The 72,089-nt window shown below is 41.6% G+C and overlaps 1 protein-coding gene across 2 annotated transcripts; it reads right to left on the bottom strand.

The window, feature by feature from the left end:
• Positions 1-12,197: 12,197 nt before the first annotated feature.
• Positions 12,198-36,828, bottom strand: Fam240b (family with sequence similarity 240 member B). 2 transcript variants are annotated; one of them, XM_087589729.1, is made up of 3 exons: positions 36,734-36,828; positions 17,962-18,106; positions 12,198-12,773 (listed from the first exon to the last, which is right to left on the bottom strand). In XM_087589729.1, exons 2-3 carry the CDS (start codon positions 18,102-18,104, stop codon positions 12,680-12,682), a joined length of 237 nt encoding a protein of 78 aa, XP_087445855.1. In that variant the 5' UTR covers positions 18,105-18,106; positions 36,734-36,828; the 3' UTR covers positions 12,198-12,679. The 2 variants fall into 2 exon arrangements, with proteins under 2 accessions (XP_087445855.1, NP_001387851.1); NM_001400922.1 differs by lacking the exon at positions 36,734-36,828 and adding an exon at positions 27,797-28,138.
• Between the last annotated feature and the right edge of the window lie 35,261 nt (positions 36,829-72,089).

The following is a 72,089-nucleotide window of genomic DNA, read 5'->3' as shown; positions in this document are numbered from 1 at the left end:
ATTGGCTTTAGTTTTCCTAAGGTGAAGGGCAGGGATTCAAGCCAACATAGAATCAAGTGATTTCCTATAGGTGGATTGCAGGCAGAACTACGTTCTTTATTCATTCTTCATCTAATTCATTAGGGAATGTGGGTGCACAGGGATTCCACCATGTGTCCCACATTCCTCTAGGCCAGCAGTTCTCAACCTGTGGGTCACAACCACTTTGGGTGTCATATATCAGATCTCCTGCACATCAGATATTTACATTATGATTCATAATAGTAGCAAAATTACAGCTACAGAGTAGCATTGAAATAATTTTAGCACAACACGAAGGACTATTAAAGGGTCAAAGCATCAGGAAGGTTGAGAAACACTGCTCTCAGCTTCTGGCTGCTGCCCTTGTGGAACTCACAGTCCAAGTGCGAGTGACAGATACTCGGGGAATAGCCACATTATATGCTAACACCAGGTTAGGGGCAGGCATGACAGAGTGCTAGGTCCTGGGTTTGGAAGGGTTCTCAGAATAAATGACTTTGGAGGTAAAGGACGCACAGTACGTCAGCAAAAGAGGGTAGATGCTTTGGAAGAATCTGTATGAAAATTAGAACAATATAAGAAAGACTTGAATGTCCCCTGGGCAAGGATATTGAGCCAGTGGATGACACGTCCTGCATCTGTATAATAAATTCTATGTCGTGTTTTAAATGATGAATTTCATATGATGCATATTATATCAGTTTTTTTTAAAAAAGATTCATTTCTAATTTTGATTATGCATCTGCGTGTATGTGCAGGTGTGTGCAGGTGCCTGTGGAAGCCAGAAGAGGAACTAGATTCCTTGGAGGTAGAGTACAGGTGGTTGAGAGCCACCCCAATACTGGTGCTGGGAACAGAATTCTGGTCTTCTGGAAGAACAGTACACACTCTTAGCCACTGAGCTATCTCTTCAGCCTCCTACAATTTTTAAAAAGGATCACTGGGGATTGGGAAGGTCCCTTTGCAAGAAGAGGGAACAGGAGGCACGGGGTTAGCAGACAGAAAGAACCAGCAGGAAAGTAAAACAATGCTGTCTACCCTCAGACAACAGGTGGTACCTCTGATGAACGGCTGACACAATTTCTTCTTTGAGTAGATGGTCCCCCAAGCTTCATTGGTTCTGTGGCTGAACCTTGGCTGAGCCATCCATGGGATATGTGGTAGAGAAATTGAATTAGAGGCTGGGGGAGATGGTTCAATTGGTGAAGTGCTTGCTTGTGAAAGCATGAGGACCTGAATTCAGATACACAAATCCCACATTAAAAAAAAATCTAGGCAGGGAGGTGCACATCTAAACCCCAGTGCAGGGAAGATGGAGACAAAAGGATTCTAGGAACCTGCTAGCCAGCCAGTCTAGCTGAATCAGTAAACTCTAGGCTAATTGAAACCCTGAGTCGGTAAGTAAGGGGAAGAGTGATTGAGGAAGATACCAGACACCAATCTCTGGTATCCTCCACACATCATACACATATATGAGTGAGCATGTATGTATGTCCACACACACATTTAGAGATGTACACACATAGATAGATGCACATATACACAGACACACAAGCACACAGACACATACACATAGACATACATACACACACACCCATAGATACATATCCAGACATATACCCAGACATACACAGACACACAGACACACACACAGACACACAGACACACAGACAAACATACACACAGACATACACAGACATACACATAGACACACAGACACATAGACACATAGACACACACACAGGCACACACAGATACACATACATAGACACACATAGATATACACAGACACATGCACACAGACATATACACACAGACACACAGACATACACACATAAACACATACACATAGACACACGTAGCCACATACCCACACAGATGGACATACATATAGACACACAGACACACAGAGACATAGACACACACGCAAACATAGATATATATATATATATACAGACACACAGACAGACATACATATAGACACACAGACACACACAAATATATACACAGACACCCACACAGACACACACAGACATAGACACACACACAGGCACACACAGAGACATATACATAGACACACATAGACACACACAGACACATGCACACAGACATATATACACACACAGATATACACACAGACACATATCGACACACACACACACAGACAGACATACATACAGACATACATAGATATACACATAGACACACAGACACACACAGACATAGACACACACACAGGCACACACAGAGACATATACATAGACACATATAGACACACACACAGACACATGCACACAGACACTCAGACACACACAGACACATACACAGACATAGACACACACACAGATACACATAAAGACACACATAGATACACACAGACACATGCACACAGACATATACACACAGACGCACAGACATACATACATAGACACACACACATAGCCACACAAACACCACAGTGGGCATAGATGTGCACAGTCACCCGTATGTTCAGATCTGATCCTTTAGACTCGGGGCAGGGGTGGGTGTTTTAAGAAGCCTCTGAAATGTCACCATATTTGGCAGACACTGGGTGCTGAATGAGAGAGGTTCACATGCTGAAGCTTGAGTCTCTGGGACTGCTGCCCTTTCATTTAATGATCTTGGAAAATCACAAAATACATGACTGAGATCCACCCAAGGCACAACAGTACTGTATTTGTGAGTTTCCAACCCTCCCTTCCTCTAATTCACTCCTAGGACCATCTCAACCCTCCTCTGGACTAAACTCACTCTATCCATGCCCCACTGATGAAAGATGTGCAAAGGCTTCTGCTGAACAATCAAATGTCAAGAGAACAAAACACAGGACAGGCCACCCGGGCAGTGAAGCATGTCACAAATACTTGCCATCAGTCACAATGCCTTAAGAAATAAACTTTCGATGGGTTGAATGGCAGCCTGTTTTATGACTGTGGATGGAATTTCCCCATGGTTTACAAAAGTGTGGAGACTAAATTCAGGGGCAAATTTAGACACCCATCTCTCTGGAGGTAGCTGGTCACGCTCAATTTAAAAGTGGGTAAGAGTGAGTGAATGAGACAGTGTTAGCACTGACTAACTGGCAGGTCTGAGGTGACTGTGTAGTGAGGAAAATGTGTTCCTCTGCAAAGGTCAACCACAGCAACCTTGGCATGTTATGATGTAAACGAAGCTACCTGTAGATAAGTATGATAATCATGTCTAAGGAAAACATTCTGTTTTAATAGCAGGAGGTGACAAAATACCACGAGTGTAGGAGAAGAGCTCGGAGGGAGGATATGTGGTGTGGGCTATGCTGAGTTTATACTCACCAAGTACCATTTGTTTCTAAACATGGCTCTACATGTGCCCTGTGCTGGGAGTGGAAGAAGGTGTCTAATAGCCTGCATGTTGATTCCCAGCCACCCAGTTCAAATATCCCTATCGCAAATTGCTACCCTGAAATCCAGATTCAGATGAACTTGTTTGTGTTAGTGCTAGTTGGTTTCGTAGTCTCTGAATTGCTTGGTCCTTTCTCATGAGCTCCCCAGTCTGTCGGGAATCAGGAGACTTTAGACTTACCTACACACAGTATTTTACTTAACACAAACCATTCTAAAATCTGAGCTTTGGTCTGTTTCAAGTTCTACATCATATCAGGTAAACGCTCTGTCTTCCCGGTCTCTCAGAGCACACCCGGGACACGTCCTCCCTCACTGTGAGTAGACCTTTTGTGTCCTGCAGAACTAGTTTTGTTGTTAAAATCAGCTGATGTCATTTTCTCAGGGGTGGGGTGATAGTAGTGGCATCTGCCCCGGGCATTGCAGTTGAACTCTTACGGTAAATAAATGTATCAATCTTGCTGTTCCTGGAGTCTGAAGTGGCTGGCTGCAAGTTGGGACAACGACTGGAGATCTTTAAGTACCATTTAGCTATGTGAAACAGGACGTTGCAAACTCGGAGAGTAAGATGCTCAAAGGAGAGGGATACAAGGCAGAAATGCCTGGATTTTTATTCCATTGGTAGTTACCTTGTAGGACCAAGCCCCCCCCAAAAAAATCAATGCAAAAGCAGTTTCTAAGTGTATTGCATTAGTACATAGAGCCAAGAGGTAGTGTGGGGTTCTTCAAGGCAGAGATGTACTTAAGTCTTAACAATGGTATATAGGGTTCAGTGTGTAAAGGAGCTTATGTTGCAAGCATGAGGACCTGAGTTCAGGTCCCCACAACCTATGTAAAAGACAGAAACTTAGCTTGAACATCTGCAATCCTAAATGGAGATGGGAAGAGAGACAGGAGAATCCTGTCAGGTCTCAGGTCATCTCTCTTGGCATGAACAGCAGTGAACGACAGACACACTGTTTTAAACAAGTGGAAAGGGGGGATGGATGTCTAAGTTTGTCCTCTGACTTCCATGTGCCATGGCATACATGTGCCTGAATACGTATGTATGTATGTATGTATGTATGTATGTATGTATGTATGCATGTATGTATGTCAGATATAAGTTTTGAAGCTTCATTGTTCAAAGAACATAACGTATATCCAAATTTAAGAGATTAGACATAGATAGCTGGGTGTGGTGGTGCATACCTTTAACCCCAGCCAAGTCAGGAGGATCACCGTGAGATGGCAGTCTTGCCTACATACGTGAGTTCTGGGACAGCCAGGGCCCCATAAGAAAGAGATTCTAACTCAAAACAAAACAAAACAAGATAAAAACAAAAGAGATTAAATATAAATTTTTTCAATATATTTCTTGTTTTGAGGCAGAGTTCGAGTTTATTAAGAGATTTTTAAATGCTGCAATAAAGAAAGATGCAAGGAGAGAATTCACACTGGAAAAAATGGGGGCATGGGCTTCTCAGAGGAGTTACCTCAGTGTAAATGTGGTATGAGCTTCTCAGAGGAGAGTCACTCAGTGTATTTAGTTTTAAAAAAGACTTATTTAATAAAATATATATTTAAAATAAATAAAAGATTTTATTTTATGTATGTGTTCCCTTGCTTGTATATCTGCACCATGTGAGAGCAGTGCTCATGGGGGCCTAAAGAGGGCACCAGAATCCATGGAACTGGAGTCAACTGGTCCCTGTGAGTCACCATGAGGGTGCCGAGAACTGAACCCCAGTCCTCCACAACAGCAGCCAGTGCTCTTAACTGTAGAGCCATATCTCCAGCCCAGGACTTCAGTTTTAAATAGAGCATGAACTGTTTTCCTCCCCCATATAATCCTCACAGAACTGCTGTGAAGTAGAACTTAATACCTTATCTTTAAGGTGACTGGGTTAGCCAGCTTTCTGCCATTGTAACAAAATATCTGAGATAATTATGAGAATGAAAGATTGATTTCTGTTCTCAGTTTGGGGAGTTTTGATTCCAGTCACTTTGCTTCGTTGTTTTAGTCTCTGGAGAGAGCACATGGCAGAATAAAATGATATATACCAAAAGCAGGGGTGGGGTGGGACTGGTTTACTAGAGGGCTCATTTGAGAAAGACGCATGCCTGGTAAGCCTGGAGAAGAGCCTGAGCTTGATTCTCAGAACGCACATAAAGTGGAAGGAGATGCCACAAAGATGTCCTCTGGCCTCTAAGCCCTCTCCATGACCCTCCACACTAATAATAAAATAAATAAACAATAATACCTCAGGGAGCAAAGAGAAAGAGGAAGGGGGAGGGTCTCAGGTTTTCTGGGGCACAGCCCTAATGACCTCAGGACCTTCAGTAGGCTCCACCTGTGAGAGAATCACCACCACCACCACATAGCGCCAGGCTGGGGATCAAGCCTCAACACATGGTTCTAAGGGGTGGGGTGACATTCATTATCCAAGCCAGAGCAATGAGGAAACTGATGCTGACAGAGGTTAACTAACTTGCCTGTTCTGTGGCAGCACTGAGATTAACTCCCTGAGTTGCCTGACTCCAAAGCCATGGTATTTAATCCCCGGGCTCTCCAAATAACAACTGGTTATTTGTGTTGGAGTCTAGGTCACACAGTCCAGCAAGCAGCACTTAGAAGCCAGATTTATAGATTTCTCTTCATTTGCTAAGCACTCTCCCAGCTTGCAGCTCCACCCTGAGACACGCGTTAACGGTTGGCTGTTGGTGGCTCAGAATTTACTTTTCAAACACTGTAAATTTAATTTTCTAGAAATTCTTGGGAGAAAAACCTGATTTGGCCATACTTAGGATGAAGTGAGCTCTTATTAATCTTTTCTGTTTTCTTTTTTCTTTTTTTCTTTTTTTTCGGAGCTGGGGACTGAACCCAGGGCCTTGCTCTTGGTAGGCAAGCGCTCTACCACTGAGCTAAATCCCCAACCCCTTTTCTGTTTTATTTATCTATTATTTTATGTATATGAGTATCCTATCTGCATGTATGCCTGCCTACCAGATCCCATTACAGATGGTTGTGAGCCACCATGTGGTTGCTGGGAATTGAACTCAGGGCCTCTGGAAGAGCAGCCAGTGCTCTTAACCACTGAGCCATCTCTCCAGCCTGCTTTTCTGTTTTATTATCACTACTACTACTATTCCTATTTTTGGACAGAGTCACCAAGGTGATCTCAAGCTCCCTCTGTAGCCAAGAAGGACCTTGCATTTCTGATCTCCTGCCTCCAGTTCCTTAGCGCTGAGGTTGTAGGCAGGGGCCACCATGCTTGGTTTCTGTGGGGCTGAGCCTCCTACCCAGTGCTTCCTACACAGCGGACAAGCAATGTACTAACTGAGTTACGGTTCTTGTTCCTTTTGTATTTATTTTAAAATCAAGTTTTTATACCCAAACTCAGTCTCATGGCATTGTCCTCCCCATTCACAAGGAGGAGAAGCATGAAATTTAGGTAACATCTCTGAGTTCCCACTTGGCATTAATTTAGAGCCACCTGAGGGAAGGTCAGAACCCCAGCCTAGAGTGCATCTCAGGTACTTAGCTTCCTGAGCTTACCAGCAGAGATTGGCTCACACAGAGAGGATGTGGTACTTTTTTGACTGGTCAGGTGTACATCATTTGAATATAGATGGGGTGATCCCAGCTTTCATGGGAGACGATTGGAAGCCAGGAAATTCATTCCTTGCTTCCCATCACTTTTTTTTTTTTCTGTGATGGGGAAAGGTATGGCTGGACACTGGGCAGGCAAAGCCAATAACTTCCTCAGTGAGGAAGATTACTCTGGCCAGGAGTTGCCCGGCCTTAGATTTCATCTTCAGCAGATATTGAACAAGCATGTAAAAAAACATGTATGTTGATGCCTTCGGGAGTGCTGCTCAAAGCGGAGAGAACCGGAGGGTCTGTTGCAGACTCATTTAAGAAATATGAAATGTTCTTGGGGGTGGTGGGGGTGCACGCAACCCTCTCTAATGAATGACAAGTCTGCCGTTACAGAATCCGTTCAAAGAATTGTTTGTAAATTTTTATTAAAGTGGAACAGGCTTAAGAAATGTATATGTTATAACTGATGTTTATAAAAAGGTAAAGGGAGGGGGTATGTTCTATGGAGGTGTGCTGAGGTATGGGAGAAGGGAGTGCCTCTGCTGGCCCATGCTGAGGCTTCCCTTCCCTGAGAGACCAGCCACAGGATGGTATAGTACAGGATAGAGTTTATTTAGGGCATGGGGAGGGGAGTTAAGAGGGTAGTAGGGGCAGAGAGAGAGAGAGAGAGAGAGAGAGAGAGAGAGAGAGAGAAAGAGAAAGAGAGAGAGAGAGTCATGAGCACTGTGGAGAGAGAGGAGGGAAGGGAATGGGGAGAGAGGAGGAAAGGGTCCAGGAGACAGAGTGGGAGCAGGAGGGCAAGAACAAGAGTCAGAGAGGAGCAAGAGAGGAGAGGGCTAGCAGCCCCCTTTGTAGTGAGTCAGGCATACCCAGCTGTTACCAGGTAACTGTGGGGTGAAGCATAGAAAAAATGCTAACAGTAACTCTGACTTCTATTAAATTTTAATTTGAGAAGAAGAAGGGCTTGGGAGATGGCTCAGTTTGTAAAGTGCTTAACTCATGATATGAGGAGCTGAGTTTAGATCTCCAAAACCCACATTAAAAATGAGCTTGGTGGTGTCCACTGTAATCCTAGTCATGGTGAGATGGGAGGGAGAGACAGGAGGATCCCCACTACTGGCTGGCCAGTTGGCCTTGCCTACTTACTGAAGCTCTAGGCCAATGAGAGGCCTTATCTCAAACAAAAGCGGAAGGTGCCTGAGGACACCGAAGGCAGTCCTCCCCGCATTCTCATCTGCACATACATTTTTTAAAAAACTGTATTAAAAGGAATTTATTTTTACAAAACAGATAGTATGATCTGGAGATGTAACTCAGTTAGTAGAGTGTCTAGCATTCGCAAATCCCTGTGCTCTATATAAACTGGACGTGGTGGCCTACATCTCTAATCCTAGTGCTCGAGAGGCTCGAGTTCCACTTGAATCCAAGAGTTGAGGACTAGCCTGGACTTAGAAGGGAAAGGAAAGGGAGAGAAAAGCCAAAAGACAAGAAACAAGAGAGAAGAGAGCCAGTTGTAGTGGCTTATAATTCTAGCACTGGGAGCCAGAGGCAGGAGGATTAAGGGTTCTGAGTCAGCTACAGAGACATTCCCAAAATTAAACAAATAAAAATAAAAGGAGTAGCAATCAACTAACCCACATCTGTATGCATTGTTCTCATCAGTGACAAAAAAGCAGGTCTAACTCCTTCGATTCTAATATGGCCACAACAAATTAAAACAATAGGCTGTAAGAATGAACATAATCTTAGGCTTTGAAAAATTACTCGCCTACCTTTTTGAGTGTGCGTGATGCAATTTTTATAATGTCAGCCACAGGCAGCCCATAGGGCATTCATAGACTTTTCCCTTTCCCGATTTTTATCTTTTTGCCACAAACATGCCAGTAGTTTATTATTTTAGAAGAATGCTCACTACAGTCAAAACTGTTGCAGGAGTCTCATGTTAATGATACAATCCCATTTTCTTCTGTAGACATATTTGAATATGTCTACATATTCAAAGAGAGCATTGTCTAAGTCAGAGCTAATGGAATCTTCTTGGGCTCCTTCCTAAAGTACCCCCTTCTGTCCTTGTCAAGGTCTTGTTTGGAGGCCTGGCCCTGTGCCTGGTCTTCACTTTATCATGGTGTTTAGGGTGGGGTTGGGGTTGCCCAGAGTTGTGTTATAAATGATCCTCTGGTTTACCCAGCTGGCTGAGTACTGCCCATCTCTTCTGTCAGCTCAAGACAGTAAATCTTTCCTAACCAGTGTCTCCCCACCTGTCTCCCACAGACAGTGATGTCTCCAGCAATGGAGCAGCCTGTGAATGCTATTGTATCCACTTGCCTGGGTACATGCAATTCAGCTCTTTGCCCTGAAATATCCCTGGGGCTTGTATACTGATCTGAAATCTTGCAGCTAAATTACTTTGTAGAAAGGGACACACATTGCTTTCAGTTCTTCTGTCGCTGACGTGGAATGATGTTTTTCAGCTGTTCCAAGTGAAAAAGAATTTTTCAGTATACTTTCCTCAGTATCAACAATGCTAGGTGTAAAAGTAACAGTTTTTTTTTTTTTAAGGGGCGACATCTGATCTCACCTCTAAATTGATATGATATAAGGCCTTATTAAAAGAAAAGCGTTTAATTGATTTTGCAATAAAACCTGCAAGTTTGAAGCTGTTTACCACTGTGGGATCCTTGCCTCTTGTTACTTAGATCCCGTATTTGTACTTCCACTTGTCTTGGCTAGAGTTCAGGATCACTGAACTCTTTATTTTCCAAATAAAGCTGTTTGGATAATCACAGTTTTAGCGAAGACAATCCCTCATTCTGTAGAGTGTATTCTCAACACTACTGCCAGCATCACTTCACTAGGTTACTAAGACCAGCTCTTAGCAGGTTACCAGCCTGCTTAGAAACCTTTGATGAGCCTCCATTGCTTGCGTGATGAAGCCCAAACTCCTTACCATAGCATTTTAAGGACCTTCCCTTACTTAACCCGGACTATGCTTTGTTTTCCCTTCCTCCAGTCCTATTCTGACAGGCAGAGTCCACTCGGTAACTGATTTTCCAAGGCTGACCTCATGCTCTCTGGGAGTTAAGCGGGCCTTTTCTGGGCTGAACCTGCAGAAAGCATAATGTATGTTCCTCCTAGGTCTGACTAATGGACTGTTTCACTAGGTTCCTCTTGTTATCTCCTATGCCTTCTAGGGAACTGGGTTCCAAGTCTAGCTGAGTATCAGGATCTTGATATAAACACAGTTCCCGAAACCGGCAAAGTTAGTCTTTGAGAGCAAGGCCCAGGAAATCTATGAATTCAAAACAGTTTTCTGAGCAATTGGGACTGGTAGGCATTCTTGGGATCACTGCTCTGGGGTGAGCCAGGAATTTTCCATGGGCCTAGACTGGTGACAGACAGAAGAATGGAGGAGATGAAAACCAAACACATCAAGGTTTTCCCCTGTGCCAAGTCCTGTGCTCGGGAACATTACCCCTGATAATCTACCCAGCCATCTGGAAAGGCACATTGCTGCACCAGGGACCCAAAGCCCCGGAGGATAGGCACCTCGTGCAGAGTCCTCACTGGTTAGTAGATTTGGCAGTTATTAGACCCAGCTCAGCAGCTTTTAGGTTATCCTATTCTCCATATTTAGCCCACGTTAAACAAGTGTCGGTTAAGATAAATGAACATCTATATTTTTAGACGTTTCATGTCTCATTACATCCAACCGATCTGCAAGGCCCATGCATTCTATTTGCTTAAATTCTTTATCACTGTAACCACAGACGTTACCTTCTAATTCATCTCCAGGCCATCTACTGTCATCTCTCAAATCCATTTTCCCAGCTGCTGCCAAATGATCATTTAAACTTGAAAAGCTGCCAAAGCCACTCTGCCCGTGTTCTGTTTTTACCACATAAAAGATTTTCACTTTCATGTAGATGACGGTTTTTTTTCCCACCCTTTATAGCTTCAAGCTTTTTAGGCTTGATAATGACTCTTTAATGAACCTGACCTGACCTTCCCTTTAGATTTCTAATAAGAATACCAATATCCGGCTTCGTAGTTTCCAGTGCCTAACTAGTTTGTATATACTTTAACATGAAAGGCTTACTATAGGAAAATGAGCAATGGGTGGGGTTAGAGGTATACTGACAGCTCAATTGGAAGAGTGCTTACCTAACATGTAGGAAGTGCCTAACTATAAATTGAAATGCCTGTTACCATGAGAATAAGTCTGTGTTCTCTAGAGGCCCCTGTCCCTACTTCCTCTCTTCTATAGAGGAAGCCCCTCCTTGTTCTGTTAGAGACACACATTTCCCTATAGCTTCCCATGCACCTATCTGCTTTCCCTCACTTCCACACCTTCCCTGTTCTGTTTTCCCTTGCTCACCGAACTGTGCTGTGTGTACTCAGGGTCTGTAATGTACTGTGTAGGTGTGTACATACATAGTGAAATAATGATTTTTTTTTTACAGGTTAGGTCTCTCTTTAAGTGTTACATTTACAGAAGACTTCTCTCGGTCCTCTCCAAAGTTCTTTTTCACGATTATCCTCTTTTGAAGTTTCCTCAGCTTTTCCAAGAACGAGTTTACAGTCTTGATGTTGAATGTAAGTTGAATAAGAGCTCACAGGAGAGGTGAATCTCACTGTGGGTGATGGTGGAAGTGCCAGGCACAGCTCTCTTAGCCATAATGAGGGTTGTTAGTTTTCCAGAAGAAGCAGGCTAGACAACATGTCTTTCCCAGGGCTGTCCCAGAGTGTTTTGAACTTGGCCTTTTATTTCCTCTGGCCACCTATGTGCCTTGGTTGCCTAGAGTTGTATATCCTATTTCCCTTTGCTCGTGCCTTGCCTCAAGGAAACAGAGGCAAAGCAATGTCCATGCTTGCTACTGTAAGCACCATTTGTCTAGGAAGCTTGTTCAGGCCCAGGCAGGAAGCTAAGTGAGGATGACTCAGAGCTCCAGAATGTGTCTGAGGATTCCGGAGCCAACACTTGCTGTACCAGCAGAGAACGGACCAAGACAAATGTGGAAGGTCTTGACAGCGGCAGTCAATTTTGAGGTGAGCATGGATGAGGGTGAGACAAACAAGACTATTTAGCCACGGTTCTACTTTCATCGAGTGTGCCCAAATAAAACACGATCATAAAAGACCCCCCCCCCCAAGTTTATAGGAAGAGAAAATGAATTCAGTCTATTTTCAGGTCATATTGTTAAAATTTCAAAATTCGTACTAGCTTTATTTCTGCCGGCATCTCTGTTTGCAGGAAAATGGAGAAAGGAGACAAAGGTTTTGTGACCAATTTCTGGAGTTGTAGGGAGCCAGATTTCGTTAAGGTCATTGCCCCGGGCAAGCTCAGAGAAAGCATTTAGATTTCAAGATGAGGGGAGAATGCAGGACCAGCTTATACTATGTGGACCTTGGAAACCTGGGGAGGGGTGCTAACACAAAGTGCTTTTTATATAAAACAACCCAAGAATCCTACCCCTGCAGTCACCCTGTCCTGTCTGGGAAGAGGAGGGGTGAGCTGGAAAACAACAGTCCCCACTAGCACACGGTGGGGTTTGCATGTAAATCCTTTCTCAGATGGGGGAGCCAATAGGGGAAGTTCTGCCTAGTAAGTCACTATAACTCGGGAAAGTCTTTTTCCTCTTAGAAAGAGATGCCCTTGAGGGTTTGCCAGAAGCACTCAGCTCTCAGGGTTAGCCTGCGTTTCCTTGTCATCAGGATTATCCAGCATCCTCAGCCTCTTCTCCAATCTCTCCTTCCATTCTTCTCTGAGCCTGAGGAGGAGACATCACACATGCAGTTGGTTAGTGCCAACTTCTGGTCCGTTTACGTTTTCCATTCATTTCTCATAAAGCCCATGGCTCTTGGCAATGAGTAAAGAGCCGAAATAGCATAGAATAGCTAGAAAAATAAGTGAATAGGTAGATTTAACTTAGCCCTCCCAAATTAATACTGGGTTCAATGAAATTCCAGTCAAACTTCCAGTTGAAGTGTGTTTATAGTCACCAACAAGGGCTCAGCCTCTCAGAAGACTGAAGCAAGAGGATTACTTGAGTATAAGAGATTGAAGTCAGCCTGGGTAAACATAGCAAGACTTCATTAAAAAAATTAATGAATTTTATGTGGAAAAGCAAGAAAAGAAGTAGATTAGTCAAAAAAATTTTGAAGAAGAATGAGGTTGGAGGCCTTAGAGGACCTGATTTTAAGTCTTATTTGATACAATGTCACCATTGTTAACACACCCTGAAAAAAGGAACAGGCAGACGGATCAATAGAAAATGCAAACTAAGATTGTGGTTTCCAATCAATCAAAGGATGAGAAGAGGGGCTGGAGAGATGCTCAGCAGTTAAGAGCACTTGCAGAGGGCCTGGGTTGGGTCCCAGCCCCCACACCAGCTCACAGCCCCCTACGACTCTATCTAGTTCCAGGGGATTCCATCCCCTCCTCTGGTCTCTTCAGATACTAGGTGTATGTGTGGTACCTATACATTCACGGAGGCACATACATACACACGCTCAGGCACACAAAATGAAAATAAAATCTTTAAGCAACATAATCTGGAAGAATCTGGAGGTGAGGCAGAATGTAGAGCAAAATGAAAATATATAAAGAAGAAAGGAAAATGTATTCACATTGTTTCTCTTATGAGCAAAATCAAGATGAATGTACTCTTTTCCATTCTTGCCATATTTTCATCTATTCTACTTTCCTTTTGGCCTTCAACACAACGCCTAGCTTCATCTGTGTTTTAATTGTTACCAAACTGTCCAATCTCAGAGTCTTATGGACTCACAGGCTCTCCTTGTCATGCATCTTTGAAAGGCTCTGTACTGAAACCTTCCCCCTCCAATTACACCCAGGGTTTTCTCGGGCTCTCTGACAAGGCTGGCTGCCTGGGTGATGCATCAAGCTTGGTGGGTTGCTTGGTACAGTCTGTATTAACGTAAAGGTATCATATTATAATCACAAAAACTTGAAGAAATATTTGTTCAGAACTAAATGCTACTACAATCAATGATAGGAATTCCTGACTGAGGTGGATAACAAACGAGCACTGATTTCTTACTTGATTTTGTCAAATCTTGATTTAATTGTAACCATTTGTTGGCCACAGATACGAGAGGTCAGCAAAGCCTATTAAAGTCATACTGTGAGAATCAGCTCGCTGTGCTGAATCTGTCATGAAGGGCATTATAAATTTTATTATCCATGAGTTGTGTGTGGCACAGCTTTCCTGTCAATGAGATTTATGGTAAATGTACACATGGTAAATGTATGTGCATGGGTAGATCCAGGTGTGAAGCATTTGTCACCAAATGGCAACTTCTCTCCCCGTTTTTCTCTCATAAGTGTTTTCCTGACAAATCTCCAGCACATCTAATCCGATCCTCTTAGAGGACCCATGTTGCAGTTTGTTGCAGTTTCCTCTCCAACCCGAATCCGCCAGTACAAAGAAAACGCAACTCAATTAATATGAAAACAATCTAGCGTCTAGATTGGGCAGATCCACCCTACACTGTCCTATTCCTAGCTCCCAAATCCCTCATCCCTTGCACCTTTTATTTGCCAGGTCTCCAGCTTCTCCTTCTCCCACGACGACTCTCTCCTCGCTGCTTTCCTTTCTTCTCCCCTGACTCCTCCCCCTCCCGACTCCTCCCCCTCCGGACTCCTCCCCTCTCCTGACTCCTCCCCTCTCTCGCCCGACTCCTCCCTCTGCCCAAATCTCGAGCTCTTGCCTTTATTTTACAAATTCAGAGAGAACTCCAAGGCAAACCACAACAGACCCAAACCAATACGTACGGGATAATCATTTATTGTGGGAAGATGGTGTCAGAATCTGGGATTCACAACACATTTGTTAGCTTTCATTAGCAGCCCCACCCCGATTGCTAATCAGTGAAGGCCTGAGTTCTTGTTGACCGAAATGACCTTTCAATGTGGTTTGTGGTATTCAGATCTCCGCTCCTTTTTGGTCACTCTTTTGAATCCCTGTTCCACTTTCTTTCAGTTTTAGGTTCTCAGTAAGCTGGTGACAATAAGTGCATAGGTGGTTGGTGGGAGGAAGGCTGGGTAAAACATGAGTGTAGAGGGCCTGGAGAGATGGCTCAGTGGTGAAGAGCACTTGCTCTTGCAGAGGTACACAGATGTATTTGCCTAGTACTCGTATCAGGCGACTCACAATTGCCTGTAACTCCAGCTTCTGGGCATCTGGTACCTTCTTCTGGCCACCACAGACACTGCATCTTTGTGCACACACACACACACACACACACACACACACACACAAGACTCACACACATACATAAGTTAAAATAGAAAAATCTTTAAAAATGATATCCGGATACATGAGAAGAGCAATATAACTGGTATTAAAGTCTTTGCTTTTAGCCTGAAAATACTGGTTTCACTTTTCAAATGAAGACCAAATCATGTTTATTTGTTGTTCTGGATCCTTTCGATTTATTGGGGTGGGTAGTGGCAGTTAATATCTGGATACTCTGATTCTCCTTGATAAGTAGAATTAACTAGGCTTAGCTAGGAAGCAGGGCGGTGAGATTCTCAAGCCCTAACATGTACTCACTGGGGGCAGTGAGGATCTGAGCCCAGGGTTGCTGCTTTTCCGTCACATACCTGGTCTTATGCATCTCACTTGGGAGTCTTTCCAAAAGTAGATTTAGGGAAGGAACTGTGGGAGAAGGAACAGAGGGAGAAGGAACTGCAATGGTCAGAGAGAGCCTTCAGGTGTCCATGCTGGTTTGGCCCAAGCAAAGGGAGGCAGGAATAAGGATATCAGGAGAGCCAGCTACTTTCCAGACACAACATGGGGCAGATGCTTATCTAGGCCTTCTTCTTCTAAGTGAGATCAAGGGGTGATAACTTTTCTGGTGACACTCAGGGATATAGGTGGAAGAGAGACAGAGTTCTTCTCTAGATACAGAGGAGGCCTCTTCTTTAGGGCTTCAAAAACTTTTAGAAGTTTAGATGATACAGAAAGTTGGATGTGGTGGCTCACGTCTGCAATCCCAGTGCTGGGGATATGGAGGCAGAAGGATCAGGAATTCAAGGTCATCCTCAGATATATAGCCAGTTTGAGGCCATTCTGGACGACATGAGCTACTGTCTCATTGGCGAGTCCATGTTTAAGTAGGACTGTTCCTACTTTAGGAACAAGAACCTAGACAGACTCTGAGGAGTTGAGCTGCTCCTGCTGCTGTGAAGAACTGGCCTGTGAGGGCAAGAGAGGGTCTTATATTAGACCCATGATACTCATAGGATTCATGCTTTCTTGTGTAAATAAATTATTCCTTTTCTATAGACTCTCAATTAAAAGAAGAAATTCATTTGTCAATGAGAGAAAGACTACATACCTTCCCTCCAAAACTCATCTTTCCAGATGTGGAAGGTTTTCACGAACTGTTTTTTCATACAGACATACCCGTCAAGCTAACCCTGAAACTTAGTTTGGCCTTGTATGCTGGGGTTACGGTTGTAAAGAGCTGAAGAAGGGATTTTACCTTATTCTTACTTTAATTCATTTATTTTTGAAACAGGCTATATGTAGTTCAGGCTGGTCTTGAATTCTGTAGGTAGCTGAGTATGATCTTGAATTTCTGATACTTTTACCTCCATATCGTAAGTACTGGGATTACAGCTTGTATCACCACACCTAGCTCTTGAGTAAACAATTTCAGGAAACAGAACATATTTATTTAAATTATTAATTATTATAGTGTGCTTGTTGCGTATATGTGGGTGCTTGTACCATGACAAATATATGAAGGTCAGAGGGAAACTTTGTGGAGTCAATCCCTTCCTTCAATCAAATGTTGGTTGTGGGGAACAAACTCAGGTCTTCAGACTTAAGTGTCAAGTGCCTTTACCTGCTGAGCCATCTGGACAACCCAGAACTTGACTTTTGTTTATGTTGAAGAAACTATTGTTGATATCTGTAAGCTATAGGTTCTCAGTAGAGATCACTTTTCTCTCCAGGAACCTTTACCTCAATGTGGACTAGGAATCCTGCCAACAGTCCATGTTTTGAGGCAAGAAATACTACTGGACCTGTTACAAAGGGCAAGAGAGCCCTCCACTGCAGATAGTTCTCTGGCTGTAAAATATTAGCAGTGTTGACAGCTAGATGCATTAAAGAAAGCCGGAACAGACAGTGGCAGTATTGAATGAGTGGTTCTATTAACCTTGATTTCTGACTTTCCATATTTTATGTTTTAACTCCTTTTTAAAACAGTCATGGCTGGAGAGAGACTGCCTCTCCCAGGACTAAATCCTTACCCTCTTTTATAAGTCAGAGTTTTGTGTAATGTAGGTGGATGGCTTTGAACTTCTGAACCTTCTGCTTTTACCTGTCCAGTGCTGGGGTACAGGTGTTTGGATCATACTTTATCTGGTGCTGGCGTCAGACTCAGGTCTTTGTACAACCTAGGTAAGGCCTCTTAACAACTAAGCTACATTCTTAGTCCCAGCAAAAGGCTCAGCCAATCTCCAAACCACCTACACGCAAGTCTATAGCTTCGACTTTTCCATATTCAAGTTCCACACCTGCCACTGTGCTCCGCTTTGGAAAGCATCCGAGAGCTAGCACTGGAGGCTAGCCAGTCAGAAGCCCACTGGGTTTGTTCAAACTAGCCAACCTTGAACTACCCCCTCTTTCCTGCCTTGTCATGGAAATTCCCAAAGGATATGGCTTACCCTGGCTCCTATGTTCTGACTAAAACCTGCTCCTTCTTTGATGCAGCTGAGCAATGTATGGAGATACCTCTCCGGGATTTACGAGTTGAACACACACTTCTTTCCCCTGATATCTTGCTCTTGCTCCCTCCCCCTGTACTGTAGCATCCAGCATCCACCTGCTCGTGTCAGGGAATGATGAAAAGAATTGAGCCGCCCTCCACATCTGGTATATTTCCCAAGGAAACCTAAGACAGAAAAAGCAATCTCCATACTTTCTCAGAGCGCTTCTCTCCTGGCGATCTTCTTCCAGTTCTCGGTAACAAGTCTGTTTGCGGATCTCCTTTTCCCAGAAGCTTTTGAGCTCATCGCAGGTCTCGCAGCAGAAGACTTCCCTGCGCATGTACTGGCTGTTCATCCCTGCAGAGTGAAAGACAAAGTATAGCCTGGTACTGCAAGCAGAGGCATTTGGATTTGGGATACGCTCGAAGTCAGCTGAGTTTAGGCTCAGAGACACATTCCCTGTCATTACATACTCAAAGGGATGAGTCTACTTTTGCACATAGACAAGAATAATCATGATGTAAACAGTAGTCTGAAAACAGTTGAACAATGGCAGAAAAGTCATCTGTGGCCCTTCAAGGTAAACTGCAGCTGCCCTTTTTTGTTGTCTTTTAGTCATTTTACTATACTGTAAGTTACTGAAAAATTGTAGTGATGTAAATGATTCTAAAACACAGAAATTAAAATAAATATTGTTCAAATGATATAGTTGGTGTCAATCAAATTTTAATCTACTACAAATTTATTGATTTAAAAATATCTTTTAATCATTTGTAATTGTGCATAGTGTGTGTACACTTGCCTATGTGTGCTCATGTGAAGACCATAGATCAACACTTGAGACAGGGGCTTTTACTGAATTGGGAGCTTATTGATTTGGCTAGACTGGGGGTCCAATATGCTCCTGGAATCTGTCTGTCTCCGCATCCTCCCAGTGTGGGGAATACCACTCTACTTGACTTTAACATGGGTGTCGGTGATTCAACATCAGCTTCTTAGGCTTGCACAGCAAGCATTTTGCCTGGTAAATCTCTCCCCAGCTCTTCGCCTGAAGTCTCTTTCTAGTGTTCCCATTATACGTAAAATAAGTTCTTTGCCACATTTTGATTTTATGTTTGAAAATCATTTTAATTATAGTTAAAAACCCTCTGACTTATTTTAGGGTGCATAGGTATAAAGTGGGTAGGCAAAGAAACCTTTTGAACCCAGAGACGAGCCAAAGTTGCTTAACGCATGCTGTATTTCCCTGTCTCTCCTCACAGTGACAATGGCTTCTGCTTTTCTCTGAGCAGGACGTGTGAGAGGCGTCTTCTGTCAATTGCGCTGTTGCTTTTTGGTGCTGCTTTGGGAGAGGGTAGGTTCTACACTCGTTGTCCAGATGAGGATGCTGAGGAGTAGTTAGCAGTGACTAAAACAGAGCTGAGTTTAAATCTAGCTCTGCCCACCTTCATAGAACACTCTATACTATGGACGGCCAATGTGAGCTAATTAATTTCCCATTTTGCACACGAGGAAGCTGATGCTCAGAAGGATTAGTTAACTTTGCTTAGCCCACACAGTTTCAGGGTTCCCTCCCCACCCTGACCTTTGAAAAAGGCAAAAGGACTGCCTTCTCTCTCTGTTAAGGATTTCAGAGCTCTCCTATGACTGACAAGTACCTCAGTGTTTAGATGTTTGTGACTTAGTGGGGTCACATTTTAAAGAATTTGGTCTTGGTATTTTGGGTGGCTTAAAGCATTTAGTAGGTATTCAATTGTTCTTAATCAATTTAATGTTTTTTTTCCCAACTGACTGTTTTTTTTTAATTAAAAGAACTTGCAGGAAAACAAAAATTGTCTCTTAAGATATCCTGGGACCTAGAGAATGAGAGAAGGTCAGAGAGGGGATTTCTTTTGTCCTTTCTGGGTAAAAGAAGTGTTCTAGTCTGGTGACTTACTGAGATCTCTCTAGGCAGGGACAGTGCTCTCTCTGTGTGTGTGAACCCTGGGCTCTCTTGTTGCCAGACCACAGCAGTCTTCTGTCTCCAAGGGCATACATAACTTCATTTACTTTTATGTCCATGCCAATGGATTCAGTGTGAAGAATTCCGAGAAATTTCTTGTCACTCGACATTGGAAGAGAAACCAATAACAAAAATAGATTAGATTTTACACTTTTATTCATAGAACTAAAAGCCGGAATGGTTGCCCTTCCATGCACTTGGATTCCATGTGGGTTTAGTTGGCCTTGCGGGAGAACGTAAGGTATTTCATTTTCCTGGGGGTATACGTGCATAAAAAGATATTGCTTGGACCGAGAAGGTGGATCAGTGAGTAAAAGTACTAACTGTATAAGGCCGATGACCTCAGTTTGATTTCTGGAACGCATGTAAAAAGCCATGTGCTGTGACTCACATTCCTAAGGCAGAAAGGGAAGTGGAGAAAGGGAGATCACCAGGAAACCTGTGGGACCAGATAGCTTCAGTGTGCAAGGCAGCAGAAGTAACAAGAAACATCTTGCCCGAACAAGATAGAAGGAGAGAACTGATTCTTAAAAGTTGTCCTCTGACACCCACATACATGCATGAATGTGTGTTCCCAAGCACACAAAAACAGTCCATCCATCCATCCATCCATCCATCCATCCATCCATCCATCCATCCAACAAACAAACAAACAAACAAAAATACTGTTTATGCTGACCTGGAAGAAAAGGTTTATACTCCATACTTGTAGTTTCATATAGCTCAGGCTGGCCTCAGATTTATTATGCTATGCTCATCTTCTTGTTCCACTTCTCAAAGATTATAGGTTTGCACAGCACATGAGATTTATGCAATGCTGGGGATGGAACCTAGGGCCTGCAGATGTTAGGCAAGCATCCCATTAACTGTGCGATAGCCCCAAACCCTTTTCCTAAAACTTGAAAATTCAAACCATATATTTGGTACTCATAGAAAGGGTAGTTTGGTTAAATAAGTACTTACAGAAATGTTTTCTTTCATCAAAATTTTTAGAATGAACATTTTAAGCTAAACAGAGAAGCTCATGGAGAAGAGAGGAGAGCCCAGCTAGTCACCTCATGAAGTCTGATTTCTCTCCGTTTGACTAGAAGGTGAGTTGGGTATGGAGGACACCTATTCTAGCCTGCCTATTACTCCTCAGGGCCCGGAGGTGCATTCTTTATCCATCGTGTTAGCCTTGAACTTCCGCCTTCAGTGCTGCAGTCTGATTGCATTTGGACACTTGATCCTTAGTTGGTGGCACTGTTTGGACAGGCTGTGGAACCTTTAGGAGGTAGAGCCTTGGTGGAAGAAATGGGTCACTGTGGACTGCGAACCCTGGGACTCCACAGCTTGACCCACTTTCCGTCTGCTGTCTGCTTCTTGCTTACGGATGTGATGTGTGAAAGTGTCTAGCATTCCTGCCACCATGCCTTCTCAACACTGTGGCCTGAAACCCCTAACCTAAATAAATCCCAACTTCTTCAGGTTGCATCTTGTCCTATTTTGCCATAGCAAAAGAACAGTAACAAAATTCTTAGCTCACCCTCCAAACAAACAAAAATACTGTTTATGCTGACCTGGAAGAAAAGGTTTATACTCCATACTTGTAGTTTCATATAGCTCAGGCTGGCCTCAGATTTATTATGCTATGCTCATCTTAGCTCACCCTCCAAACGTTTCCTTTTGCCTCCCACTTTTCTTCCCAGTTCTTCTTCAGAGCTGTCTTTCTCATACCACACTCGAGCGTGCAAATTGGCCACAGACTCCACTGCTTGTCATTCCAGTAATAGCTGGGACTGGAGGTTTTTCTCACATTCACCTCATCCATAAGGGGATATATGGGCATTACAACTCCCATCCTCTGACTTGCATACCAGCTCTATAGGCTGTGTTCTGTCAGTCAGATGTATGAGGGAACCAAGAATGAGAGCCTTGGGCTGGTTGCTACCACGAAGTTGAGCTAGCAGGAGCTTTTTGTGCTCAGAATTCCAGTTTCATGACCCAGTGGACGGAGACTAATTGTGACTCAGCCCAGGGTACTTCATTCGTGGGCTGCTGCTTTTTTATTCTGCAAACATAGCATACATGTTTGCAGGATGCCCACCCATAGCAAGCATGGAAAATGTTAGCCACCTTGAACCATCACTTACACATGCTCTCGTCAACCTCGGTTCATACGTGATATCAAATGCTTTGTTCCTCACTGACTCGGCTCACACTTAAGGTTTATTTGTTTCTGTTGCTGGGCTGTTAGGATTAGAAAACCTGAGACGATAGAATAAGAGGCTCTCGCTTTTTGTCCAAGGCCCAGTGTTAGAGCCTGGACAGATGCCTTGAGCAAAGCTTCTGGAGACTGAGTAAACACGTTCACTGCGTGTTGCCAAGCATGTTGAAAAAGTGACCGATCTACTAAAAATGAGAGTTGCCATCAGTTGCAACTGCCCCCAGCCCTCACAGGCTATTCATGACTGCTTGTTTGGGTGGGAGATCAAAGCTCGGTTTTTAGCAATATGACAACTTCTTCACCATAAAGTGCATTTCAATTTAGGCCAGATCCTCTCTCTTGTTTCTTTAGCTCTTAATCCGTTTTATACTTATTGCTTCCACTGGCCGTGCTAATTGTAAGTGACACAATAGTGGCTGGCACTGGCAGCTTGGGTCCTCAAGAAATGGAGTTGTGGACTGGGAATGTAGTTGTATTGACAGAGCGCTTGCCTAGTATACACGAACCTCCGTGTCCAATCCCCAGTACCAAATGAACCACCTAGAATTCTAGCCCTTGGGAAGTAGATGCTGAGGGGTCAGAAGTTTAAGATTGTCCTTCCCCACAGAGCATGTCTGAAGCCTGCATGGGGGTACTTGACCTCATATCAAAAACAAGAAAAGGAATTGATAGCAATTTTAGGAAAATAAAAACCCAAAACAGGAAGCATGTCTTAAAGGGTTCCATTTGGATTTCTCTGGGGGAACTGATGAGCACCCCCAGTTGTGACTGGCTGTCTCTGTACCTACCCTGGTACAGGCAGAAAATCATCAACCATATCCGTACACCTTTGTGCTACTGTGACAATGCAAAGGCATTGCACCATCCACCTGCCTCCTCTGGGGATTGGGAAGATGGGAAAGTGTCTGCGATCTCAGGGGAAGGACCAGCAGTATTTCAATAGCTCAGAAGTAAGAAACATGGAGCCACATGTAGATGTGCAAGCCTTTGGAGGCTGTCTCTCCTGGGCTACTGAACTGATATTAAGCTCTGATGTTTTACTAGAGGAATTTTCACCTCAGGTGTCTGCACTCTTCTCTTGGACAACTGGCTTAAAAAAAAAAATCCAACTTTAGGTCTTTTACCTCTGCCCGGAAGAGTTTCAGCTTGTTGATTTCATACTCAGTCATGTGCAGTTGGCAGGGAGTGGCCTCCTAGGGAAGCCTGTGGGTGTATTTCATGTCTCCTTGGTTTCCTAAGGTTCTCAGGTTCTCTAAGACTAGAAGACAACTTCTTTGTTTTGACATTCAGCTTAACTGTTCTGTTACCCCAACAGCTTAAAATCAAGAACAGCCAATGTAAGCAAGTCTAGAGGTCAGAAGGTCTCATACATGCCATTCTGGTTTTAAAAAATACATTTTATTATTATTGTTATTGCTATTATTATTATTATCATTACTACTATTGAATGGGCAGGGCATGTGTGTTACAGTATACCTGTGGAAGTCAGAGGACAACTTTATGGAGCTGGTTTTCTCCTTTACCTTTTGGTGGACTCCAGGAATTGCATTAACACTTTTATTCACTGAGCCATGTTGCTGGTCCTGTTCTGAGTATTTTTGTATATGATTCTCATGCTCACAACTGTATCAGGGTCAGTGTGTTTAAGTTTTTGTTTCCTCAAAAAAAATCATGGCTATACAGAATAGATTTCTCTCCTTTAAGATGACACTGGGTTAGGCAGGCAATCACTGTATTTGGGAGGTGGAGGCAAGATTAGGACTTGGAGGCTAGCCTGTGCTATATGAGAGAGACCTCCTGTTAACCCCCAGGATTGCCTAAATTTCTCCAATTAGCAATGGAGCTGTGAGTATTAGAGAATGGCTCTGTTCTTAGAGCACACAGAAGTATGTAGGGGTTAAAGGTCATGATGTATCACCTTATTCAAAAAATGGATAAGAAAAATATAGAAGGAGATAAGGCAGGCAGGCGATAAGAGATGTGTCTGGGCTTGTGGTCATGGGGGTTCTTTGAATTCTTTTCTTTCTTTCTTTCTCTCTTTCTTCAGTGCTCAGAATCAAACCCATGCTATGGGAGCACTGTACTGCTTACTCATGTCTTCAGGATTGAGTTATCCTTGTGATGTTTTGTAATCTTGAGATGTGTGTGAAACGTTAAAGAAGCATTTCTTCCAGAGTCTTCCAGATGGATCAACTGGTAAAGAGGACTACCTCTGAGCCCGGTAGACTGAGTTCAATCTCTAGGACCCACAGGTGGAAGGAGAACGCCAGCTCCCATAGTTTTTCTCTGACTTCTACTCACATGCTATGAGTGAGTTCACACACACTGAAAATGTTTATAAAAAATAAAAACTTACTTTCATGTCCTTAAAAGAAAAAAACCCCACATTCCCCATTTTCTTTCCCATTGAGTCCACAGACTCTTATGTAGAACCCAACATCTGTAAATAAATTGAGGATACTGTTTCGACTTTAAGACCCTTTGTACTAAACATTTTATAGAGCCAAAAACATGGATAACTTAAAAAAAAAAAACAGCTTTAGGGAACTTTGAAAGGGCAAAGGGGACTTTTGTATCAAGAACCAAAATTAGAATTTGAGCAACAAAACAACATATTACACTTCAGATTGATATACACGATTATAGTAAGTAAACAAAAGGAAAGAGATTCCTAGTGAATGTGAGTAGAAGAAAAGAGGTTGGAAAACCGAGAAGGCAGTCTATCTGCGGCACACTGAGCTTGACAAAAGACAGCAAATGAAACCTGAAGGAGGTATATGGTAGTGGCTTAGCCCCATGGCTCTGTCTTCAGGCTGACTCCTCTTAGTGGAAGCTTTAGAATAAGATACCAGCTCCCGCTTTGATGGATCTTATTGAGTATGGGGGCATGTGGTGGCTGAGGGGAAAATAGTAATATTACAGAGCAGAAATAAGGAACACCTTATCCAATGAGTAAGGGTCAAATCAAAGTGGTAATTGTTGATTTCATACAATGCTGCCTTAGGGTGCATTGTCCTTTCGGTACATTTTCACAGGAAAATTACACATCGGTTACATTGTTCCCACTCAAGCAAATGACTCCTAACCCATGCTCCTGGAGGCTACACTAATTAAACGCAGCAGGTCACACATACGCATAAAATTTAAAAGGATATAAAAATAGGCAGAGAACTTGGCAAGAATCAGGGATTTGGTGGGAGGGGAAAGGGATAGGGGATAACAGAGGTCAGAAGAGACTTTGATCGAAGAATGTAAATTATGGATAACATTGTAAAAGAATAAACAAAGGAACAAGAAAATGGCAGACAGGTTAAAATTCAGCCTCATTCTACAAAGCACCTGACCACTGCTCCTTAAAATGACTAAGACCAGGCAGCCCAGAGGTAGGTGCTAGGCTAGCATGCTTAATCCCAGAAACACACACACACACACACTTTAAATTATTTTTAGATAGAATGGAAAAAATTAAAAAAAAAAGGAAACTTATACCACACACATGCATTCTACCACTTGTTGATGGTGTGAATTACGAGAGGTGTTCTAGCTAAGGAATCTTCACTGCATTTAGAGGTCTTCTGTCCTGCAGGTAGCCACACCATGGATCTACCTGTGTCCCAGAGAGAGCCCCAGACTAGCAGTTACAGGTTCTATGCATTTTCTCCATCTCCTCATCTGTAAAGTAGAATAATGTGTACACACAAAGTCAGCCTAGCTGAAGAAATGGCAGGGCCCAAATGTTTAGCTTCTGGCATGGTTAATGCTTAATAAAACCTTACTTTGTGTTCTTTATTGTTTTAGTAACCATACAAGCCAATGGCCACAAAACCAGAAGCACAGTGTGTTTAGAAGACTCTTGAAGATTCTAGGAGTACTAGGAGACATGGCACTCAGTTCATATATATATATATATATATATTTAAAGTTTTAGTCTTATTCTAAAATATTGGCAATGAATTTCAAGACACTTTAAAGCACTAACAGAATGTCAAAACATGTCTGCTGGCCAGATTTGTTTTTGAGTGTCCAAGTTTCGATCCTTACATGGACTAGTGAGCTCTCTGTGGACCAAACAGCTATGTCCTAGGTTCTGGGAGAAACCGTCTCTTGCTCCCCTTCCACAAACTGCCAGACCAGTGGCCCTTAGATGTCACACGTCAATGCCTTTATTTTCTCAATAGGAACAATGATAAGAGACTGCATATTTCCTCCAAGGCAGTGAGCCCTAGTCACTCCGATCTTAACATTTCTTGTAGAAACATCTGAGGACACTGAGGGATCACTCATTGATAAAGTGCTTGCCTTGTAAAAAACACTAGAGTGTAAGATCAATCCTCAGAATGAGGGTGAAAAAACAACAACAACAACAAAATTCAGGTCTCAGGCAACAACGAGAAGATCTGAGTTTGAGTTCCCAATACCCAGGTCGAAGATGGGAATGGCTGCTTGTGCCGGTAACCCGAGCAACAAAGGACAAAGACAGTCAGATCCCAGGTCGGGTGGCTCCCCGGCAAGCCGGTCTAGTGTGCAATGCATATCTTCAGGTTCAATGAGAGGCTCTGTCTCAAGGGAATAAAACTAAGAGTGATAGAGCCAGACCCTGATGTCCACCATTGGCCTCCCTACAAATGAGTACAGACACATGTATATAGAGGTAGAAACAAGAGTCTTGTACATACAGACAAGCAGTCTACCAACTGACCTACATTCCTAGGCTATAGTTAGCTTTAAAATACTTGTTTCAATACATTTTATTTTATGGGACTAATTGACTATAATTGAAAAGAAAATATGCTTTCTTTTAAATTTTGGTAAAGATATCTCCTCATTATGAATTTATGAGCTAAGGCATGCATGTGTGTATGCGTGTGTGCGTGTGTGTTCCCTGGGGTCCCCTTAACTTGAATAGTTAGGGAAGTTGCCAGCATTAAGTTCTAGGTAAGATATTACAATGTTGAAATAGTATGGATTTTGGGTTTCAGTTTCTTCATTTCCAAATGAGGCTATCTGGAAGCCTTGTATATATGAGAAGGGTAAACAGAAGTAGATCAACTTTTAGCAAAAGAGACTGCTCCTCTTGTGGAAGTGGCTCAATTTCTTTCCCTGTAAAATTTTTTTTCACTTTGTTTGTTTGTTGTTGTTGTTTTTTTTTTTTTTTTTGAAACTAGGTCTGATGTAGCTAGCCTACTGGTCTCAAACTCACTACATAGATGAGGATGACCTTGAAATCATGATTTTCCCGAGTGCTGGGATCACAAGTATAAGCCCCTTTGCTAGGGTGGTTCTCAAATTTACTGATTAACTTCCCTTAAGAGTCCTAGAACTCACTGCCAGATAACTTTACAGTAGCCAGTTAGGTAACATTTGTTGTAAGTTGACTTTGTAGGACTCATGCAATCTCTCTAATGAAGGAACACAGGACAGCCAATTGTAAAGACACAAACAAAATTATACGGCTTAAATTTTCAAGTCCTAGATCACTCAGTCAAGTAAAAACCTCAAATTAATTTTTAATCCTCCTACCCATCGGCTTCCTGAGGCACTTCTGTGGTCTGGCACCTCTAACGAGTGCTTCTTGGGCCTAAATTTATCCATCAATCAACATGAGATATATTCCTTATTTTGGTTAATCTTCACAGAGCCTCACTCTGTGAGATTGACACCGATTCTCCTCTTTTTCACACTCTCAAACTTGAAATCCACACACCGCTGACATTTAGGGAAAAGAAAACCAGAGCTTAAAAACAAAAACAAAAATCCTCAACTCATCGAAGACATACATTTCAACTGGCTACAGAACGGTGCTCCCACAGCCTGACAACACAAGCTCGACGCATAGTACCTTAAAGATGAATCCGCAGGTGAACTGATATCCTGCTAGGGTGTAAAGAAGGGCAAGTGTCCTGGTTTCTGCCTTCTCAGCTCCGCTTGGGGAAAGTCACGGGTGCTACTCTGAAACCTCATTGTTGGAGCCTTTTATATATGGAGTCGAAGGAGTGACAGAAATCCCTCAGCCTTTCAAGGTCATTCGAGCCAAATTAGTAGCAGAATCAGGCAATATCTCTCCTGGGATACTGTAGCCTTCCCTCACGGTGAGAGATGGCTCTAAAGAAATCCCATCTCTCCCGCCCCTGCCTGGTCCTGAGTAGGCGAGCTTCTGTTTTGGCAGTTTCTCATGAATGCTATGACTTGGCCTGAACCTAGAGATGTAGTTTAGAACACGCATGGATTACCCATTTGCCTTGCTGCTCTGTGACTTGTGAAAAGCCATTCTCTGCCCCTTAGTGTGCAAAGGGGATTGGAATGGTGGGACGAACCACACTTGGGTATAATCTTACAGGAAGATTTAGTGAGGCATCTTGTTCTTTGGAGCCATTAATCCTTGAATAGAATCGGTGATGACATATCACGGCCTGCTAGTACTCTACCAGCTGGGAAGGAATTGACCCCTCGTGAGTGTTTTCCAATCAAACGCATCCAAGTGAGATCGACTTCTCCTTTTAGAGTGGCTCTTGTCCCATCACAGAGAAGCACACTTTGTCCTTAGGAAAAACATTTGGAACAGTCACTGATCTGGTCACAGAAATAGCTCTGGTTTTCATCAAATCCTTTGACTATGCTGCTAATTGCAAACCCATTACTTGGTTCAGTGGGCTATAAATCTGCAACTCACATTACATGTGACAATTATTCATCCAATACTGATATGCAGATTTCAACTTGCTGAAATGGTAATATTTAATGTTGAGTCTGTGAAAGTACCTTAATAAGGGCACCCACTATAAACTGGATGCCCAATTTAATAGCAGAAATAAGTTCTACAGTAGAATTTTCTTTTTAATTACAAGAAAGAAAAGTTAGCTTGAAAAAAATTTTTTTTTCTCTGGAAACTCTCTGTACACAAGCAACAATTAAAAAAAATGCAATGAAAACATTTCCAAGGAATACATTGAAACTACAATGAGATTCACAATGAAGTTTATATCTTAAAACTTCAAATGAATGTTAATACTTTATTTTTATGAATATATTTCAAGTTAAGAAAATACAGTAAAACTAAATAGCAAATCACTATAAGATAATTGCCTTTCCCCTTTTCCCCTTCTCTTTACCTCCCTTTTCCCCTCTTTTCTCCCTCTTCCCTCCTCCTTCCTTCCTCTTTCCCTTTCTTCTTCCCCCTTTTCCTTTTCCTCTTCTCTCTTTTTCTTCTCATTTTTTCTTTATCACATTGTGCAAAAGCTACCAAGACTGTATTAACTATATGAGATTCTTCATTCTTATTTGAAGCCATGAGAAAAAAATTCAAGGGAAACATCAAAAATATTTCTCACAGTTGTTACTATACTTGGGAATTCTGCAAACATTTAATCCACTAACAGAGAATCTTGCAGCTAACAATCGTTCTTCTAATTTTTTATTAGATCTATTAGTTTATTTCAAATGTATTTTGTCTACATGTATGTAGTTGGATCACATATATGCTTGGTGCCTTCAGCGGTCAGGAGAAGCCATCAGATTCACTGGACCTAGATAAAACACAGTGTTGGAGATAGGAATCAAACCTGGGCTCTGTGCAAATGTAACATACGTTTTTTTAAAAAATTTTTTAAAAAAATCTACTTATTTTATGTATAAGTACACTATAACTGTCTTCAGACACACCAGAAGACGGCATCAGATCTCATTACAGATGGTTGTGAGCCACCATGTGGTTGCTGGGATTTGAGCTCAGGACCTCAGGAAGAGCAGTCAGTGCTCTTAACCACTGAGCCATCTCTCCAGCCCATAACATATGCTTTTAAACACCTAGTCATTGCTTTAGCCCCAATTGACCCATTTTAAAAAACTATCCCTTATGTTCTTCTTAGTTCAACCAAGTTTTTTTTCCATCTTCATTAACTTGGGTATTTCTTATTTACATTTCAATTGTTATTCCCTTTCCCGGTTTCCGGGCCAACATCCCCCTAACCCCCCCTTCCCCTTCTATATAGGTGTTCCCCTCCCTATCCTCCCCCCAATACCTCCCTCCCCCCAACAATCACGTTCACTGGGGTTCAGTCTTGGCAGGACCAAGGGCTTCCCCTTCCACTGGTGCTCTTACTAGGCTATTCATTGCTACGTATGCGGTTGGATCCCAGGATCAGTCCATGTATAGTCTTTGGGTAGTGGCTTAGTCTCTGGAAGCTCTGGTTGGTTGGCATTGTTGTTCATATGGGGTTTCTAGCTCCTTCAAGCTCTTCCAGTCCTTTCTCTGATTCCTTCAACGGGGGTCCCGATCTCAGTTCAGTGGTTTGCTGCTGGCATTCGCCTATGTATTTGCCATATTCTGGGTGTGTCTCTCAGGAGAGATCTACATCTGGTTCCTGTCAGCCTGCACTTTCTTTGCTTCATCCATCTTATCTATCAAACAAGATTTTAATCTACAAGGATAGAGTTGTCCACATTTGGATCTTACTTTTTGCATTCTGTTTACTTGGGAAGACACTGGCTCAGCAAGACGATCATATAACTTAGGAGTGTCAGAGTTACCATCTGAACCGAGGCTATTGAACCCTCATTTCTTGCCTAAATGATTTCATTCAGCAATGATAAGAAAGCCCGCGTCTCAGACAAAACTCACAGCACTTCTAACCCATTCCCCTGCTCAGAAAGGAAAGTATTTCAAAGAGGAAGAAATGACGACAGGTATTCATGTCAGAACCTATTTAAGACTCCTCCTCCTGGAAGGCTTAACAAGGTAGTTAGTGCCCAAATAGGGTCAGGAGAAGGGCAGAGACACCCAGCTGAGAAGAAACCACTTCAAACCTACATGCAGGCACTTGCTTCAAGGATTCAAGGCGTACTGTTCCATATGTAGTTTTTGGCACGAAGACATGGAAATTACATAGATTCCTTCTTTGCCCTTGTTGTGGAACTGAAGATTTAGCTGGGCTTTTATTTAAACTTTATTTTATGCCATAGAATGGCTATCCTTCATTTTACATTTTAAAATTTTATTTTACTTTCAAAACTTCCTTTTTTTTTTTGGAATGGCAAATTATAAATTTCCCCAAAGCAACCCTCTTTCCCCCAAAAATATGACTAAAAATTTTCTTTTGGAAGTGCTAGCAAGTGAATCTGGGTCCTCACATGCTAGGCAGGGGTTCTAGTGCTAAGCTACACTCCCAGCCCACACCACATTTTGTTAGTTATTTTACTTATAGATGGACAGTTGAGTGATTTTCACTTTTTTGACTCTTGTGAATCATGAGGCTATAAAATTCATGCACAAGGTTTTGTTTGAACACCTGGCTTTGTATTGGCATTGCCTGTTTTTGTGAATTATGCCTCAGTGCCTACAGAGATATCCTTCTCATTTAGGAATTGTCTAGAATGGAATTTAGTAGTGACTTGTCCTTTACAGAAAGCTTAACTCCCACATGAACCTCGACACCGAGTTGCTAAGACCATGGAGTTAAAAACACAGCATCTCTTGAGAAACACACTCCACCTCCCCTTTCTCAGCAGAGCTGTCAGCTGCTCTAAGCCTGTGCCTTCTACCTATGATAGGCTGCTAGGTGTGGGGGTGGCCCTACAGGATAGCTTAGAAGGGGTGTTTGTAAATAGAAATGGATTTCAGTTTTATACCAGTTGGCTGGCCTCTACCTCAGAATTCACCACAGTTGCCCCAAGGTGGAGGTAGGTGGGGCATGTGTGAATGTGATCTAGGAACTTGTGGCCTCAGAATTCATCATAATAACAATCTTCAGTCTCCACTTGAAAGGACATCCTGAGATCAAATGGATTAGGTAAAAATGGCTCTGAAGGTAGGATGGGAGTCTACTTTTAATTGACTTAAGTTAATGTTGGCTTCAGATTCCAACGTGAATATTTTTGAGTTGCGTCATCTGTCTTCAAACAAGTGTGAAAAGCGGACTATGGCTCAGTGCAGAACCATTTGTAAGCAGTTAAATACCAATGATGCTCAATTATGTTCTGAGATGGGATTAGTGCCTGTGCAAACCAGAAAACTTGGGTGATTGGTCAAAGGTAAATATATATTTTAAAACTTTTTGTTTTACAGAAATCTTGGCCATGATTGATCAAAGATGTATATTTTTGAAACTTTTTGTTTTACCTTGTGGTTTCTCTATATAGGCTTGGTTGTCCTGGAACTTGTTATCTAGACTGGGCTGGCCTCAAACTCAGAGACAGATCCAACTGTCTCTACCTCCCATGTACTGGGATTAAAGGTGCTTGCCACTATGCCTGGCTTTCTACCCTTTACAAAAGCTTAATATTTTATTGACCTTTTAGAAAAGTTATAAGGAAGTTACAAAGTTCCCTTAAACCTCAGGTTGAACATCCTTTCTTGTGAACATCTTAGAAAATATGAGATGCATATTTTTCATGAGTGCATGTTATAGGGTTCCCTAATATTTCTTTAATCTCAAACGCAATGGATCTTTTGAAATTGGGTAGTGTTTATTTGTATCATAGCATTGGCTGTGACAGTAAATAACAACAAAATAATTAAGAACATATCTAGTTGCATTTATAGGAACAGGTATACAATATACATATATTGAACACTTACATATGCACGTTGAGTGTATATAAAATAGTGTTACACACCACATTTGATCATGGTGGTTTTCTCAAAGTTGTTGGCAAACAACAGTTTTAATTCTTTAAGGAAAAATATTCATTTTATTGTTTGCTTATGTACATGCGTATGTGCCCGGGCCTGCAGATGTCCAAGAAGGCTGGAAGAAGGCCTCAGATGCCCCAGGGCTGGAGTTACAGATGGTTGTGAGCAGTTCATCTTGGGTACTGGGCCGGAACTCTGGTCCTTTGAAGGACAGCAGGTGGATCTTAACCACTGACCCATCTCTCAAGCCCCTTTCATTCTTTTCTTTATTTGTAGATGTTCTATTATTTTTTATGGTTCTTTTAAATTATTTATTTATTCACCCACTTTAGATCCTGATTGCACCCCCCTCTCCTCCCAGCCCTCCATCCCTCACATCCCTTCCCCAACTCCCTTCCCCCCAGGTATCAACCCATTCTGGCACATCAAGTCACTGCAGAACAAGACTTAACCTCTCCCACTGAGGGAGACAAAGAGGCCTAGTTAGGGGCAGAGGATTCATAGGCAGGCAACAGAGTCAGAGACAGACCCTGCTCCATTTGTTGGAGGTCCTGCATGAAGACCAAGATGCACATCTGTTTGTGTGTGCAGGGGAGGGGAGCTAGGTCCTATTTTTTATTTTATTATTATTATTATTATTATTATTATTAACTTTCACTAGTTATAAAAACTGATATTGAGGTAAAAAGGGTTCACAGATTGATTTTAGGACTAATTAAATGAGAAAACACTATCTCATGCCTGTGAAAATAATAACTTCAAAGGAATTTTAGAAAACTAGAGTGGAAAATTTCAACTATCATTTATATTTCCCAACTCGGAAGACATGTGGGAAAATGTGATTATCCCAGATGTTTAGACTGTTAGCTGAAGAATTGAGTAGATAGTCAATCACCTTTTGGTAATGGGAGGGCTATTGGTTTTCCGGTTGGGTGACTTAATGATTTGTGAGGGATGTGTGATCACAAGAAGGTAGCACGGGATTTGAGGAGACAGTGACCAGTCTCAGCGAATTTACCAGACTTACCTCTTCAGGACCCCTTTTCGTAAGAATTTTGGAGTCTGCATGAAACTATAAATTCTGTCGTCGTGCCAGAGAAAGCAGACTTTGTCGAGGAGCTGTGGGGATGTGGCTGGAGTCAGAGAGAAGCCTGGTTTCTTTTCCAGGCTTGGGCAACAACTAAACTTAGCAAACCTCTTGTCTACTCTTCTTGTGGGGCGGGGGTGCAGGTGGGACTTTGCAGGCACACTAGCCTGACAGAGCTGCAGTGGTGGGCTATGATATCACAACACCCCAACTAGAATAGGCCTGTTACTGAGTCCAGAGAACCAAAGAAGAACTGTCTCTTCCTTGCCCTTCAGCTGAAGGGAGCAGCTTATTCCAGACTCTGCACAGGTCACAGAGTCAGATACAGCTGCCTCGCCAACTGACAGTAATTTTGTTGTTTTGCAGTAGCTCAAATAAGCCTGATGCGTGTAGGCTAAGGAATACACTACCCAAGCAAAGAACAGCCTAGTCAAAGGGATTCTGAAATCTGTACTAGGAGGTTCACATGAAACAACAACATTTAATGACTATGCCTGATGTCACCCTAACTTTAGCCCATATTCCTCATTTCCTGTCTCCTAGAGCAGATGAGGGGCTACACATGTGCTTGTTGTGAAAACATTGCTTAGGTCTACCTCCCCATAGTACTGTCTCACTAGCTACTAACCCCATATCATTTCTGATGTAGAAATCATGAAGCTGCCTGTGCAGGGAACATATAGACAGTTTCCACAGCCTGAGTAGAAGCTGCAGAGAAGCAGAGAGAACTCCCAAGGAGAACTAAGTACAGAAAGGGGGGAAAATCTCCAGAGACTCAATGAAAGCATGACTTTAAAAATCATTAAGATATCCATCTGCTATAAAACAGAGTGGTTGCTGGTGAGGACCAGAGAGCAATCCTGGATAATTAATCTGAAAAACCACAAACAAAAAAACGTGAATGATTGAAATCTATGGCAGTATGCAAATAGAAGCGAGTCAGAAGTTTAAAAAAACAAAAAGGGAACAGATGGAAGAAAAATTAGAAGGAAGTCTCTAGGGTGAATAAATCCACCCAACCCCAGGGTAGAGAAAACAATCCCACCTAGAAATATATTGGCAAATTCCTGAATTATAAGGACAAAGGAGAGGTAGACTAAAATTCTGTTGTGATTTGAATTCAAAATGCACCCCACGGGTTCATTGTTTGAATACTGGAGGTTCATTGTTTGAATACTTGGTCCTCAGCTGAGGTCCCTGTTGTGGAACCTTTAGGAATCTTGGAGGAGAAAGTAGGCTAAGGCTCTCTCTCTCTCTCTCTCTCTCTCTCTCTCTCTCTCTCTCTCTCTCTCTCTCTCTCTCTCTCCCTCTCTAACTATGGATACATATGACCAGCCAGCCTCATGCTCCTGCTGCTAATTCTTCCCAAATCATAATGGAATGACTCCTTTGAACTACAAGCCAAAATAGCCTGAATTCCTTACATTGCTTCCTGGTCAGGGTTTTTGCTACAGCAACAAGAAAAGTAACTCATTCCAAAGGGAGTGAGAAAGTTCTACAGACAGGAGAGGAAATGTGACTAGCATTCTTAGCTTATTAAGGGACATGCATCCTATACCCATCAGAGAAAATGAAAGACTCTCAAAGTGTACCCATTTGTCACCCTGTCTGAAGAAAACTGTTGACAAAATCTTATAAACATGGCATCTAATGAGGAAAGTGTTCTTGAGGAGGACCGAGGTAGGAAAAGGATGCTGAGATAAGGCTCTTAACAAATAGATAATAATGGTGTCAAATGAAATTATGGATCAGAAGTGACATACTCTAAGGGAAAAGCTAATAGAAGCAGGGACAAAAATTAAATTATCTGACTTTGGAAGAGAAGTGTTTGTGGGGAAGAGGGGTTGTGGAAGACAAAGTTGTCTCAGAGTTTGTTGGGGTCTCAGGATCCACAGGTGCAGCTCTCCCAAGGCCCTAACTCCAGGCCTTTATCAGCTCTGCCAAGCCTATTCCTGGTTTTAGAGAAAGTACTGTGTTTCTTCTCTACACATCAGGGCCTCAGGGAAAATTTCCTGAAGCCTTGGCCCCAATCCTATTACTGCCTCTGCCAAACATGTTCCTGATACATCAAGGCTCGGGGAAAGCTTTGGATCAGTGAAACCCTCAAGAAAAAGGCAGCCTGAGGGTCTCTCAGGAACATGAACCTCCCAATTTACAGACAGGAAACAGACTAATATGGCATGGGAGAAAAATCCATGGTCACCAAGGATGTGCCCTACTTCCCCAGGGGAGCTTGAGTGTGTCTTACTTAAGTGACACATGAGTGTCTCAGTCTGATACAGTAACACCAACATTCTCAGGTTGGAAAATCCCAGCAATGATCAAAGCATCGATTCCCCACAGAAATGAAAACAACACACTCTACAGCATGAGTGGCTCTTTGTTTTACTAATTCACAGGTGTTCTGTAAGTCCTTCTTGAATGAAAAAAATGAGAAAATAATACCTAGGGCATGAGTTTGGGCAGTCACAGAGAACTCCGTGGAACACAGATGCTAGGTGTCAGGCTGAGAGGTGATGCCGAGCTCTTACACATTCCTTATGGGTTAGGGTCTTGCACATGGACCGCTCCTAAGGGTGAGCACAACTCTATGCTCTCCCTGCTGAAGAAGGGCTAACAACTTCCATCTCCTGTCTCCCCCACTCACTGTGCCCTGGTCCTGGAGGTTGACAACTTGAAACTACCTAGAACACAGGTCCTACCACTGCCGTTGGCATCTTTGAGAACTGGGTCATCATACTGTGACAGAGAACACCCTAGGTTGGGTCAGAGTTGCCTCCTGGCCTTCAGCTCTCAGTTGCTATGACATTTTCATTATTATTATTTTCTCATATATTACATCCCGGCTGCAGTTTTCCCTCTGTCTTCTCCTTCCAGTCTTTCCCCCTCACCCACCTCTCCCTCAGACCCACTCCTCCTCCTTTCCCTTCAGAAAAGGACAGGCCTCCCAGGGATAGCAACCTAGCATGGCTATCAAGTGTCTTAGGATTTTATTGCTGTAATAAGACACCATGACCAAAGCAACTCTTATAAAGACAATCATTTAGTTGGGTCTGACTTACAGTTTCAGAGTTTCAGTCCATTATCATGGTGGGAATCATGGGATCATGCAGGCCAACTTAGTGCTGGAGGAGCCAAGAGTTCTACATCTTGATCTGAAGGTAGCCAGGAGGAGACTTGTTTTCCTTACTGGGGAGAGCCTAAGCGTAGGAGGCCTCAAAGCCCACCTACACAGTGACACACTTCCTTCAACAGGGCCACACCTCTTAATAGTGCCACTCCCTATGGGTCAAGCATTTGAACACACGAATCTGTGGTGGTTAAACCTATTCAAACCACAACATCAGGTTATTAAAAAAAAAAGGAAAAAAAGGCACACATTTCCTCATATTAAGTCTGAACTAGGCAACCCAGTGGGAGGAAAAGGGTCCCAAAAGTGGGCAGAAGACTCTTAGACAGCTCCTGCTCCCACTGTTAGGAATCCCACAAGAACACAAGCAGAGGACCTAGGTCAGACCCACACAGGCTCTCTAATTGTCACTTCAGACTCTGTGAGACCCTGTGAGCCCTGGTTAGTTGATTCTGTGGACTATGCTCTCCTGGTGTCTTTAATCCTTCTGGTTCCTACAATCCTTCCAACCCCCTTTCTACAGGATGCTTCCACTGTTATGAAATCTCAACCTCCAGAACTTATTAATAGTGTTGCTGAGTTAAATCCCATTATTATTTATTTATTTATTTATTTATTTATTTATTTATAGACAGGGTCTCACGATGTAACTCTGGCTGACTTAAAAATTACTATGTAGATCAGGCTGGCTTTGAACTCACAGAGATCTACTGTCTTCTACCTCCCAAGTGGTAGGATTAAAGGTTTGTACCACCAAACCCAGCTAAATCCCATTTTAAAATCCAGATATTAAAGACAAACTACTAGGGAAACTGGTTACAAGGAGAGTCTTAAATTCTCTAGGGGAGATAGTGATTTATCTTTCCTCTTGTCTTTCCCTTCTTCCTTTCACATTTCAACTCCAACAGTCATGGTCTAACAAAATATTTTTGCAAGAATTTAAAAATATGTTTTCATAAGGAGAAAGAACTTCATCAGGAATGGTTATGTGTAACTTCTTTATTAGTAGTTATTAGTGTCACTCATTTGAAAACATGTCAATTAGTATTATTGTTGTACCTGCTTAAAAAAAACACTTATTTTTTTAAAGCTGCAGTTAATTTTTGAAGCTATAGTTAATGACAGCAGCATTTAGAAACAAAATGTTTCTAACACAAAAGAAAAAAAATTCCTTATATTTTTCTAAGCAGTTTTCTTTGTATTTCATCACCATTTGAAAATTATGACAAAATATTATTAATATAGTTTCTTTTTTTCTGAACTCATTTAAGACTTGGTTCTTTGGAAGAGATCCCATAGGCTGCACGGTGAACTCTTCCCACACAGCATACAGACGCTGTGGGGAGGAATTTACTTTCTACATGGATGTCCGTATTCTGGTTCATCTTGGCAACAATATCTAAAGTTCAGATGGGTTTGTGGGGAGGCTTTTTGGGCTGTAGCACTTAATTTCCTGTCATGCATTCTGTGTTTCTCTAAAGCTTTCAACCAAACCTTGACATCGGAAACTGAAAATGATTGAGTACCTAAATACTTTAAAAACTTGTAATCTGGGGGCTAGAGCAATGACTGCTCTTCCAGAGGTTATGAGTTCAATTCCTAGGAGCCACATGGTGGTTCACAACCATCTGTGATGGGGATCTGATGCCCTCTTCTGGTGTGTCTGAAGACAGGGATAGTGTACTCACATACATGAAATAAGTAAGTCTTTGAAACAAAACAAACAAAACCTATAATCTATCCACAAAAGCACTAAGATATATCTATCTTATAGTTCCTAGTAGATTGTGTGTAATTGCAAGTTGGCCATAAATGGTTGCCTGAAAAAAAAAAAGTTTTATTTTTATTTTTTTTATGATAGTTTAGAACCGGAAATAAATATTCAGGCAGCAGTTCACATTGGCATGAAAACTTATCTTCAAACATATTAAAGCTGAGTGGTATACTTAAAAAAAATCACTTCAAGATTTTGGTTGATACTGGCAGTATTGGAAAGGTTTGTCAAACACAGGAAAAATAAATGCAGCTTTCGCAGTTCAAAGGATATTGATGAGTTTATGCACTGAGTCAGCCTTACAATTCTGTTGTCCCCATTAGGTGGATGGTCTCTGTCCTTATTGATGCAGTGGCTCAGTTCACACAGTTGTTAAGGTTATAGTTCCCTTTCTCTCTGAGTATTGAAGAAAGACTTCCAAGGCAGGTATATCCTGATAGCACTTGGATCTGAGAGTCTCTCTGGTATAGCCTTGTGGGATCATTGATAAACAGTGGAGTAGAAAAGTCCAGGAGCTGGGACTCAAGCTTCCCTGTGTTTACAACCTATTAGAAAAGGATTAGGCTGATGCTTGATGCTTTCATTCCAGGATCTGGGGAGAGGCCTGGCCGTGCGCCAGCTTTCTGTTGTAATGGGGTTACTGGTATCAGTATAATAAGCAATCTCAGGAAAGGGAATTACTTTATAAAGGTTATAATATGTTCCCTTATTCTTTCTGTTCCTTAGAAAATAATTTAAATAAAATTCTCAATAGCTGGTTTTCCTCAGCTATCTCTGTAAAACTTTCCCAGTAAAAATGCCATAGTCACACACCACACCGCCACACTTTTTTTCTCACACCCTGCTCTTAGGTAGCCTTTCTTCCTCTGCTGTTGTCATGGGCATATTATATCTCAGACTTATTCTGTCAAATCTTTCTCTGATTCGTCACTTTGTCTGCCTCTCAATTAGACATCACTTTCAAACACAGCTTTTCCTTCTAAAAACCATTTCTCTTTCCATATAAATAAAACCTCTGGTTGGCTTCCAGTTCCTAAGCTGTGTTATTTTTTTTAGTTACTAATGAAATAACTAAGCACCAGGGTCTTCACAGGGATCCAAGGGCCACAGGAATGTCTGGAAGCCCAGGGCACATCCACCTCTCAGCTGGAGCACTCTAGTTCTGTGGGTGTGGTGGTTTGAATAGGCTTGGTCCATAGTGAGTGGTTCTGTTAGCAAGTGTGGCCTAGTTGGAGGAAGTGTGTCACTGTGGGGGTGGGTTTTGGAGGTTGCCTGTGTTCAGGCTGCACCCATTGTAGAAGAGAGCTTCCCTCTAGCTCTCTGAGGATTCCAGTCTTTTCTGGCTGCCTTCAGACCAAGAGGTAGAACTCTCAGCTCCTCTAGTGCCATGCCTTCCTGGACTCTGCCATGCTTCTCACCTTGATGATAAGGGACTGAACCTCTGAACTATATGCCAGCCCCAATTAAATGTTTGCCTTTATAAGAGTTGACTTGGTCATGGTGTCTCTTCACAGCAATGGAAACCGTAACTAAGACAGTGAGGGTAGAGACTGCCGTGTTTTGATATACACATTTCTCAGTGGACCAGTTGTAGCAAAAGCTGTGAGGATGGTCAAGGGTAAAGTTGGAACTCATAAATTTGGTGTTATTGCAGGAGGCTGAACAAGAGGAAGGGCAGAAACATGTAATGGAAGTCACAGGGAAGACAAAAGTTTTAGTCTTTTTTACTTCGTAGAAGATCTTGGTGGTCCTGTGTTTCTATTACTTTAGTGCACTACACTGAAGTATATAGGACCATTTGATTGTTACCCATCTTCTTAGCTCCATTTTTCACAATAGTTACAAGGTAGAACCAGATTTGCAAAATATGATGTATAGATATAGTCTTATAAGGAAGGAAACTTTGACACATACCTCATTTAGAAAACAAGGATGCAAATGTTCCTTTTATTTACTCAGGTGAAGTGATGAGATGAGAGTTGTACTCAAACTGTGTGAATACAGGACTTGTGCTGAGGCTGGAGTGTTTCTTTCTCTGCTCCAATCCCTAGGTCTAGACCTGGCAGGTTCTAGCCTCCACATAATCTAATCTTCTAAGCTGACTGATTCAATCCAGCCTTTTTCTGCTTTGACTGAATTGCTTTGCCTGGCCTCATACTAACTTTGGCAATATGTTCTACTCTTCTGACTCCTTCTCATACTCTTGCGTGTTCTGTCTTCATCTGTGTCTAGCTTGTTCTTCTGTAACCTATCTCTGTAAAACTTTCCCAGTAAAAATGCCATAGTCACACACCACACCGCCACACTTTTTTTCTCACACCCTGCTCTTAGGTAGCCTCTCTTCCTCTGCTGTTGTCATGGGCATATTATATCCCAGACTTATTCTGTCAAATCTTTCTCTGATTCGTCACTTTGTCTGCCTCTCAATTAGACATCACTTTCAAACACAGCTTTTCCTTCTAAAAACTAACCTTACCTTCATCATTAAGAATTAAATGAGTATACTAAAGGCATGACTGTATTTCAGCCAGATCATAATGTCACCCAGGGCGTGCCTATATTCCACCCGAATTGTATCTTTGGATGTGATCCCTGGCCAGAGCAACCATGTTGCTGGATTAAAATTCCTCTATACAAAGATGGTGTGCTAAGTGAGATAATACTACTCAGAAAAGGATGCATATTGTGTAATTCTACTTATGTCAGTTACCTAAAATACTCAGACTCATAGAGACAAACTTTTGAATGGTGTTTATGAGGGCCTGGGGATGAAAGGAATGTTGATTTAGTGTTCAACAGGAGTTGTTGGAGTTGGAGGACACAAAAAAGTTCTGCAGATGGATTGTGTCAATGGTGATCAAACAGTATCAATGTACTGAATGGTACTGAACTGTGTGCTGAGAATGGTTAAGTAGTGTTATATTAGGCATGTTTTGTTATAGTGATTTACTTTTTTGAGAAATGCTTTCTGCTATATACAATATCATGGTGATTAGTTTAGTTTCCAGCTTGGCACAGTCTAGAATCATCTGAGAGAGAAGGGAAGTCTCTGTGAAGACTTGTCTGGATCAGACTGGCTTGTGAGCATGTCTGTGATTCATTGTCTTAATGTTTAATTGATGTGGAAAGACCCTGCCCACTGTGGGTGTCACTATTTCCTAAGCAAGGGGTTCTGAACAATGTAAGTACAGAGTACAAATAAGCAGTACAAATATGCATTCATTCTCTCTGTGTTCTCTCCGGTGGATGCCATGTTCTAATTACTGCCTTGACTTCCCTGCATAATGGACTATAGCCTGCAATAGTAAGCCAGATAAGCCCTTTCCCCATTAAGTTGCCTTTTTCCAGTATATTTTATCACAGCAACAAGATGAAACTAGGACAAGCTTATGTACCAGTTCTCAAGTGTGGCCTTGTAAGGTTAGACTTCTTTGGTAGAAGTAGTGAGCTCACTAAGTCAAGAATCCTGCAACCTGTTCCTCCACTTTGAACTTTGGCTGAGGTATAAAACCTCAGTTATTCATTTATAATGGCTCATCTACTACTTACTGAATGAGTAAAACACTTAATTTGGATTTGACAGTTATGGAACACAAAAAATTGCTAGCTGTTAGGTCATTGTATGGCTCTTACTCCTAGTTAAGAACCAGAAGGTGGATTGTTGAAAAAAAAATCAAGAGTATTTTTCAGATCTCCTTGAACATAAAGAGCTATTCCTGCTCCCTGACACACAACAACATTTAAAATTCAGCACTCTCCTGAACATCTGTCTTCAAGTTAACTGTATTGTTTAGGTAACCTACTCCTTCTTTGGTCTGGTTCCTTCTTTGGGTCCTTGTGAAAGGATCTTTATGACAAGATCCAAAGAAAAAACCCTTTACCATCCACAGGAACCCATGAATTCGTAACTGCTTCCTGGAACTCAACCCATTTGAATACACACACATCCTGAAGTGCTTGAGAGTGTGAGGATGGGATATATTTACCTACTACCCGTAGAGTCTGTCATGAGCAGAGTCCATGCCTCACGTCTTCCGAGGACCTGTTAGGCAGGTTCCAGATATACAGACAAGGGTGTATAGAAATGTCACCAAAGAACCTACACTCAGAACACATGGAAAAGAACATTAGCATTTAATGAACTTCCCTGTGTGGCTTTAAGGCACCAGGGCACAAGCAGTTCTAGCCCCTTAATTTTCTCTTCATCTCTTTTGGTTGAAGAATTTGGTCTTCAGGATGACAGACTGCTTAGGGAGCTTTCCTTTCCCCAGAATTCTGTAGTAGTCTAATCACACCATATCAATGATGGGAGCAGCTCCAGTCTTGTTCTTTGCAGACCATGTTTGCTCACTGACCAGTGTCCACAGTTTATCCACGTTGTCAGTTGGGCAGAAGCTCTGGTTCCTCTTAAGGGGTCATGCCCCATATCAACTTTCCTAGAGTCATCTTTGCGATTCTTGTCAGAGCCTATCCTGTGGTGATTCATGCCACCAGAATTCCCAAAGCCTCGTGGGTGCTTGTGATTCATATGGCCCTGGATTTCTTGGTCCTCTTCGGTTTGGATGGCATGGTTCTAGCAAGTGTGTAGGGTCATCTCAATGAGCTTTGCTTGCAGTTCTCTTGTGGTTAATGATGCTGGACACTTTTCCATGAGCTTTTGTACATCTCCATTGTGAAGTATCTAATTCTATTGGTTTGTCTTTTTATGTTGATTTTTTTGTAAGAATTCAATGTTCTGGAAATTATTCTTTGGCAGATATGTGTTCTACAAATATTTCCTCATAGCCTGTGGCTTGAAAAATTACAGAGGACTCATGCCAGTTCAATCATTTTGAAATGAGTTAGACTCCAAGCACAAAAGGCAAATTAGTCAGTTATAGGAAAATAAAACCCAGTAAGTCTCTTAAAGGCTTGCATGCTGGATTGCCTATATTGCAAAGGCAGGAACTGCAGCTCATTGGAGGAGAACAGGTACATATGGAAGTCAGTCACTCCCCAGCAACACTTACTCTGTATATGCAATATTATAAAATAGTCTTATGTTCTAAGAGACTGAAACTTTTGCCAGACCCCACAGCCATAATTAATAAAATATCTCAAGGTCACTTAAGACTGCTATTCTACTGTATACTCAAACTGTTTAATATGCTTTTGTGAGAACAATGTAACAACCAGCTTTACTTGCCTTGGATTTCTCATGTAATCAACTTTTACAACATAAGCTAATACATAGCTGCAATCGTCTCTACTCTTCTATGCTCCTGACCCAGATACATGTATCATTTGCTGAAAGCAGCAAATACAGAAATTGAAAGGAACTTTCTAAAATCTTCTACAGTGTTTTAATGTGTTGTTAAGTAAGCTCCTCAGACCATCTCAAGGATACACTTAAAGCTGAAAAGAAAGTATTTGTTTGTCAACTGGTGGTTGTATGGAGAATTAGCCCAAATCAGACAGCTCTAAGCTTTATAGCTCTTGGTTTTATGCACAAATCACACATCCCAGTTGACACACTTCAAGTATTAAGAACAGTTAGCAAGAAGCAAAAAAGCAAGGTTAGTACAGTTAGTACTTTTAACTCTGTGACTTTCCCAGCCATACCCTGCAACTATTGATTTAGCTTTTATTCCCATTTTGACTTGCTGAGTCTCAAGGCTTGAATGGTGCCTCTATCATGTTGTGCTAGGGTCTGACATCCAAACAGGCCCTTTTACCACAGGTCAGAGAGGTGGACCATATATTCTAGGAACATGAAGGAATCACTTACAAGATGATGGGCAGCTGGAGGTGATCTTCCAGGAAAGGCCGACTTATTCAGTAGTTGCCCTAGGACTGTGAATGTAACTCCTACCTCTGCCCTCCAAGTGCTGGGCTTCTAGGCATAGTGGGTTTCACACACATCTAGTGTGAAGCACTTCTTCAGGGCATTCTGGACGACTTTCTTGCCTCCCAGTGGTCTAAAATGGATTAAGTGCAGACTAAAGAGGAAGGCAGAGATGTAAATGTGGTTTGCCCATTTCCAAGAATAAAGTAATGAATAGTAAACAGCTCACACATCTCTTGTTAAAGGCTACATTTAAATTGAATACAGGCTTATAATTCAGCACTTAGGCTGAAGCAGGAGGACTACAAGTTCAAGGTCAGCCTGAGCAATTTATCGAGCTCTTATTTCAAAATAAAAGTATGAAGAGGGATTAGGTGGCCGTGTGTGTGTGTGTGTGTGTGTGTGTGTGTGTGTGTGTGTGTGTGTGTGTTGTTTTAAAGACTATGATTAGTCATTTAGCATTCTGTAGACTTTCCAACTTCCCAATGGAACTCTTTCAGGAACCTGATTAAGCAATTAGTCCTATTGAGTCTGGGTCCACAAAACATTTACCTGTTACTTCACTGTCTAGGAAGCAACGAGAATTAAGTCCCTCTACCTCAGTCTCTGTGCTCATTCTGGTCTTTACTTCCATGAGTTCAACTTTCTCAGATTTTATATTGGTTAAAAGGTTAAAAAATTTCAGGTAGACAAAAGACAATAAGTAAGTAGTGAGGTCTATTGCATGACATAGTCACCAGAGTCAACCATGAGATATTATATAGTTCAAAACAACAAGGGCAAGTTTCAGACTGTGAACACAGAGAGATAGGTAGCCAAGGTGATGGAAATAATAATTAATTTGATTTAATCACTTACTTGTATGTACTCGTTAAGACATCACATTTTACCTCATGTATATAACCAGGATTTTTTTTATCATCTATCAGTCTCTGTCTGTCTATTAATTTATGTTTGTTTTCAAGACAGGTTATCATCTAGCCAATGCTGGCCTCAACCTTCTGATTATTCTGCCTTCACTTCTCAAGTGCATAATTCCAACAAGTTTAAATAATGTTAAAAATATTTTAAAAATAAATTAATGGAAAAATATGTACCTTTGGCCTCAGAGGGTTCACGTACCAACTGTCACAGTCCCAAGCACTATACTGCTGTGATGGATGGGGAGGACAGAGAAGGAGAGAAGGATTCTATGCTCTGTGTCATGTAGTGGAGAGTGTGATCTGGGTCTTATTGGAGAGCAAGAATAGAATTATTGGAAGAGGAGGAGGAGCAGCAGGAAGGAGCACTCCAGGACCACAGTAGGATGAAAGTACTTTTTGTCTGGATCATGGCCTGCATATGGGGTGGTGGTGGTGGTGGTGGTGATAAAAGACAACAGTGGGCAGGAGGTGGGATGAGAAGAAGCATGAAAAATGGGTCAGTCAGGTTGTAGAAGCTTTGAATGCTAAGCTCTGGGTTCTCATGTGTGCCGTAACTATGAAACCCACTGGAGGCTTGTCACAGAAAATGCAGTCAGCCCTGGGAGAAGTTTGCATTAGTGACTTCAGTTAGGAAGCTTTTCAAGAGCCCACCCAGGGTTGTGCAGTGTTGAGAATGTGCAGAATAATTTTCTGTTCTATTGGTGCTGAGACTGAGGGTAGGACAGGGGAATGGGAGGCTTACAGAAAGAGGAAGGATAAAAGCCCTGTCTAACACAGAGGTGGGCAGTTGATGCATTTGGGGTGATGGCATCATTCTTAGGCATCCCAGTGGAACCAGCTTCCAGGACCATTACCTGGGACTAGATTTCAGAGCTATTAGGGTATGTGGCTAGAAAGCAAAGTTTGTGTGTGTGTGTGTGTGTGTGTGAGAGAGAGAGAGAGAGAGAGAGAGAGAGAGAGAGAGAGAGAGAGAGAGAGAGAGGGAGAGAGAAAGAGAGAGAGAGAGAGAGAGAGAGAGAGAGAGAGAGAGAGAGAGAGAGAGAGAAGGAGACACAACTCTTAGGTGAACAGAAAAGTAACTATTTTGAGTGAAGCTTCAGTGTGTGTTGTATAGATGGAGCACAGGAATCTGGATATTTTTCATAAGACTGATGAGGCAGGATGCGCTTTTAGATTGGGAAATTGGGCTTGACAACGTCTATGACTTCAAGGACAGTGAAATGCTAGTGCCCTCGTTTCGTTAACTAGCTTCTGGTCAAGTATCATTAAAAAAACTTATATTTATAAATACCTCATGCATGTAGCACCTGTGGAGGCCAGAATTGGGTATTTGATCCCTTGGAATTGGAGGTACAGATGCCATGTGGGTGCTGAGAATCAAACCAATCTTCTAGAAGAGTAGGCAGTGCCCTTAACGGCTGAACCATTTCTCCAGCTCTCACCTGAATTTATCTATATCTATACATAAATGGGATTTATTAATGTGGCTTGCAGGTTACAGTCCAGCTACTCCAACAATAGAAAGTCCAAGAGTCCAGTAGCTGTTCAGTGCACAAGACTGGATGTTGTAACTGGTCTTCAGTATACACCAGAATCCTGAATTGGTTTCTAGTGCCAGTGAAGGAATGGACTTGCCAGTGAGAGGGAGGGCAACAGGTGTGGCCCACATTTAAGGTGGATTTTTCTACCTTAAAAGACCCACCTTTTAAGGGCAGTTTAGGGCAGGTCTTTTCACTTCAAATGATTTAATTAAGAAAAATCGCTCACAAGTGTACCCCACCACTTGGGGTTTAGTTCATTCCAGATGTACTCAGGTTGACAACCAAGAACAGCCACCATAAACATCTCTGTACATTTAAAAATAGATAACTCTTGACATTTATCTGCAAGAGAAGGCAGCTCTGGACCAGAGATGGCTCAGCAGTTAAGAGCTAGTATTGCTTTTGCAGAGGAACTGAGTTTAGTTCCCAGGACCCACATAGGTGGCTTACAACCACGTATGACTTTAGCTCCAGCAGATCTGATGCCTCTGGCATCCATTGGCCCCTGCACTGGTAGTCATATATTTGAACACATGTATGTAATCTACAATAATACAAATGAGCCTTTATCAAAGAGAGAGAAGGTAGTTCTTCTTGGAGATTCTCCTTTCTTTCTCCATTTTCATAATTACTTTTAACCTTCCTTTTAAGAGAAAGACGTACCTCTTGTATATCTAGAATCTTCCAGTGTGGCTCGGACCCAACCTACATCATCCTTCTGGCTGCAGGGAAGATTTATCAGCAACTCTGGTGCACTTACTCTTAGTGAGATGTCCATAGGAGACATCCCATGGACACTTTATCACACTGTAGAGAGTGTTTTCATTATCAAGACCAATCAAGTATGGCCTAACTGCCTTTGTAATTGCAACCCAGAAACACAAATTTCAACACTCAGAACCCATCCATGGTCATAATAGCTTAGTATATTTTAACTTATATATACCTTTTGTTTTGTTTTAGAAATGCATACTAAGAGTATAACTAAAAGACTTTCAAGCATAAAGTCAATTATGTTAACAGTAAATGCCATGTAGGCAATGAAACAAAAACGTAACTTCAGAAAATGACTGAGTTGGTGTTCTCATACCTCCTGACCCCCTTCAGTGGATTAAAGTAGATGTGGCTTCCAAACAGTACTTATATTTGATTGAATATGTTGAAAAGAGGTTCTAACAGTTTTAATCCTCTATGATGATGTTACATAAGGAAATATTTTACCAGTAACTAGCTAAGTTTGTGATTAACGTTTTGCATATTCTCTCTAGTGTTATGTAACAGCAAATAACACCTTTGGGAATTCTTTTAGGCAACATGAAATCATGAAGCAGAAGCTGACTCTTCTAGGGAACTTACAGATAGGCGAGAGAACAATCCTGACCCCCTCTAAAATATAATAATAACTTCAGGAAGTCCCATGATTGGGCCTTCTAGTTACTAGAGAAAGGGGGGAATGAAAGGCCAAACCTACTCCATTGGAGGGGGGGGGGCGCCGCCTCCATCTTAAAAGAAAAAAAAAAAGGCCTGAGAACTTAACCCACAGTTGAACCCAAGCTACACCCAAGTACCAGGAAAGACCCGGTAGCTTGTTCTTGGCAGGAGTTACTCCCTAGTTACTTCCTAACAACAGTTAATCAAAGATTAGTCTCATCCTTTCAGATGTACTTTCCAGTCTGGACATCCCCTCACTTATTCCCATTCCTTGTAAAACCTTGTCCTGCTGATGGTTCGAGGCTGCCCCGCCTTCCCGTTCTGCTGTGTCAGGGTTGGCTTGGAGGAGAGTCCAAGTCTGAGCTTGTAATAAAGAGACCCTAATGCAATTACATCCATTGGAAACGGCTCCTTGGTGGTCTTTTGGGGATTCACAAACCCTTCCTGCACAACAGGTGGGGGTTCTGGGATTTAGGAACACTTGGAATTCTTTTGGCCAAGAGTAGCAGATTTATGATTGTATCAGCACATTTCCGCACTTGAGAAGGTTCAGGGTAGATGATATGTTGTTACTGTAACTTTCTTTCATTCACATTTTCCTTCCTTCATTCTTTTGCATGTGTGCGTGCGCGCGCGTGTATTTGCAGTGTGTGAGTACACATGTGGAGGACAGAAGTTGATGTTAGTGTCTTCCTCAATTGCTGTCCTCTTTATTTACTAAGGCAGGTCTGTCACTGTGCCCAGAACTTGGCTCCTGGAGCTTGCCAGCTTGCCCCAGGAGCTCCCATGTCTGCATCTCAAGCGCGGAGGTCCCAGGTGAGCCATTATGCTGGTCTAGCGTTTGTGCTGCTCTGAGGATTCAAACTCCTCCTGCTTGTGTAGCAGTCGCTTTGTCTACTCCGCCATCTCTCCAGCCCGGATCCTCGACTTCTTCTAAACCACAAGTTCTAAGTTTAGGCTTAGAAAATATCACCCCATTTCTGTCTACAGTTCTGAAGATGCTTCCACCAATGGCAGAACTCACTCTGCCCCAAAGGCATAAATGTCATCCAAAGTGAGATCTTTATTATAGCTATGCAAATGCTGAACACAAGTTGATTGGGGGTGGGGGGCATCGAGCGGATGCTAATTACCGTGTCTTGTCTGAATTCGTAGCGTTCCCAGTCCATCTGCTCCTCTCTGGTTCCCGCTTAAAGCATTCAGCATCTCTTGTCAGCTGGACGGAGGAGTGGGGGGGAGGGGGGGAGGAGATGGAGCAATCTCTGCTCTTTTCTCGTGAAGGAGATAATTGAGCAGATGTGTTACCAAAGAAAAATGCAATTAAGTTCTTCTAGAGTTAAATCTGGAAGAAGAGTGTATGGGCACGCTTTAAGAATAATCTCAACTCAAGATTCCAAAAGTGAGCTTTCCTCGTGTTCGCTCTGGCCAGAAGTCACAAGGATCCACTCAGGTAGGTTGGCTTTGGTTTCAGCTCTTGTGCAAGATAGTTGTTCTTATCAAGGAAAACCTTTTGTTTAAGGATTAGTTTTCAGTTTAAATTCAAATGAATTAAAAAATGTAATGAAAGCTAGCCATAGAATTGAGGAATTTGTAATTTGAGGAAAAACGAAATGGATACACAAGTAATTTCTTAGGCTGTAAATAATTGTCTTTTGCAACGTAACTATTGCAAGGTAAATTTGTAACTATTTACAAATTTTGCTTTTGCTTTAGATCCGGGTACACACGGCAGGGGATATAAAAATAAATGAGATGTCATCTTTATTTAACACATGATGTTCCTACCTGGGCTCCACAGCTAACCTCACTAGGTGACTGGAGGGTTTACCTTCCTCCACACAGGCAGCTGAAGGATTATGGATGCCTTGGCCTGCAGAATGTTTGAAGCTTGCAGGCTGATCCTAGGATGTGTGTGTGTGTGTATGTGTGTGTGTGTGTGTGTGTGTGTGTGTGTGTGTACCATACCTTTCATCTGATTACTCCTTAAAAACGTTCATTTTTATTATTATGAGAATACCAAAGTCTCAAATGTTGTTTCCTATGTGCATGGGAATGTATTCTATAACTGAGAAGTGTGGGCCAGTGAGATGGCTCAGCCCATAAAGTTACTTGCAGTTAAGTCCAATTAATGACCTGAGTTCGATCCCTGGGACCCACACGATAGAGAACTGACTGCTACAAATTGTCCTTTAACCTACACACGTGTGCCTTGGCATTCACATGCCCACATAGGTCCATACACACAAACAAACATATAAATGTAAAAAAGCTTAATATTGAGTAATGCTTGGAAAACTGGTTGTTAGGAATTGGAAACATTTACAACTCTTAACTCATCCCGATCTCCCTTTTAATTTCAAAAATTCTTAGTATATTTTAAAATTGTATAAATCTTAGGCTAGGCATGGTGGCTCATACCTATACCTCAGGCAGAGTTGAGGATTACTGAAGGTTCAAGGCCAGCCTGGTTTAAATGGTGAGTTCCAGGGTAGCCAGGGCCACAGAGGAAAATATCGTAGGCATTGCAACTTTGTCTTATCATATTTAGTCTATTAGAATCAACGTTGAAACATTGTGTTCAGCATTAAAATATAATTCTGATTGAATTAAATAGTACCGAAGAGGGAAAAGTTAGGGATGTGGTTGAACATTGGCTAAAATGTAAATAAAAATGCCTCAGCAAATGTTCTGCCTACTGGAAGGACACCAAGGACACAGTCTCTTCCCCAAGGCAAAGTTAGTTTATTTGCACCAAGAGTGATTTGAGTCACACAACTCTAATGATGTTCTCATATGTCAGGTTTCCTAATTGCAATTTCATTAAATTGGAAACAAGGGAATTTCCTTATTTAAGTTAGTATGTTGATAATGAACTACAACAACTAACATCTGTTTTTGTTTTAATGAATTCCTTAGGATGAGCCCAGGGATATATCACTTCATTACTTTTAACTTTTAAAATATGGCGTTTTGATTTTTTTCTGAAGGGAAGACGGCTATTTGTCTCCGGGACATTATTTTGTTAACTAGTATGGGTGGATAGTGTGTGACCCATGAGAGTCTGAATTCTTTACTCTCATGGCTTGGGCATGGTCTTTGCTATCCAAAACTCATATTGAGAGTTGTCTGTCCTCATCCTGGTACTGGGAGATGGGAGGCGTTAGAGTTGTTTGGATTACTAGAATTAGAGATTACGGCAACTCTCCCTTGTGTGGGCTGATTCACGTGGGATTGGCCTGTTTGCTGTGAGAGTGGGTAGTTGTAAAGTGGGGTTATGTCATGTATTTTTCTGTCTCTTTCAGATGTGCTTGTGTCCTCTGATTTTGCAATCTTATTACCTAGAACAAGAGCCTTATCAGAGACGGCTGCCAGCTCATCCTTTAGAACAGTGACCTAGGGGTTGGGGATTTAGCTTAGTGGTAGAGCGCTTGCCTAGGAAGCGCAAGGCCCTGGGTTCGGTCCCCAGCTCCGAAAAAAAAAAAAAAAAAGAATGGTGACCTAGACCTCCCTTTATAAATTATACAGTTACAGCCACAGAACACAGATGAAGATACTTGTTCTTTGCAAAATCACTGCTTTTCCCTCTACGTAGAAATGATTTGTGGCTTCTTATTCACAAGATATATCAGGAACATTTTGGCATAGGATTTTAGAAATTCTTTTCCCATGCCAAATGGCCCAAATGATCACACCCATGGACTCAGGATGAGTCAGGTGGACCTTCTCTGATGGTCAGGCAAGAGGGTGCTCAGGCAAGAGTGGTTGAGGGTTCTCATCAAATCAGACTAAGGTGCATGGATGTGCTCTTTCCTGGAGGAGACATGTCTGTGACTGATGGAACTAAATAATGCTGCATGAATGAGGTGAATCTGAGGCAAGAGGGAAGAACTAAAGGCACCACAGTGGTTGACAGTAGCGTTCAGTGAAAATGCACCATTCTTTCATTGCCAAAAATTGTTATGAGGTGTAAGCCAGAGGGGGACAGAGAAGAGAGATGGTTCAGTGGGTTTAATGCTTCTGGTAGGATGAGGTGAGTTGCTCCATGTTTTGTAGGATGTTTATTGCATCCCCAGCCTCTGCTCACTAGGTGTCACTCCTCCCTCAAGACGCGACACAGTACACAGCAGTCATTGGTAAATGGTACTGTGGGGGAACCCTAGGTTGAGAAACTCTTCTGTAGAATGGCTTCCTTTTACATACATGAACACTGGCAGTCTTAGAATTGAGTTCACCAAATAATTAAGTATTGTTTTCTTTTTTTAAATTGGATGTTTTATTTATTTACATTTCAAATGTTATCCCCTTTCCCTGTTTCCCCTCTGTAAATTCCCTATCCCATCCCCTCTTACCCTACTTCTATGAGAGTGCTCCCCCACCCACCCACCTACTCACCTTCCTAGCATTCCTCTACACCAGGGCATGAAGCTGTCACAGAACCAAAGGTCTCTCCTCCCATTGATGCCAGATAAGGTCCCTTCAGCTCCTTTAGTCCTTCCCCTAACTTCTCCATTGGGGTCCCTGAGATCAGTCCAATGGTTGGCTTTGAGCACCCGAATCTGTATTTGTCAGGCTCTGGCAGAGCCTCTAGGGAGACAGCTATATCAGGCTCCTGCCAGCAAGCACTTCTTGGCATCAACAATGGTGTCTGGGTTTGGTGTCTGCATGTGGGAATGATCCCTAGTTGGGGCAGTCTCTGGATGCCCTTTCCTTCAGTCACTGCTCCACTCTTTTTTTTTTTTTTCAGTTTTTTTATTTAATACTTAATAAAAATTCTTTGGTTTCGGGCAAACATCCCCCTCCCCCCTCCCCTTCCTTATGGGTGTTCCCCTCCCAACCCTCCCCCCATTGCCGCCCTCCCCCCAACAGTCTAGTTCACTGGGGGTTCAGTCTTAGCAGGACCCAGGGCTTCCCCTTCCACTGGTGCTCTTACTAGGATATTCATTGCTACCTATGAGGTCAGAGTCCAGGGTCAGTCCATGTATAGTCTTTAGGTAGTGGCTTGGTCCCTGGAAGCTCTGGTTGCTTAGCATTGTTGTACATATGGGGTCTCGAGCCCCTTCAAGCTCTTCCAGTTCTTTCTCTGATTCCTTCAACGGGGGTCCTATTCTCAGTTCAGTGGTTTGCTGCTGGCATTCGCCTCTGTATTTGCTGTATTCTGGCTGTGTCTCTCAGGAGCGATCTACATCCGGTTCCTGTCGGTCTGCACTTCTTTGCTTCATCCATCTTGTCTAATTGGGTGGCTGTACATGTATGGGCCACATGTGGGGCAGGCTCTGAATGGGAGTTCCTTCAGTCTCTGTTTTAATCTTTGCCTCTCTCTTCCCTGCCAAGGGTATTCTTGTTCCCCTTTTAGAGAAGGAGTGAAGCATTCACATTTTGATCATCCGTCTTGAGTTTCATTTGTTCTAGGCATCTAGGGTAATTCAAGCATTTGGGCTAATAGCCACTTATCAGTGAGTGCATACCATGTATGTCTTTCTGTGATTGGGTTAGCTCACTCAGGATGATATTTTCCAGTTCCAACCATTTGCCTACGAATTTCATAAAGCCATTGTTTTTGATAGCTGAGTAATATTCCATTGTGTAGATGTACCACATTTTCTGTATCCATTCCTCTGTTGAAGGGCATCTGGGTTCTTTCCAGCTTCTGGCTATTATAAATAAGGCTGCGATGAACATAGTGGAGCACGTGTCTTTTTTATATGTTGGGGCATCTTTTGGGTATATGCCCAAGAGAGGTATAGCTGGATCCTCAGGCAGTTCAATGTCCAATTTTCTGAGGAACCTCCAGACTGAATTCCAGAATGGTTGTACCAGTCTGCAATCCCACCAACAATGGAGGAGTGTTCCTCTTTCTCCGCATCCTCGCCAGCATCTGCTGTCACCTGAGTTTTTGATCTTAGCCATTCTCACTGGTGTGAGGTGAAATCTCAGGGTTGTTTTGATTTGCATTTCCCTTATGACTAAAGATGTTGAACATTTCTTTAGGTGTTTCTCAGCCATTCGGCATTCCTCAGCTGTGAATTCTTTGTTTAGCTCTGAACCCCATTTTTTAATAGGGTTATTTGTCTCCCTGCGGTCTAACTTCTTGAGTTCTTTGTATATTTTGGATATAAGGCCTCTATCTGTTGTAGGATTGGTAAAGATCTTTTCCCAATCTGTTGGTTGCCGATTTGTCCTAACCACAGTGTCCTTTGCCTTACAGAAGCTTTGCAGTTTTATACACTGCTCCACTCTTTGTTTCTGTATTTTCTTTAGATAGGAGCAATTCTGGGTTAAAATTTTGGAGACGGGCAGGTGGCCCCATCCCTCAATGGGGGTGGGGGTGGGTTATGCCTAACCTCTGGATATGGTCTTAACAGATTCTCCCTCCCGTTTGTGGAGTATTTCAGCTAATGTCGTCCCCCTGGGGTCCTGGGAGGCTCTTGCTTTCCTGGCATCTGGGTCTTTATGGTTGCTACCTCCATTTCCCCATCCCCCTTTGCTACTCAACTCTGTTCAATTTCCTGACCCTCTGTACCTCTGCTCCATCTCCTCCCGTACCTGATTCTGCCCCTCTTTTTCCCTTTCCCCTCCCCTCTTCCTCCCAAGTCCCTCCTACCCTCTACTTCCCTTGATTATTTTGTTCCCCCTTCTAAGTAGGACAGAAGCATCCACTCTTTGGTCTTCCTTCCTCTTGAGCTTCATGTGGTCCATGAGTTGTATTGTGGGTATTCTAAGCTCTTTGCCTAATATCCACTTATTAGTGAGTACACACCATGTGTGTTCTTTTGTGACTGAGTATAACATACCACACACAACCACACTGACCCCATTTGTACTTGTATGCTCATTGGAACTGCTCAATGGAACTGTCTTCATACTTAAAGGTGTTGAACTCTTCTTTCTTGTCATTGGAAAGGAAGGAGATGAATAACTTGGTTATAAAAGCTAGCTGATTTATCCTTATTTTTTGTTTTCTTGTGAGAGGGACTTGGCATTAATTTATTGGGAAAGTGAGTTAGTGCCCTTTGTGCAAAGAATGGTGTCAAGGCCTGTGCTAGGAATATATTACAACCTTGTTGTGACAGACTGGGTAAGATGCAGTATATTTTGTCTCAATATCGATGACTTTGTCATTCTTATTAAATATACCTGTCGATTGTACTTAGCTGGATGCCCGTGAGCTATTGTTCCCTAACATATCTTTGGAATGTTCTGGCTTCCATGGGCAGTAAATTGTGCTGTCAGACTTGCTCTCCAGGCTCTCATGTCACCATATGACACACGGTGTTATTGAGGTTGTCATCGGAGCAGGGCTGCTGTGCTGTAACTCATCCAGCTTGTGCTTTCTACTCATTATTCTTTTATAAGACTCCACAGCTGATTGATGTTGATCTGAACAACTCTTGACTGCACTTTTCTTCTGTGTGTTTTACTTGCTTATTGGAAGGAAACACAGCCTATGTTGTTTTTATAGGCTATGATATATGGTATTCACGAAAAATATTTAATATTCTACTGGTTGGAGAGATGGCTCAGGACTTAAGAGCATGTGCTATTCATGCAGAGGACCCAAATTCAGTTCCCAGTGCTCATAACTGTTTGTAACTCCAGCTCCATGGGATCTAACACACTCTCCTGGACCCCTTGGGCACCTGCATTCTCTCTCTTTCTCCCCTCCTTTCTCTCTCTCTTACACACACACACACACACACACACACACACACACACACACACACACACACCACAATTAAAAATAAAAATAAATCTTAAGAGTGTTGAATATTCTGGATCATGTTTGTAGAGAGCGAGAATAAAGTGAGATCTTTGTTTTGATATGGATTTCCTATATTTCTCACTGGTCTAGTGGAGACCAATGTTTTCTGTCTAAACCCTCTTACCCTCATGGAGCAAAGAATGATAGAGCCTAAATTGTCAAAAATGTCTGTCTTTTGTGGAGGACTCATCTGATTCTGGAACTATTTGGTTCATTTTCATCTTCGGTGTGGTGGCACACAGATTTGCTTCCTGTAAAGATTCAAAGGCAGTTCTACGATTCTCAATTCGAAGTCCTTAGTCTTATTTATTAGCCTTCATTTCTTCAGTTGTTCCTTAAGTCAAGTGATAGTCAGATGTCGAGCTCAGCTGGCAGAAATCCTGCTGATTATTCTAGAGGTTGTAAGCTCCTGTCTGATCCTTAGGGCAAACATTTTGCTTTGCCTCTGTATGTCTGTATAGGAATTTGGACTTTTACACCCTAGCCACATTCTTCTTGTGTGTTATTTATGCCTACTTTCCCTTCACTCCCAGCCAGACTCTCACCTCAACCTTGCATGCTACTTTTGCTTCAGAGTGATCCAGAAGCAGCAGATTAATGTGAAGATGCTAAGTACATGGGCCGATGGAATAAGAGAAGAGAAGAAATAAGCAGGAAGAGCACGTGCTCTAGGCTGAACAGTTTTTAGAACAGTTCTAGGCTGTACTTAGTTTTTTATTATTAACACATCAGTGTTGTGTCGTGATGAATGAACCAGAATCAATACTGTAGAGTTATGTATTTTTCCTGTTTCATATTGTACTGTTGGGGAGGAAGTTACTACATCCCACACATACGCATTGTTCAGTTGTATTTACCCATCCTAAGGATGGGATGGTATGTAAACTATTTGAGTTATTATTCATGGGAGATCAGTCTGTTATTTCTGTTTTTTTTATTATTCAATTATTTATTTACATCAGTATGGACTCATGGATATTTATCTGGTGCTTGCGTTACTACATAGATTTTTATTAGGCTAGATTATTGAGAGGACTTCTCTATTCATTGTCTTCTCTGGGCTTATGAGGTGACTGCAACTCCTCAAAAGTCACAGAAAAGTTGTAAGCCAGGGTTTCATTACCTTAAAGGAGCACACCTTTAACCCCAACGCTTAGGAGGCAGAGGCAGAGGCATTTTCATCACTATGAGTTTGAGGGCTGCCTGGTCTACATAATGAGTTCGAGGATACCAAGAGCTACACAATGAGACCCTGTCTCAAAACAACAACAAAAACAATAACAACAACACAAAAAAAGCAGAAAACATGAAAAAAAGATATATGTATATAAATATACATTTATTTACACATCCCTGCATAAAGCTAGTAACTTGTGTTACACAATAAATATCAGCACCTCTGAGTTTTCCTTATTCTCACCGGCTCCCACCCTGTACAGAGTCAGAACTTCTGAAAACTCTTTTTTATAAAAACTCTTGAATATCAAAATAATAGTATCTTAACTATGGTTTTATTGCTTTGATGAAACACCATGACCAAAAAGCAAGTAAAGGGTTTATTTGGCTTATACTTCTAGATCACAATCCATCACTGGAGGAAGTCAGGACAGGAACTCAAACAGGGTTGGGCCTGGAGGCAGGAGCTGATGCAAAGGCCATGGAGGGGCACTGCTACTGGCTTGCTCAGCCTGCCTTCTTATAGATCTCAGGGCTAACAGCCCAGGGATGGCGCCATCCACAATGGGCTGGGTCCTCCCTCACTGATCGCTAATTGAGTAAATGCCCTACAGATGGATCTCATTGAGGCATTTCTTCAACTGAGGATTGTTTCTTTGTTATGACTCAAGTTTATGTCAAGTTGACACACAAAATCAGCCAGTACAACTGACTGTGCTTTTGTTTCGAGGAATGTAGATTTGGAGACTTTGGATTTGGAAAGCAGTGGAGTGCTTTAAGTGGGGTTAATGAGCCATCCTAGTAGGAACTTGGAAGACAGTGGTGCTGAGGGTGATTTGAACTGTGGGCCCTGGCTCATGAGGTCTCAAAGGAAAAGAATTTTTGTATGTTGCCTACAGATTGTTCTTGTGATATTTTGGTGATGAGTGTAGCTTTTTTTTTTTTTTTTTTTTTTGCCCTTGTCCAAAGAATCTGTCTGAGGCTAAGATGAAGAGGCTTAGATTAATCACATTGGCAAAGGAAATCTACAAACTTTTTAATATAGACTCTGTCTCATGTTTCAGTCTTATGAAAAGTGTTTTGATCAAATGTAACAAACTGAGAAAGGAAAAATACAAAACTTATGATTTAAGGATTAAAGGGACACTAGGAGGTGGATTGGAGCAAATCCTATGTTCAAGGAGATAAACAGATTAAAGATATTAAACGGAATTAAGGTAATGGTCACCTTGGGGCAAGATCCCACTCAGTTAAGCTTCCATCTTGTGAAAAGGATGTTCCCCAAGAAGCATCACCACCTATTCTAAATTTACAATGTGCTTGTATGAGGCATAGTCATAGCATATTTGGTGTTATTATGACCGTTATTGTTTTCATTTGAACATGTGGAGATATGATTGTGTGCCAAATTGACAAAGTTGTGATGGCTATTCTCAGTTGTCAACTTGACTCTATCTGAACTACAATCCAGAAATGGAGGGCACACCTGTGATCTTCAGGCGGGAAGACAACATGCCTTTGATACAGATCTTTAGGTAGGATGACACGTGCTTTTGATCTGGATTGACACATGCCTTTAACTCAGATCTTGAGGCATAGTAGCCGTGTTTATAAAGATCTTATGATAAGGAACTAAAGAAAAGCTTAGATCTAAGCATGGTGGTACACACCTTTAATCCCAGCATTCAGGAGACAGAGGCACTCAGATCTATGAGTTCAAGTTCAGCCTGGTCTACAGACCAAGTTCCAGAACAGCCAAGTGTAGGCAGTGAAGGAGCCATTGAAAACAGAAAGCTGGTAAAGCTGTAAGCCAGGCCAAATTAAATGTTTGCTTTTATAAGAGTTGCCTTTGTCATGGTGTCTTTTCACAGCCATGGAAACCCTAACTAAGACAGAAGTTGATACCAGGAGTAGGGTATGGCTGTGACATACCTGACCATGTTTTAGAAAGTATTTTGGAAGGACTTTGGAACTAGCTGCTAGAAAATCCATTGAGTGTTGAGACCTCAGTGGGATGTTCTATAGAAGCTTGGAAGAAAGGAATGTTGACAGCCGTGCAGAAGATGGAGACCTCGCTTGTGAAATTTCAGAAGAAAAATTAAAAACCCTATTAGAGCTGTTGCTATTTTGATTTAAGACTCTGTGGTTCTAGTTTGCTTGGGCTGAACAACAGCAATGATTAGCACCAGAACTACTAAAGTGAAACTTTTATATTACTGGGACAATTGATACTGATTAGCTGGAGCTAAGAAATTGGCAATGATTACGAAGAGACCAGCATCACAGAGGTGAAATTTTCTGGGAAGTGTTTTCTGAAATCACAGAGAAGCTGTGTTCCAGAGACAACCAAGGTTATACCTCCTGTTGGCAGGCAGACTTGGTACTGTGTAAGAGTCACCCAGGTGGTACTAGTTTTGAAAGCATGAAGGGGTCACAGAGAGCAGCTGGGGCTTGTCAGTCTGCTGCCATTTGTGAAATTGCAGTCTTAGTGGCAGTTGAAGGCCCAGGACAGAGGGGATCATTCAGAGAAGTTGTGCATGGCTGTGCTGGCTGGTTTCGTGGGTCAACTTGACACAAGCTGGAGTTATCACAGAAAAGGAGCCTCAGTGGTGGAAATGCCTTCATGAGACCCAGGTGTAAGGCATTTTCTCAATTAGTGATCAAGGTGGGAGGACCCAGCCCATTGTGGGTGGTGCCGTCCCTGGGCTGGTGGTCTTGGGTTCTATGAAAAAGCAAGCTGAGCAAGCCAGGGGAAGCAAGACAGTAAGAAACAAGCCTCCATGGCCTCTGCATCAGTTCCTGCTTCCTGACCTTCTTGAGTTCCAGTCCTGACTTCCTCTGGTGATGAAACAGCAACACGGAAGTGTAAGATGAATAAACCCTTTCCTCCCCAACTTGCTTCTTGGTCATGATGTTTTGTGCAGGAATAGAAACCCTGACTAAGACAGCACCAGTAAGAGATGTCATGATAGGCTATTGGTGAAAGTGTAGCCCAGTGGCAGCAGAAGGCCCTAGCAGCTTTTTTGAGATGTCAGTACCATGGGATGATCACCAAGAACAGCAGTGGAGTGGGGCCAGGTAGAGCATAGAAGACAAGCTATGGGCTACAGAAGGCAGAGCTGGAGAAGTAACCCGTGCCCTTTGGAGGAGTCCAGAAGATTGTGAGTGAGTCCTAGATATTGGACTGTTGGAATTTGATTTTTGCTTTGCTTTGATTGCAACTGTGCCCTCATTTTTCTCTCTTGAAGTAAGAAAGTATTTTACTGGAGCCCACCATTAAGAGACTTTGACTTTTAAAAGAGATTGGGTATTTTACAGGAACTGAAATTTTAATGTGTTTCAATTTGTAAAGACTGTGGAGTCTTTAAAGTTAATTTAGATCTTGGAGATGAACAAGAAAGTAAGGATTGTGGCTTAACAGTGATGTGTCTGTGTGCCAAACTGACAAGGGATTGGTTGTCCTGGCTGGCTTTGTATGTCAACTTGACACAGCTAGAGTCATCACAGAGAAAGGAGCCTCAGATGAGGAAATGCCTCTATGACAACCATCTGTAGAGCATTTTCTCAATTTTCTCAACGGGGAAGGGTCCAGCCCATTTTTGGTGGTACCATCCCTAGGCTGGTATCCCTGGGTTTTATAAGGAGAAAGACTGAGCAAGCCAGGGGAAGCAAGCTGGTAAGCAGCACCGCCTCCATGGCCTCCACATCAACTCTTCCAGCCTTGTTTAAGTTCCTGTCCTGACTTCTGTTGGTGGTGAACAGCAATGTGGAAGTGTAAGCTGAATAAACCTTTCCTCCCCAACTTGCATTTCAATCACGGTGTTTTATTACAACAATTCTATCTAGGCCCTATCTAAGACAAAGCTGAATCCTAGTTTTGCTGGTAAATTCATAAGTAACTAGATTCAAAAGAATCAGATTATGAAATGATTTACCAAGGTTTTTTAAATGTGCATTTTATGAGCTACAGATTAAAAGAAACAGAAACAAACCCAAACCCAAAATCAAAACAGCACAGCAGAAAGCATCTGCAGTAGATTCTACTAAATGTTAGAAAAAAAAGTATCAGGAATGTGGATATAAAGTTCAAAAACCAATAAGGGTTAAAAAGAATCATGCTCACAGTGACTCAAAAATTTGGATAGAATCAAATGACAAAACTAGAAGACACAGAGAGATACAATCAAGGCTAGAGAATCTGTCATTGAGATTATAGTAGAAAAACCCCAAATCTAGTGAAAGAATACATATTTAAACATATGAAATAATTAGAATATCAAGTACACATGACCAGAGAAGAAATTCTCTGTGATATAATGCAGTCAAGATGTCCAAAACAAAACAAAACACACCAACGTGAAGAAACACTACCAAAAGTTTTAGGGAAAAATATCAACCAACCCACAGGTAGAAACGTCACATTAGCCTTCCTTGTCCAGTTAGCCTCAGAGTCAGGAAAGTATGGAACAACAACGCCCTAGTAAGTAATTGCCAGCTAAGATTGCAATACCCAGCAAAGGTTTATTTTAAAATCGATGGAGATATCTGAGGAGAAGGCTCGGTGATAAAGCTTTTAACCTGAAGACTTGGATTGGACAATACAGAACTCATGTAAATGCTGAATGGGCACTGTAGCTCCACTATTTTCCCTACCCATGGAAGGCGCACACATGGTATCTACAGAACACATTGGCTAGCTATGTTAGGTGCATTGTTAGGCCCTCAGTTTTACAGAGAGAGAGACCCTGTCTCAATGAATACAGTAGGGAGGAATGGAGACCCCAAAGCTGTGTCCACACACGAGAAAAACACATACGTATACATGGACCACACACATAAAAAACCTGATGGAGAATAGAGAAATTTCAAGACAAACATCACCATACCTACACTGCAAAAGATACTTAACAGAAAACTATAGACATGGGAGGAGAAAAATCCAAATCATGAGAACATAGGAAAGAGTAGGTTTTGTGAGAGGAGAAACTTAGTAAAGAATTAGACAGGAGTTTACCATTAATCCAGTTCACCAACAGAGATATAGAATGGCTTTCTGGGTTAAGAAGCTGGTTCCAGGCCTGGAGAGGTGGCTCAGTGGTTAAGAGCACTGACTGCTCTTCCAGAGGTCCTGAGTTCAATTCCCAGCAACCGCATGGTGGCTCACAACCATCTGTAATGGGATCTGACGCCCTCTTCTGGTAGCTACAGTGTATTCATATACATAAAATAAATAAATTTTAAAAAAAGTTGGATCCAACTAATCAGAACATGATTCCCTGATAAAGACACCACAGACTGAGAAATAAAGAATGGAAAACAAAAAACAAACAAACAAACAACAACAACAACAAAAAGAATGGAAAAAATCTATCAGGTAAGGGGTTGGGGATTTAGCTCAGCGGTAGAGCACTTGCTTAGCAAGTGCAAGGCCCTGGGTTCGGTCCCCAGCTCCGAAAAAAAGAAAAAAAAATCTATCAGGTGAACAAAATCCCAAACAACCTGACATAGCTGTTCTGAAAGGAGATTTCAAACTAAAAATGTCAAAGAGATTTTTTTTTAAAAGGTCCCCATATTAACAAAGAGAACACTTCTTCAAGAATATGCCTCAATTGCAAATACATTCGAGCTAAACAGTGAGGGTCTCAATTTCATAAAACAAACCTTAATGGGCATGAAAGGTGCTAGGTCCTATTACAATAAATAGACTACTCTTGGATTAAATGCCACATTGTTTCTTCTTAAAAATGTTGCAATTATTTTTGTGTGATTGTTGCTGATGAAGTGGAATGAATAGGACAGAACTAGATATTTCATTGAGTTGGGATACAAAAATATTTTTAACAAACCGGGAGTGATCACCTGTAATCACAGAACTTGGGAGTCTGAAGTAGAAGGATTTAAAGAAGTTGGAGGCTAGCCTGGGCTATTGTGAGATGCTGTCTCAAAAGAACTGATGATGATGATGATGATGATGATGATGATGATGACGACGACGACGACGACGACTATGACGATGATGATATAATTAAAAATAAATAAATAAAATTGCTTATTTATTTATCTGAATTCAGATTCAGCTGGCATTCTGTACTCCTTTTTCTTTTTATAATTTATTTATTTTTATGTGCATTGGTGTTTTGCCTATGTGTATGTTTGTGTGAGGTTGTCAAATCTCCTAGAATTGGAGCTGTAGACAGATATGAGCTGCCATGTGGGTGCTGGGAATTGAACCTGGATTTTCTGGAAGAGCAGCCAGTGCTCCCAACCTCTGAACCATCTCTTCAGCCCCAATATTAAATACTTTGTTCACAAAATATGGCTAACCTACATGCAATATTTAGGAAAATTAAAAGATGAATTTCTGATGTATTGATACAGCTTGAGGTTTTTAACGGGTTTTCAGGTGTTTACGGCGTGCAGCCAAGCTTGAGAATTATTGTTGGCCTAGTGATGTTTAATTAGGCACCGTGACTAATGTCAGCCAGAAACTAGGGCAGAGGGCCCAGCTAGTAAAGAAGACAAACAAGGCAGAGAGCCAAGGAAACTGTGTCTGGACCACATATAAATGTGACCACTGCCCTTTGCATGGCAGTGACAAAGTAGTGGATGAGAAGACACTGCAAGGCAGGTACAATCATTAACCCCTGAATTTCCGAAATGCATTAGTGTTCCACATGCATTGTGTTGGTAGACGGAAGATCTTGTACTAGGCTTTCCACCTGCCCAGATTTTCAAAGACTGTCTCTGGTCTAGTTATTGTGGGCCCAGCCCACTCACCATGACTGACTTCTAGATTCTTGTTGAACAGGTTACTTTCCTTCAAGCCCCAAATCCTCAGTGTACATCAAGGCCCTCAGCATTGCTGCATAGCTCTATGCTTCTTCTCAGATTGCTTGTTATCTCCTAGAACTCCCATGTTCAGACACATCCTACTGCTGAGTTATTTGGTATTTTGTGTTTCATAGTCTGGCTTCTGGGCATCTTGGTCTTGAATTGGCTCCAGGTTCATGGAAGGTGTATGGTTCTAGAGTTGGGAATACAGGGGTCTGGAGACTTTACCCAGAACTGCCTGTACCTGGCCTCTGCTCAGTGAGGAGACATATTTTAGGTCTCAGGGCATTTGCCTGACAGCATAGAAAGGCAAGTCAGGGAACTGCCAGAGACCCTGTCTTTGCAGTGTACATGGCAAAAACTTTTTAATGTCTCCAAAGAGAAAATGAATTTACAAGTGGAAAGATAGTGCCTCAGACGCAAGGTACCATCCTAACAACCAGTGAGCTCTCAGAGGAGTGGAGCTGAGGTCCATGATGTTGTCATCACCTTGGTATGAAGATGAGTATGTGAGCCACAGATGGGGAAAGCTAAATAATGGCATGTCAAACTGTGGTTGTGCTCTAAAGAATGATGGTATATCTAGGAGTAATGAGTTCCCAACAACTGGATTTATCTTCATATTTATGAAGAACTGGCTTATTCATAGGAGTAAAATTTCACAATGAGCACCTAATTAATGGCTTGGGCTTGTTGATTTTTAAAAAATATTTATTTATTTATTATATGTAACTACACTGTAGCTGTCTTCAGACACACCAGAAGAGGGCATCAGATCCTATTACAGATGGTTGTGAGCCACCATGTGGTTGCTGGGATTTGAACTCAGGACCTCTGGAAGAGCAATCAGTGCTCTTAACCACTGAGCCATCTCTCCAGCCCCAATATTTTTTATAACATCTGTTTTCTCAGTGAAGAGGTCCTGATTTATTATAACTTTTAAAGATAAAATCTGGAATACATTTCGCCATTGAAATGATGTAATAAATAGCGACTATGCTTCAGGAGCTGGCTTAATCCAAAACATATCTGTGGTCTACTAGTTTTTCTATTTTATTGCCATAATTGAGGCTGGTGGGGCACAAATCACCTTGGTCTCTAGAACAAAAACTCTTCTTTCATTAGTTACAATCAATCATCCAGGGAAGTCAAGGCAAGGACATTGCTTGCTGGCTGGCTTATGCTTGGTTAGGACTCTTATACAGACCAGGACCACCTAGCAGATAGGAGAAGTCACCACTGGGGAAACATATAATTGACTTTGGAAACTCATAATTGACTTTGTATTTCTAAGCATAAATTAGAAAAAAATCATCTGGCAAATTACAATGGAGAATATGAAAAGTCTTTCGAAGATTCATGGGTGTGTCCACTGAGTGAAGGGGGAAATCCAAATCTTACATATGTGCTAATCTTTTATTTTATTTCATTTATTCACTTATTTTTATGGAAATTCTGCTAAAGAACTGTCCATGGTCCTAGCCCTTATTGACCCCTCACAGAACAAATTTAAATCCAAGATTCAATAGAAGAATAGATAGTAAAACTTCACTCGGCATGCCTTCAATAAATCGTCCTTTAGGTTGAACTATAGACAGCTGCAATAAACCATTTCAAAAGTCTCAATTTTAAGAATAAGACTTTAGCTTTTATATTTAATGATCACAGGAAATCCAAGAGAATAAAAGCTAAATAAAAATTCAGACAAAGAAGCACACTCAAATACAGTTTTGAATAGTAAGGGTTCTTTTTTTTTTCTCTCCCAATTATTTTATACAGAGAACTGTGAAACACATACAAAAATCCACAGGAAGTTGGAAAGGTTTCTCATTACCTGCCTGGAGGCAATTCACATGCTTCTTCACAAAGCTGCTATAAACTGACAAATATACAAGATGGATGGCATTGTAACACTGCTATTGTGAGGATGAAGAAAAAGATGAAATGAACCACATCCAAAGAGAGGAAAGTCAGCCAGAGAGATACCAAGCATCTGCAAGACTTTCAAAGGGGCTCTGATAAGAAACAAGACAGTGTTTGCATTAAATTTCCCTGGGATGTTTGAATCTTTCTGCTATTAGCTATCTGTCATGATTTTGTTACACCAGAGCCACTGAGTGATGTTTAAGGCAAGCAATACAGAATGTATTGCTCCATCGATGACAACTTAAATGACTTCTATTTAAAATAATCAGAACACTGATTTTTATGACATTGCTGGTTTCTTTTTTCATTTAACATTAGGTCAGTAAGCAAGAGGGGGAAATTAAATGTCCATCAACAGATGCACGGATGGAGAAAATATGGCATGTGCACACATTACATTTAATGGCATTGGAAACTTCAATCCCTACAACAGTGTATGCATGCATGTGTTCATGTGTGTCCATGCATGTGTAGAGGCTAGAAGTCAATGTCTCCTCTTTTCCTCCATCACTTTCCGTCTTACTTTATGAGATAGGGCCTCTCACAGAACCTGGACCTCACTGACTAGGGAAGACTATCCGGTTAACCATGTCTGGCTCAGTGTGTGAGGGCTTGGGACTGAACTCAGGTCTTTGCATTTATACTACAAATACTTTATCAACTGAATCATCTCCCCACCCCATGAATCACATTTTAATTTTTCTGTGTGGGTGGGCACTCTTGCCTGTGTATATCCATGTGTAAACTGGAGGTCAATAGCAGATATATTCCTCTATTGCATTTGATCTTACTTTTTTTTGATATAGAGTCTCTCATTAAATTTACAACTTACCATTTCATCTAATAGGCCAGCTAGCCCCTGAGAACCTCGTGTTTTTGTTTCACCAGCACTGGAGTTACAGATGTATGCAGCTACTCTTGGCTTTTTATGTTCGACATCTACTTTACCAATGAGTCAACTTCCCAGTTTCTTATTTGTATTTCTTTAGATTTCAAAATAACTCTCAGGAAAGTGTAATTTGTTCAAAGTAGGACAGTCCCATTTGTTAATGTTGGCAACAAATTATTTTTATACATTTTGTCTAAATATGCCTTTCCATCTTTTCTGTTTAACACACAGGGCTGGAGACAGCTTTGAATCTGTTCCTGGGAGTGTCCACTCTTCAAGCTCTTTTTAGCTCCCGACTTTCTGCTCACAGGGCTTCATAGATTCACCAGAGATAGAGTGCACATAGACTGAGCAGAGACACTAGAAAGGCTGCAAGAAAGAGATGAACAGACCCCATTCTGCTCTACATTGGGCATGGACGATAAATGGGCTGAAAAAGAAATTAGGGAAACACCTTTTACAATAGCCACAAATAATATAAAGTATTTTGGTGTAACTCTAAGAAGCAAGTGAAAGACTTAGATGACAAGAGCTTCACATTCCTGAAGAAAGAAATCAAGGAAAATATGAGAAAATGGAAAGATCTTTCATGCTCATGGATCAACAGGATTAACATAGTAAAGATGGCCATCTTACCAAAAGCAATCTTCAGATTCAGTGCAATTCCCATAAAAATTCCAGCACAATTCTTCACAGATCTTGAAAGAACAATTCTCAACTTCATATGAGAAAACAAACAAACAAACAAACAAGTCAAAAGTCCTGTATAATAAAAGAACTTCCGGGTTTCCATCTGCGCCCAGAGCTGACCCTATGTCACAGCTCTCCATACCCAAATTCCACCCAGAGAGAGCAGGTCTCTCAGGAGTGCTGACATATAAGCTTACAGGAAGGACAAGCCACAGTCAGAGACAGCAAGACCAGCTAACACCAGAGATAACCAGATAGTGAGAGGCAAGTGCAAGAACATAAGCAACAGAAACCAAAGCTACTTGGAATCATCAGAACTCAGTTCTCCCACCACAGTAAGCCCTGGATACCCCAAAACACCAGAAAAACAAGGCTCTGATTTAAAATCACATCTAATGATGATGATAGAGGACTTTAGGAAGGACATAAACAACTCCCTTAAAGAAATACAGGACAACACAGGTAAACAGGTAGAAGCCCTTAAAGAGAAAACACAAAAATCCCTTAAAGAATTACAGAAAAACACAACCAAGCAGGTGAAGGGATTGAACAAAACCATCCAGGAAATAGAAACAATAAAGAAATCACAAAGGGAGACAACCTGGAGATAGAAAACCTAGGACAGAGATCAGGAGTCATAGATGCAAGCATCATCAACAGAATACAAGAGATAGAAGAGAGAACCTCAGGGGCAGAAGATACCATAGAAAACATTGACACAACTGTCCAAGAAAATGCAAGATACAAAAAGCTGCTAACTCAAAACATCCAGGAAATTTAGGACACAATGAGAAGACCAAACCTAAGGATTATAGTTATAGAAGAGAGTGAAGACTCCCAACTTAAAGGGCCAGTAAATACCTTTAACAAAATTATAGAAGAAAACTTTTCTAACCTAAAGAAAAGAGATGCTCATGAACATACAAGAAGCCTACCGAACTCCAAATAGAATGGACCAGAAAAGAAATTCCTCTTGTCATATAATAGACACAACACCAAATGCACAAAACAAAGAAAGAATATTAAAAGCAGTAAGGGAAAAAGGTCAAGTTAAATATAAAGGCAGACCTATCAGAATTACACCAGACTTCTCATCAAAGACTATGAAAGCCAGAAAATCCCGGGCAGATGTCATACAGTCCCTAAGAGAACACAAATGCCAGCCCAGGCTACTATACCCATTAACATAGATGGAGAAACCAAGATATTCCATAACAAAACCAAATTTACACAATATCTTTCCATAAATCCAGCCCTACAAAGGATAATAGATAGAAAACTTCAACACAAGGAGGGAAACTACACCCTACAAAGAGCAAGAAAGTAATTTTTCAACTAACCCAAAGAAGATAGCCACACAAACATAATTACACTTCTAAAAACAAAAATAACAGAAGTAATAATCATTATTCCTTAATATCTCTTAACATGAATGGACTCAATTCCATTCATAGTAAAAAGACATAGACTAACAGACTGGATACATAAACAGGACCCAGCATTTTGCTGCATACAGGCGACACACTTCAGTGAGAAAGACAGACACTACCTCAGAGTAAAAGGCTGGAAAACAATTTTCCAAGCAAATGGTCCCAATAAACAAGCTGGACTAGCCATTCTAATATCAAATAATATCGACTTTGACTTTCAACCAAAAGTTATTGAAAATGATAAGGAAGGACATGTCATACACATCAAAAAAAAAATCTAGGATGAACTCTCAATTCTGAACATCTATGCTCCAAACACAAGGGCACCCACTTTCATAAAAGAAACCTTACTAACCATTACATATCGCACCTCACACAATAATAGTGGGAGACTTCAATACCCCACTCTTATCAATGGACATCGAAACAGAAACTAAACAGAGACATAGAGAAACTAACAGAAGTTATGAATCAAATGGATTTAATAGATATCTATAGAACATTTCATACTAAAATATAAGAATCTACCTTCTTTTTTCAGTATCTCATGGTACCTTCTCCAAAATTGACCATATAATCAGTCACAAAACAGTCCTCAATAGATACAAGAAGATTGAAATAATCCCACGCATCCTATCAGATCACCACAGACTAAGGCCAGTCTTCAACAACAACAAAAACAGCAGAAAGCCCGCATACACATGGAAGCTGAACAATGCTCTACTCAATGATAACTTGGTCAAGGAAGAAATAAAGAAAGAAATGAAAGACTTTTTAGTCTTTGTACTCTTTACAGCTTAAAAGCTACTGAGATTAATTAGACAGTAATTTGCATAATAGAAAACTTTAACAGAAACACATCTTATACAAAATGATCCTGGTGTTTCAAAGTGAGAGAGGGAAAAACTATTATTTTTAAATATTAATATATAAACTATTTTCTTGCTATTATCTCTACCATTTTTAAATAAAAACATTTTATGTATCTTAAAAAAAGGAATATGAACACCAAAAAAAACCCCAAAAAAACAAACAAACAAACCTTCTAGAGGTTTCACAGTCCCTGACCTCAGGCTGTGCTACAGAACAATAATAATAAAAACTGCATGGTATTAGTATAGAAACAGATAGGTTTATCAATGGAATTCAATCAAAGAACCAGAAATAAGCCTACACACCTACAGACACTTGATTTTTGACAAAGAAGTCAAAACCATATAATAGAACAAAGAAATTCAACAAATGTTGCTGGTCTAACTGGATATCAGCATGTAGAAGGGTGCAACTAAATTCATATCTATCACCCTGCACAAAACTCAAGTCCATAAAAGACCTCAATGTAAAACTGGATATACTAAATCTAATATTAACAGAAAATGGGCAATAGCCTTGAATTCATTGATACAGGTGACAACTTCCTTATTAGAAAGCACCAATAGTTCAGGCTTTAAGATCAACAATTGATAAACGTGACCCCATGAAACCGAAAAGCTTCTGCAAGGCAAAGGACACTGTTAATAGGACAAAATGGCAGCCTACAGATCAGGAAGAATCTTCACTAACCCTACATTTGACAGAGGGCTAATATCCTAAATTTATAAAGAAATTAGAAACTAACAATCTAAATAACCCAATTAAAAATTGGGTACAGAGCTAAACAGAATCCTCAGCAGTGGAATCTCTATTGGCTGAGAAGAACTTAAAGAAATGTTCAATATCCTTAGTCATCAGGGAAATGCAAATCAAAATATCTCTGAGATTCTATCTTACACCTGTTAGAATGCCAGGATCAAAAACCTAAGAGATAGCACATGCGGTGAGGTTGTGGAGCAAGGGTAACACTTATCCATTGCTGGTGGGAGTGCAAACTTGTACAACTATTTCAGAAATCAATTTGACAGCTCAGAAAACTGGGAATAGTTCTACCTCAAGATGCAGCTCTATCAACCTTGGGCATATACCCCCAGAATGCTGCACTATACCACAGGGACACTTGTTCAACTATGTTCGCAGCAGCTTTAATTATTTGTAATAGCCAGAAATTGGAAACAATCTAGATGTCCCTCAACTGAAGAGTGGATAAAGAAAGTGTGGTACGTCTACACAATGAAAAACATGACATCGTGTTCCATGCCGTTAGCTCCCCTTTCCTGCTACTTGGACTGCCTGGTTGGGCCTCAGTAGGAGAGGATATGCCTAGACCTGCTGGTACTAACTAGATCCTCTAGGGTGGAGTGGTACCCAAGGGGGGGCTCCCCTTCTTCGAGGAGAAGGGGAAGGGGCAATGGGGGGGAGGGATTTGTAAAGGTGGGACTGGGAAGAGAAGGGGAGGGGGGCTGTGATAAGGATGTGAAATGAATAAAAGTAAATTAATAAATAAAATGATATAACCACAATCTTTCTTCTTTGGCCTGTTGATTACCTAAGTAAGAGAACCAGCTTTGTATATTTGGAACAAATTCTACTTGGTCATAAAATATAATTTCCTTCATGCATTGTTGGGTTTAACTTCTAAATTTTAAAGAATTTTAGCAGCCATGTTCTTCATGTTTATGTTGACCCTGGGGATTGAACCCAGGCTGTCAGGCTTGTGCAGCAGGCACACTACCCACTGAGCCCTCCCAACACCCAGTATTTCTTGTTTGTCTTGAATATCGTTTGTTTTTCCTCAAACATATTTAACATACCAATCATTTTTGTTTTGAATGCTTTACTGGATGTTTCCAGAACCTGTTGGGCTGGGGCTGGTTCTGAAGCCAGCTTGTCTCTTCAGATGGTGCAGATTTTTAGCAGGTTCTCAGGGAGAAGCAGAACTCCCACAGCGAACAGATGTTAAAAGAGGCTTTATTAGATCGGCTCACAGAATTCTGTCTGGGTAGCCTAACGAGTCTGTCTGAACGACAGAGAAGCCGAGAACTCCGTATCTTCCCATTAAATCAGGTTGGGTGCCTCAGCAGTCTTGACCTGGCACTGAAAACCCAGGGGATTCCCGGAGAGCTGCTGGTGGCCCTTAGTATGTATTGTAAGCCCATAGATGCTGAGTTCTAGTATTGGCCTGGGTGGCAAACAGGGTAGATGAACTTACTAGTGAGGC

The sequence above is a fragment of the Rattus norvegicus genome, chromosome 17, assembly GCF_021556685.1.
Source record: "Rattus norvegicus strain SHRSP/BbbUtx chromosome 17, alternate assembly SHRSP_T2T, whole genome shotgun sequence".
In the NCBI taxonomy this organism is placed as follows: Eukaryota; Metazoa; Chordata; class Mammalia; order Rodentia; family Muridae; genus Rattus; species Rattus norvegicus.
Note: the sequence above shows the minus strand (reverse complement) of the source record. Positions and strands in the feature narration are given on the sequence as shown.

Excerpts from the sequence above, each read along its gene's own strand:
- Fam240b (XM_087589729.1), bottom strand. The coding sequence starts at position 18,104 with ATGAACAGCCAGTACATGCGCAGGGAAGTCTTCTGCTGCGAGACCTGC. Across the intron at positions 12,774-17,961 it reads GAGAGAAGCGCTCTGAGAAA|GCTCAGAGAAGAATGGAAGG; the intron begins GTATGGAGATTG and ends TCTCCTCCTCAG.